This window comes from Anoplopoma fimbria, chromosome 17, assembly GCF_027596085.1.
Source record: "Anoplopoma fimbria isolate UVic2021 breed Golden Eagle Sablefish chromosome 17, Afim_UVic_2022, whole genome shotgun sequence".
Taxonomy (NCBI): Eukaryota; Metazoa; Chordata; class Actinopteri; order Perciformes; family Anoplopomatidae; genus Anoplopoma; species Anoplopoma fimbria.
In genome coordinates, this window is record NC_072465.1 from 2,599,716 (window position 1) to 2,668,366 (window position 68,651).

The 68,651-nt window shown below is 39.8% G+C and overlaps 2 protein-coding genes across 2 annotated transcripts; both read right to left on the minus strand.

Annotated features, from left to right (window-relative positions):
* Window positions 1-709: 709 nt before the first annotated feature.
* On the minus strand, window positions 710-10,786 carry tgm2b (transglutaminase 2b). Its single transcript, XM_054616626.1, has 13 exons — window positions 10,725-10,786; window positions 7,772-7,951; window positions 6,520-6,738; window positions 5,543-5,661; window positions 4,989-5,117; window positions 4,650-4,827; window positions 4,347-4,479; window positions 3,755-3,858; window positions 3,411-3,653; window positions 2,817-3,092; window positions 2,563-2,723; window positions 2,066-2,202; window positions 710-1,213 (listed from the first exon to the last, which is right to left on the minus strand). The coding sequence occupies exons 1-13, from the start codon at window positions 10,732-10,734 to the stop codon at window positions 1,066-1,068; spliced, it is 2,037 nt and encodes a 678-aa protein (XP_054472601.1). The 5' UTR covers window positions 10,735-10,786; the 3' UTR covers window positions 710-1,065.
* Window positions 10,787-13,404: 2,618 nt separating this feature from the next.
* Window positions 13,405-39,472, minus strand: LOC129106200 (uncharacterized). Its single transcript, XM_054617553.1, is given in 25 exon segments — window positions 13,405-14,093; window positions 14,231-14,287; window positions 14,520-14,797; window positions 15,207-15,461; window positions 15,596-15,712; window positions 16,030-16,207; window positions 16,759-16,929; window positions 17,944-18,168; window positions 18,582-18,671; window positions 19,059-19,174; window positions 19,177-19,307; window positions 19,549-20,504; window positions 20,652-20,849; window positions 21,064-21,186; window positions 21,404-21,542; window positions 22,525-22,673; window positions 22,777-22,875; window positions 23,898-24,014; window positions 24,125-24,211; window positions 24,634-24,727; window positions 25,577-25,700; window positions 25,892-26,095; window positions 27,125-28,661; window positions 29,605-29,802; window positions 39,189-39,472. Coding segments are annotated over 24 exon segments (5,628 nt in total). The 5' UTR covers window positions 39,192-39,472; the 3' UTR covers window positions 13,405-14,093; window positions 14,231-14,248.
* Between the last annotated feature and the right edge of the window lie 29,179 nt (window positions 39,473-68,651).

The following is a 68,651-nucleotide window of genomic DNA, read 5'->3' on the forward strand; positions in this document are numbered from 1 at the left end:
AAATGATCTTAACGGTTGCATTGCTGTGTGTTGCACCACAAATACGGTACCTTTTACAGAAGCTCTCCAGCCGTTTTTAATACTTGCAACTACTGCTTGTGGCCAGAAGAGGACAGCACTTCCTCTAACTTTAGGAAAATGAATCCCACACATGCATAGAGAAACACCTGTATTATAATAATAATAATAATAATAATAATTAAGCCTTTATTAGTCCCACAATGGGGAAATTATTTCTCTGCATTTAACCCATCCCGGAGGAGCAGTGGGCTGCAATGAAGCGCCCGGGGAGCAACTTGGGGTTAGGTGTCTTGCTCAAGGACACCTCGGCATGTTGCCGGTAGAGGGGTTTGAACCACCAACCTAGTGGTTACGGGACAAGCGCTCTACCTCATGTGCCACAGCCGCCAAATATACATTTTACAAAAAGTTGACTTGTTTTAGGCCATAAAAAACAGCAGTACAAACTGTACAGAGTAGCACTTCAGTTTGCAAGACTCATTACCTAAAGACATCCCAGGGCTTTTCAAATGATTTGTGCCCTGGAGGTACAAGGAGGGAAGTAAAAAGTTTGAATTGAATACAGTATGTCACCCACATGTAGGGTTGAATGTGGTAAAAAACTTAGACTAGCTCTTTTGATCATGGTTGTTCGGATTGTGTGAGAAATCTGACTGGTTGAAACATTAACACAAAAAATCATGAGACATGTGTAACAACTCTTTTAATCGTGGCACTTTAAAAGTATAAAAATAGTACATAGTAACTAAAATGCTCACCATCACTTCAGATCACCGCAAATATTCTGTTAAAAGCTATGCATGCATTTGTTCAGCCTTAATGAGTACAAAGCGTTCACATTAACCTATGTATGCCTCTGAATAAAAATAGATACACATGAAGCCATCAGGATATACAGTGAGATTTAAAAGTATTTGAATAGAAAAGCTTTTTATGTATTAACCAAAAGCATTCGCTGCTCTTTAGATGGTTAAACGGTTAACAATTCTGACTTAAGAGTAACAGAACTGCTGTCTATTTGACTGTAAAGGTTGAAAAGCTTTATTATCCAATAATGACATTGCGGTAGCCCTTGACGTGACACAACTTGTTGCTGTCGAAGTCGACCACCAGCTTTCTCAGACCAGAGTGGGTGGGCGTGAAGTAAATTTTCACCTTGGCATCTTCCCCCGGTCCCACTGAGGAGCCAAGCCTGTAAGGTAAATATTTAGATATTTGTGAAACAGGTATTTATTACAGTCTTCTTATTGCATAGATATTTAGATGATCGATTACCAATGACTTAGGACTTGTGAGAGTTTTGCCTATTTATGGAGACGATGCGAATGGAGCTGCAGTGTTTGAACTCAGCAGAGGATTAAAGGATATAAAAAAGAAGTATTCTATTATAAGAGTTTCACTCTTTTCCTTTTTTTTACACACCAGGGCTTTGGCCGAAAAATATCACTGACGATGAAAACACATCATGCAGACACATCATGCATAATTCATGCTTCAAGCATTAAAGCAATTGATTGGCTTCTCCTTACTTTGGTCACTGAATGAGATCACACTATACAAATGAAATCAAAAAGTGATTGAGCAATAACAAGCCTTCTCACTGGTATTTTAATGTATTCTATCCTCATTTCCTGTCTGCTCCAGTAAACCAATGTACTGTATTTTTTTCTTTACTATAGGGCTCCTGTCTTGACTACAGGGGTACATCCAGCCAAACATCTGGATGCTGCACCAAGACCGGGGCAACAAATCATAAAACACAATAACACATATCTCAGAGTTTGGAAACCAAACATTTCCATGACACAAATGTGATCATTTTTAAAAGGCCAAAAAAGATTTGTCATTGTAAAAAAGTAAGAATGATGAGCTAACTTGTTGCTTTACGTCCTTTCACTTATATTTTGAATGTTTCTTGCTTCTTTGTCTTGGAGAGAAAATGTTCAACTGATTTGCTAAGTTGTGTTACATTGTCTTTGATTTATGGCCGGTCAGTTGGTGGTCTGTGTGAGTAAATACTGATCATCTGTAGTAATCATACAACCTCTCAGAGATGACTTGTCCTGCAGTGAGATTGGCCCCCTCGATGCTGAAGCAGCAGTTGTCCAGTGGCTCTGGCAGAGGGTTTTTGAGGGTGATCTCTGCAGCCAGCTTCCGATTCTGCTTTGGCTCACCCAGGATCTGCAGAGCACAATCACATCCAGGTGTTAGTTAATGAAAGTATCACAGGAAGTATGATACAGTTTTGCTTGGGTCAAGCTTTGTTGATACATACTGTGGGAACAGGTGGTTGGTGTTACTGTAATACTGTAATCCTGTACCAACATAACCGTGGGATGGCTGATACTAAGCTTTTACGATCAACCTCAGAATTGGCCCTTGGCATGGTTTTAGTGATTAACTGGCCTTTTTTCACATTTCAGTGCTTGTTATGACTTTGAAATTATATTTAATTGGACTTTACACAAGTACATTTTTGGGCATTGTTAGTAAAAAGTTGTCCTATGTCTATATCTCTAGTTTGCACTTCATAGTACTCACTCTGACTTTGATTTCAGGATTCTCCAGGACAATGTTTCTCACTGTCAGCGTTGTATCTCTGGTGGAGTAGTCCATCAACAGAGCTGCCAGACGGATTAAGTTGTCCTCAGTGACTAGGCCACCGTACTTAGAGTAGTTCAGCCTTAGTGGAACTCGCCTCTCTAGAAGAACACACAGTATTATTAAACACTCACAGTGAAAGGGCGAGAGCATAATGCATCCACATGTAAACCCCACACTGGGACTTGGCTCACCTGCTCCTGGTGAGAGTTCAACATTGAGCAGATCTTTAAAACCACAATTCTCTCCCAGTAAGCCACTGTAGGACACGGCGCAGGATCCAAACACCAGGCGGCACTTCTTCTCGCTTTGAGTGTTGTTTGTGACCACAGCAAATACATCAAAGTCACAGCCCTTCTTCATGTCTGATGTGACCTTGATAGTGAGGTGTAGGCCTTGATTTTGCTGCTGCTTAAGCAGCGCGTTTTGGTGGTTAGCCTTCTTGAAAGCCTCACGCTCTTCATCAGTGTCTAGAAATATAAAAATAAAAATCACACACTGAATAAAAATCCCCAAAATTGTATTTCTCTATATTTAACATGACAAATTGCCTCTATAAGTAAAGGAGCTTAAACCCAACCCCCTTAAAAAAACTGCTTCAAGAGTAACACAAATACTGACAGGGAATGTAAGAATTCACACAGCAAGTGACCTGAATGTAACCTGCTGGTAGAGGAGGTTTGTATATAGTTTTAGTAATAATATACACTATTTATAGATAGGACCTGCTCTTGTGATGATAAGTAAGGGTTATCTACATGTGCAGTATATACAGCAGTGCTCTCTACCTTCGGGGTATTTGTACAGATGAGTGATGTCCTCTCTGGCATCGCTGCCGACACTCTTAGTGCTGATCTTCTGGCCCACCTTCGTAGTGTTAGTAGTGACTTTTGATGTGCTGCCGTCTTTTTTCTTCATGATGGTGATGATATCAGCGTTGACCTCAGCAAAGACAAACGGGGCGTCGTACTTGAACGTGAGCTCGCCCTCTTTGATGGACCTGACAGAGACAGGGCCACAGCAGTACACTCCTAAGGGAAATGGGAAAAGGGTGAAAACAAAGATCTAGCTGGGTGAGGATATGCCTCGATCAAAAAAGGCCTCATGGGTTCATTAATGAACTGTTCGTTACCATTGCTTTTCTCCTGAGGTGTAGGGTCACTGGCCTGCCAGCCGTTAAAATCTGATTTTAAGTCAGGCCTGGTCATCCAGTTCTCCACCCAGCAATGATAGTTCCTATAGTAACAAAACACACCATCAGTTGGATACATACACTTGATAAACTTTCTGTTTTTTCAATAAAGACTTCTCATCACTGGACTTGTTCTGAAGTCATGAAATGGCGAAAAATGTCCATTGTAAAATGGAAATTCATAGTCAATATTTAAATCAGTGAATCTTCCAAACTACAGTATTGGAAAGTACATCTGATTGAATACTGTTCTATTTATTCCATAATAACTATTTGATTGAATATGTGGTCACATTGCCATATTTTAGGTAGGGCAATATAATAAAGTCTCAACTTTCTTACTCTCACTTTCAAATTAGAAAAGTAGTCCTGACAATCTCCTAATTTTACACCCACATCTCTCTACGTAATGTATCTCAATACACCTTTTTTCTTCAGAGTATGTATTGTTAAAACATTTAGAGTACATTGATACTACATGGCCCTGTCTCCTACTGCGGTATTAGACACTGTACATACAAAGTGTTCCTACCAGACCATTTCTTTGGATTTAATGAGCTGTCCATTTTCGTTGATGTAGCATTCAATCACCAGGTCGCTGTTGTTGTCGTGGGCTGACAGGTAGTTGGTGACGACTCTGCAGGGGATGCCAAGGGCTCTGGAAACTAACAGGGTATAAAAACAACTTACATGAGTTTTACGATATGAAGAGGATGAGCAATATGTATATCATAACTGTGTGTTTAAATATATGGTGTTATGTTGTGTCTGTTTGAGTCAAATCAAATGTGTTTTCCAGTGATAGGCCACCAAGCTCCACCGCTCCCTATCTTACTTGAACAGGCCACTGCAGCAAACACCCAGCACTGTCCGTAGCGAACAGGCTGACAGGCTTGTGTGTCCCAATTGCGCAGAATCTCCACACTGCCCCTCCAGAACATGGGGCTGACACCTCCTTCATAGCCATCTGTCCATTTTCCCAGCAACACCCCTTTGTCATCATTACAATTCACCTAACAGGCAGAGAAAAGGAGTGTAAAACATGTCTTGTTCATATGAATTCCAAACTGTTTTATGTTTGCAATTACATCATCGGTATTGCACACACATAAAATATCTATGCAAATAAAAACAGTAAAAAGGATGGAGATATCGAAAAATGAATATAACTTGCCATGGCACTAAGCACTCTGGAAACATAAATGGGATTTCTCCTCCCTGAGCAGTCCTTGCCAGGATTTTTCAGACATTTAGGATTCATATCCAGAATCCTCAGACAGATGTCCAGGATTCCACTTTCAAACTGTACAGAAAATACTGCTGATTAGTTGTTTGTCACTGATACAAGTATAGAGGTGGAACATAATCAAAAGAGAGATTCAAGCTTAGAAATGTCCTATTCTAAACGAGCGAATTAGATGTGTAACTCTGCCGTGCTGTAAAGCTCAAAAGCTGCACAAGTATTGCACTGCTGGTGCCAAAATAATCAAAGTGTATATCAGATGTCAAAGAACAGGCTGGAAACGATAACACTTTATCAGACCCAGACAGTCAGATATGAATATCTCAGTTAATTTCAATGTCAAATGTTCAGAAATTATTGCCTGTATGCACTTATGTACCCCATCATTTTTTTCTGTTATCAGAATAAGAGTGTTTTAGACTCCTTCACCACACTGTGGGTGTGAGATGAAGTGAGCCTGACAGCGTCAGTGTTGGTGTTGGTACCTGGCCAAAATTCCAGGGAGTTGAAATGGGATATGTGTAGCTGCCTCGATAGATGATTCCACCCTGAGACAAGACATACTCTTCCAAACTCTTCTCATTGTCCATGTATACTGCATCTCCTGTTGCCAAGAGACATTGTGATATAATGAATGTCCTAATGCTTCTCCTCCTAAGTGGAAAATGACTGGTAGAACATCAGCCTTTAATTTCTTGGGGAAAAAAGACACTAATATATTGTCTTCTTACCCTGCAGTTGTTGGAGTTTTTTTCATATAATTTTACACTTCTAGTTAACTTAAAGGAATAGTTTGTCATTTTGGAAAAAAACACTTATTCGCTCTCTTGCCAAGAGTTATATGAGAAGATCAGTATCGCTCTCTTATCTGTCCATTTAATATTAAACTACATCCAGAGGTTAGCCTAGCTTAGCATTAAGACTGGAAGCATGGAGAGACATCTAACCTTGCTTTGTCCAAAAATCAGCCAAATGACACCTGTACTGTAAGTCCACTATTTGCTGGTTGCAAAAAGGACTCCCGGTAAACAGCATTTGAGGTAATTATACACATTGGTATCTGTTTTGATTAAATAAACGAGATATAACATGTTCATTCATCAGATTTAGACATGCTAGTAGGCAGATTTTGTTATTCTCGGGCAGAGCCAGGCTAGCTTTTCCCTCTGTATCCATTCTTTATGCTAAGCTAAACTAACTGTCTGTGACAGTTGTACAGTATAGATTGGCAAAAAAATGAATTATCATATTTCCAGATATTCTCAACTATTACTTAAAAATCTGATTCTTATTACATTAAACTACTACTATTTCCCTATATAATCCCTGCAGCACTGCCCCTGAATTGCTGCTGTCAAAAGCCCACTCCAGAATGAAACATGATCATCAAAGCACTCTGTAGCCTAAGACGACTGCACAAGATCCACTACATGACAGCTTGACGTATGGTCTGTTTACCCACCTGTGCACCAAGGGTTAAAGAGCAGGATAAACTCGATCCGCATTGATCGCCCCACTGTCAGCGTGTAGCGGCCTATTGGTGCGTCTGGTGCGGAGCAGAGGGACAGGGCCACCATGTCCCCGGGGGGACTGGTGACAGCGGCACTCCAGCAGGAAGTGTCAATGTTGGCAGACAGACCAAAGGAGGCCCTGGTGCCGTACTGCTCAGAGGGTTGTGGACCTACATGTGAAAGAGAATATGGTAGAAGCTCTGAGACTGCATGTGGAAAAAGCCTAAGGGGTCTTGGTTAAACGTTTGTGTCTTGGGAATGGAAACTCACAGGATACTTTTTCACTGTTTTCCTAACCCTGCTTCAATTCAGTTCAAACATCTCTGGAATCTCGTCTCATGCATGGGCAGCCTAACTGTTTAATGACATTTAATTATGACCAGAGTTGTTTGGGAATCAAGTCTCGCATTGTGACCTCTATACAGAATTGAATTCTGGTAAATTACGTAAACTTAAAATCATCTGTGTTCCCAAACAAGTCCAAATAGTCAATTCCTTCACATGTTCAACCTGGTACAGCCAACTAAACCAAGGGAAGGCCGCTTCCTTCTCATGTGGTGCGACTTTAAACCAATAAAACATAGTTGACTTCAAAAGGCTGCTGATAATGTTATCTATGATTATACACATGCTTTCCTGTTGGCAAGCAGAACTTCCTATTAAGGATTTGATGGCATGTAACAGATGTCTTATCATACTCTCCATGAGAACATTATCCAAATATGAACTGAGGAGAAGAGACAGATGGTTTTCAGTGTTTATAGTTGAGTTGACAGCAAATTCATGAGCAAATAGTATCTGGGGCTCCCAACAATAACAGCTAAATTCACGAACACCCGCAGAACAATAAGGGAGGAGGTGAGATTAACAAAGGAAAAATCAGAAGAACATCATACAGCTACTGAAAATGTGTTCCTGGTGAAAGCCAGTTGCAGTGTAACCTTTAAACTAAACAAGGGAAAGTAACTTCCTTTTCCTTTCCATCAACATTACCGCTCCCTTCCCCTCTCATCTCTGAAATCACAATAGGTAGCAAAGAAAATAATGTCTGCAGAAACACACAGTGGGTTCAAATGTGACTTCCCTGAATGAGAGGAATGTTTTGGTCATTTACTGCACTTTTCCAAACGTCCTGAAGCAGTGCAAATTACATAAATACTAACAGAAACCCACATACTAGTTCTAAGATATATATGTCTCTACCTGTCTCTGCAATGCAGTCAAGAGAGCTGACTCCTGGCTGGTAGATTCCGGAGCGAAGGTACAGGCTGATTGTGAACGGTTGGCCTCTCCTCAAAATCAGACGATCTACACCGTTGAGATCAGTGCGATGGTCCAGGTTGTTGAACCCGCACTCCAGGTCCCATCGATCAATGTCCAGTGCTTTAAAGAGGAGAGGGCATTGAAAAAGCATATAAAAAGTTAACACACAGCTGTATTAGAGTATTTTTAAGTTACAAACACATTTCAAAACTTTAAGTCAATACACAACAGACTTTTGTTCAAGAAAATGTATCAAATGCTACATAGCATTTAAAGGGTGTATTTTTATATTCATTTGGAAAGTGCATATACATCTATTTTAGCACTCTTTAAGCACTATTCTTAGATTTCATTTTAATTTAATACGAGGACAGTGTATATGTTTATGGAGTACTTTAAATGCCACAACATAGGCATGATGAAGTGCAAGTTTTAAAACATATAGCTGTGTATAGAATGAGGGATATTTAACAGAATTTACAAGGACCAACAATTACAAATACCTTTTTTTATGGCAGACTTCTGGTGAATTAACCAGAAAATGGTGGATAACTAGAGGCTGGATTTCTTCATGTTGTGGCCCTGTATGTGTTTCTTTATATTTTATACTGCTTTCCAAGCTACAAACTGATGTTTTTAATATTTATTTTTTTTCCTGGGTGATTTAATGATTTAACAAGAGGTAAACACAGACAGAGAGTCCCTCCTTGTGAAATGTGCAAACACACAGCCACTCCTTGTCTCCAGGGCACTTTGTGACTAAAAGAATCCCACCCTCTGATTTCCTGTTTGTAGGAAAAGCAAGGGTTCAGCATATAAAGCCTCCATGGTCCTCCTGCTCCATGACATGTCGAGAGGTTAACCTCTGTCCATATATTATGCCTTAGTGTTAAGAAAAGCCCAGGAAACAGGTTGTAGTGTCAAGGCTAGACTAGACTTGGGTAAACAAAGACTTAGTTGCAAAGACTTCCTGCTGTTTTACATGAAGACCGTCATTCCTCAGCATTCGTCATGGCTCTGATGTTTTACTTTTTCTCCACCTTGGTTCAGGTCATAATTGAAGACATGTTAGTGTAACCAATTCGGGCAATTGCTTTAAAGACGGCAACGCTACGTATTCTATGACAGCTGGAGATTGTAGTCAGAGGATCATGAGAGCTTTGCTGCTTAGCCTGTGCATGCGCTCCAGTCGTTTAGCTCACATTTGATCCGCGCAAATTTCAAATAAATATCACAATTGTATTTGAGCACAGATGAACAGATTGAGGAACCATCTGAAGAAAGAAACACTGTATCTCTCTTGGGTCGAATAAAATTGTCCTCACTTTTGAAGAGAGAAGTGAGAAGAGTTTTACTGCACTTGCACCTCATGGCGAGGGAGTCCAATAAAACAGATCCTCAGCTTACAGAATGTGAAATCCATTACAAAGATTAGTAACACATGAATGTCCGAGACACAAAACATTCCGAAACAACAGACTAATGGTGCAATTGCAAACTGATGCCATGCTTTCTGTAGTGGTTTAAGAGTCTCTTTTTGGCTTCTTAATCGATATAAAAGAGAAATTACTTTGGATTTGTTCCCAAACCACAGTGCAACAGCATGTGTTGTTCAAGGTGAAGGATTTTTTGGAAGCAGATGGTGTTCATGTGTGATGTAAAGCCAAACTGAATGCATTTTATTGCAGCTTGCAGTTTCTTCTGTAACTTGTAGCACTGTAATATGAAAAGCATGGGCAAAGATTCCTCAGCCTTGACCCAGCCCTCCTCGCTAATCTTTAAATGTTGGACACGCCCACGCCTCAATCCCACTTCACCAACTACGTATGACCCACACACTGAGGGTCTGTCTCAGTAAACAGCACTGAGGCCAGCATAAGTCTAAAAAAGGAAATTTAAACAAGCTCTAGCTGGTGTCAACTAGTCACCTTTACAGTAAACACTATTTGAATCCTGGAAAAACAAATATGCTCCCATTAGAAAATGAATGGATTTTTCAGTCTTGCAGGTAAGACCCTTGCTGACTTTAGAGCTCCATCAAAGACACTTTAAATTTCAAATAAATGCTTGTCAACTTCCAACAGCTGGAAAACAGGTGACACAGATGTATATGCCTAGACACACAGGTCAAAGACATATTTACAACCCTTGAATGGTATTCTAGGCCACCCTGGAGTTTTGACTACTTTCTTGTTTCGAGAGTTTTTGAATGTCTTTAAAAGGTTTTAAACGTAAAATATTTGTAGGGTGAAGTGTAAAGATAGGTGCCCTGTAAAGACAGCAGCAGTTGACTGGCAGGGGCTACAGCTGCTTTCAGCTGCTATTTTAAGGGTCCCAGCAGGGCAACAACAATCATCTGCTCAAATGTCAGGGTGAAACATTTTTCACATTCATTGGCTTTTAGATCTCTGATGAGATCTTAACAGAGTTACTCCTGCAGCTGTGAAACCAGCTAACACAGGGTGATGATATGTGCAGGCTGTGATAGCTTTACATGTGTCACCTTTGTTATTCTCAGACATCATGTCTACAGCATGCTCACAGACATGACTTAGTGAAAGTTTGCCCTTCCTTGTCATAAACTCCTCAGTATTAAAAAAACGGAACACTGAGCATCAAAATACACCCAGTAAGACTAAAAGTTGCATTAAAACAAACTATTCCCATATTAGGAAATGGTGGGAAGAAAACATCAGAGCAAAGTCCTTGAGGGACTGACTTGTGGAAAAATATGGATTATGTCCAAAAAAAAAAAAATCAACATTCAGGCCATGTGTTTTATACCAGCTTGTAATAAACCACAACCCAACTTATTTTTAAATGGCAAATACTTTAACCAAATTTGACCAACAATTTGTGTGCTACAGATAAAAGTAATCAGGATACAACTTACCTTGAGCCATGACTGCTGCTGTGGTCTGTGCTGTAGTGAGAGTAACGTCTCGCCTTATCCCATCTTATTTGTAGGTCTGACGGTGGGCGGGACTCGACCCTATGCCGCACAGATCGCACCCCTTCGTGCGTTGTAACGTCTGTACATCCTCGGATGATTCAATGCAGAGTCATATTTCAGAACGATGATTTCTGGGGCTTTGCATGGTTTCCAAAGAAATGTACAACTTCCTGACATCCTGATGAGCAGTCGAGCCAGAACAAGAGTGTAGAGGCGCAGAGTGCACTATCATATATCATATATCATATATCATATATCATATATCATATATCATATATCCTATATCATATATCATATATCATATATCATATATCCTATATCCTATATCATATATCCTATATCATATATCATATATCCTATATATCCTATATCATATATCATATATCATATATCATATATCTATATCCTATATCATATATCATATATCATATATCATATATCATATATCATATATCATATATCATATATCATATATCATATATATCATATATCTATATCATATATATATCATATCATCATATATATCCTATATATCCTATATCATATCCATATATCATATATCATATATCATATATCATATATCCTATATCCTATATCATATATCATATATCATATATCCTATATCATATATCATATATCATATATCCTATATCATATATCATATATCATATATCCTATATCATATATCATATATCCTATATCATATATCATATATCATATATCATATATCATATATCATATATCATATATCCTATATCATATATCATATATCATATATCATATATCATATATCATATATCCTATATCATATATCATATATCATATATCATATCCTATATCATATATCATATATCCTATATCATTATCACTACCAGTCTTTACAGGGCACCTATCTTTACACTTCACCCTACAAATATTTTACGTTTAAAACCTTTTAAAGACATTCAAAGACTCTCGAAACAAGAAAGTAGTCAAAGTTCCAGGGTGGCCTAGAATAACATTCCAAGGTTGTAAATATGTCTTTGACCTGTGTGTCTAGGCAACATCTGTAGCAAGCCGAAATTTGCTAGGGGCTAAGCTAAGGGGATGTCAAACCATTATCAGGTCATCTCATTGGGTGCAGTTCATTTGAACCAGTAGTCTACTGAGTTTAAATGGGTTTTCCAATAGTTAAAAGTCGAGTCTGGCGATATTCTGCATTTGTGTTGTTGTTGTCAACAAACCCAATGAAAATATAAATCTAATTGATCCCTCTAATGAGCATCTGTGTATCAAAATTCCAAAGTTTATTCATCAGCGCCACAGACATCCAATAACATCCAATTTGTTAGTCCAAAAAACTAATTAAAATGAGTGGTTAATTAAGACATGTCCCATCACATGAACATGGAAGCTGTAGTTTACTAAAACCCACACAATCATGCTGTCATGAATATTCACTAGCACTTATTAGTCCATTGTTGTAACTAGCTCCTGTTGCTGTAAACTACAGCTGCCAGCTGTTATATAAAATTACTTCACTATACTCTTTTTGAAAAAATTAATTGTCAGCAATTTTTTTAAAGATTTACATCATCAGTAGGAATAATACACATGGTTAGTTATTATAATACACATGGTATTTTCATTGTATTTTTTGGCAATTAAATGAAATTTCACCAGCATTAACTTTTAAGAAAGGTTTAAATCTTAAGGTCATGTCAAATGTTAAGTACCCATTATGCATCAAAAGTAAAGAAAATAATGAATTATCATTTTAACAATGTCAATTAAAATAGAGGATGAAGCCTGCCATGTGGTTTGAATCTTTCTGGGCAGACTAGTATTAACCACAAACATGAGTCCTTGCTCTAGGGTTGGGCATTACATCAGGAAAGGGAACTGAGTGATTAACAGAAGTGAAACCAAAGCCTGACCTCTGTCCAAACCCACAGAGTGTGACTGACTGAATGCCCTCAGAAGTAGGCATGGCTACTTCAGAGAGACTGTGGCATCTATTGCCTAGACTTACTTCCAGACTTTGTAACTTCTGCTTTCAAAGAACATTCCAAAGAAATGGTTAAAGGGAAGTGTGACTTTTTCCATATTGCAGAAATCATGGACTTTGACGTTAAGGAAGGTGCCTGTAAGAGCAATTAAGTACATGATTTCCTTTTAAATACTATTGTGAATAATTTGGTATTTTCTGTGATACAGTAAAATGTTGCTTTGTGGCTACAGTGTTTAATTTTATTCATTGCACTTTTTAAAAAGTTACTATAGTAATTCCCTTAATTTTATGTAGACAACTTGTGTTATATATGTGAAATACTGTTAAAAAACTTGGACGATATGATGTTCCGAGGGCTCATTTGCTTTAATTTAATCTAGGAATTCCATTTGTATTACGTATTCCAGCATTTATAACATCCATATTACATATTGCACAGGTATATCAATGCCTCATCTGACAATTCTGCTAGTAATGGAACTATATAAAAAATGTAATTTAAAGAAAGATAGTGGCCTCCAAAATTTGTCTTTAGAAATATCACTGTTAGCATGTTGGGTTTAGTTAATTGCAACAAAAAAAAAGTTGTTGGACAAAAAAACACACAGATAAAAGCCACCAAATTCATCATCACTGCAAATATTCTGTATTTTGAATAAAAAGTCATACAGGTGTTACATATCTTGATTCAAATAAAACATTACTTTATACAAAATGGTTAATCAAAACAAAGGACAGAGTGAATGTGTTTTAATTTCAAGGAAATAAGTAAGACACATACATATGTTGTGATTAAGTTTGATAAATCTGCACAAAAAGGCAATACCTTTGGGACATAAAAGATAGCATTATGGCCTTTACCTTTGTGACACAATTCTTCAAAGACCTCCACAAGATTTTGTCAAACTGCTCTGGGATCAGGATGGTGCCTGCTCATAAAAGTCTAAACATTTCATTTCACCAGGATGATTTAGCCACATTATTTGACTACTGTCAGGTTTAGCATTATGCCATGAATAGCAGGTAAGCGCTGACTCAAAGACCGCACCTCTATGACCCTTTGCATGAGCTATGAAACTAGACTGATTTACAGTGGACTTTGCAAAGCCATGCCAGTTCAACATGTATCCCTGTTTCAGTGCAGTACATTTACAGACATTCTTCTGAGCTATTGTTTTAGTGGTGAGATTAAAAAAGAACATGTATTTACAGAGTGGTAGTGGATTACAGTAACAACTGCTATAAAAGGATGTCTGTTTAAATAGTTTCATCTTCAACGCCGACACCAGCAGACAGCTTATCTTGGGTTTCCTCCAAAACTGTAGAGAAAAAGAGAAGTCTGACTTTTCCTTTCCACAGCAGAACAGTTTATAATTAGTATACACATAACACTTTTTTAAGTTAACAGATTAACTGTTTAGGAAAGACGGGTACTGTATAATTGCACTACACTCACCTTGTAGCGTATCACAGGTCAAACCTCAGTGGATTTCCCAACACTAGTGTTCTGAACCTGTGACATTCATGGAACATTATTAATTTAATATGAATAATTAACAGATTAATCAATGACATAATAAAGCTTGCTGAGCATGCAGAAATAAATAGACTTTTCAGCATAAGGATGGCAGAGATAGTTTTTTGTGTGAGTGATTTACTTTGTGGTTGAGTTAGGTATTTTGCATTTAATGTTTTTAACCACATGACCAATTACCCAATCACTGGTTATGAGCTTTTTACTGTACCTTGCCGCAGAGCAGATCCTTGGCCTGGTGTTGTGGTTTGGTCTTTGGCTTGGGTGCAACTGGAGGGGGATTTTTTTCTAGGGATCCTGCCCGAACATTTGGTTTGTGAAAGACTGCAGAGGCTTCGGTACCAGGAGCAACCGCTGCCTCCTTAACAGTGATCATGGAGGCAGAGACCGAGGAGGTGTCCTCCACCTCTCCTATAACAGCAGAGTGGTAGCTGTGACTGGAACTGCTGAAGCCACTCACACTCTCTCCTGATGACTCTGAGCTGTCCACTGGAACAAACAGAGGACTTGCCTTTACACATGATCAACGGATGGCTGAATGGATAAGTGATCCACTCAAAAATTGATTCAATGGAAAGCCAAGGTTCAAACACTGTGATTGCAATCATCATCCCTTCTGACATGTCCTTGGATGTCTTTATAAATAATTGACCCAAACCTCTGACCTCTGACCTTGTTGTAGTGGAATAAAACTGAAAAAAAAGGCTCGAAACACGATACCCAGCAGCCTCAGTGAAGCTGTTCAGGGGCCATTAATAACACACTGTCAGGGCAATGGGAGGTTCCTGGTTGTACCATTGCATCTTATCTTCCAGTCCATTTGCAATATATCGTAAGCAACATTTAGGTCATATATGAGTTAAGAACATGTTTGCTTATTTTTACACACTCAACTCACACAATAAGTTGTGACTCCCACTTTCATGGTCCAGGTCGTCCTCTTCCAGAGCCCCAGGAGGTGATACATATCCTCCAAAGCCACCTCCAACCCCCCTCCGCTTTGGCCCACACATGTATCCCACAGGGGACAGGGAACCTCTTCCAGAGGAAGAGGAGGAAGACGTACTGCATCCTGAACCAACAGATGTTGTCCGACGCCCAGGAAGCCGGTCCTGTGAATCTCTTGATCCCATTGAGGACTGCACCCTGTTTTCTGCACAGATCAGGAAAGATTTTATTAGAGGGAGTATGATAAGCCATAGAGTGAAAGAAAGATATCACAATGTCTACAGACTAAAATTAATGTAATGAATAACTAAATGTGTTATACTGGCAGTATTTGCTTACCTCTCCCCATCAGAACAAAGTTGACAGCTCTGTCATTGATAGCTGCATCACTGGGCTGGATGTCCATGAAGGGCTTGTTTCCAATACCCATGAACACTCTCTCCTGCATACGGACCTCTAAAAAACATGTGAAATCATAGATTAAAAATATTTTATACATAAGAAATGATATTTTCTTACAAAAGATTGTTGTCTCTATACTGCAATGTTTACTGTATTTATTTTTCATTACAAGCAGTCATCTAAAAGTGAGGACTATCACTGTTCATCCCATTATAACCAATATTGAGCCAATATATTAACATCTTAACACATTGGCAGTACAAATGTTATTATATCATGAACAAACCAGGCTCTGCTGTATCAATATGCTACCATCACATTAACCTGACACATGCCTGTGTGTTTATGCATTTCTGTGCATTTGTTGGTACCTCTGTTGTGTACTGCCTGCTCCCACAGGATCCGCTCCAGGTCCTTGGTCCAGGCTTCCTTCATGTCCTGGCTGACTGCTTGAAGTGTGTACGTGTCCTGGGTTTTCCTCTTCCTATACCAGATCTCAAAACACAGCCCACTGTCACCGCTGTTTTGGGTCATGCCTACATCTGACGTCTAAATGTAAACAAAGACAAACTGATCATGTGATACGGCAAACAGATTGGTAAGACTTCAATACTGTTGTAATTGGACTTGTGAAGTGTACAGCAGTTTTTTAAAAGGTTAACTAAACTGTGGGAAAGGACACAATAAAATAAAAGTGTTGGGCAAAGAATATATTCATATATATATATATATATATATATATATATATATATATATATATATATATATATATATATATATATACGTATATGTATAGACTCTAATATGTGGCTAGGGCCAAAAGTGATTTGGAAAATCTTCCCATGTTGTGACCTCAAATGGAAATTTTCTTTGTAAATGATGAGTCACGTATTGAGTCATTGATGTAAGTAATTATCCATTTCAGCATCCATACGTGTAAGTAGTAATCTTGTATGTGATTTGTGTGAAAGACGAAGTGGCAGCAACACACAGGCCTTCTTTTGCTGTTATTTCATTATTATTGCTTATTTTACTGGTATTTCTGGAACAAATTTAACATTAAAATGTCATTGAATCTGTGTGTGAAGCAATATGTGTACCTTGAACGACTGTTTGTAGATATATGTTTCATTTCCTACGTCCGTCTTCCTGGTTTTGCTAAAGAGAATGAGTTCTTGAAAGAGGAATATGTGGCGTGAACATTTTTTCTTCCTGAATGTTACCAAGAACTCATCCTGGCGTATCAGCTGCCCCTGCTCCTTCAGATTTACCTGCAGAAGGAAGTTCAGGGGGTTATGTACTGTAGTCAGCAATAATGCACCAGAAAGAAGAAAGTACTAACTGTAACTGTTACATTTCTTTAGCAATGTAATAGTCAAGTAGCTTTAGCTTCTTAATTCAGCTGATTAAGATTTAGTCAGACAATCCTACAGACTTGTAAACACTGAGCATAATGGCAGATTTAGAAAAATGTAATCACACAATTACAGTGAACCATCAATACAAAACGAACTTTCATATTATTTCTGACAATGTAACAGAGATCATAAAGTTCATAAGCTAACCAACAAAAATGTATGAACCCAACTCCATTCCCTCTGTCTCTGCTCTCCAACTAATGGAGCTCCATACCATCATCCCACACACAACACCTCCCTTTACATTCCATGAAAAGGACGATAAAAATATTATCCTTTCCCTGTACTCTTCTCATCCATCTCATTCTTTCCATCCCAGATTACTCATGGTTGACAAACTGTATCGGACAAATCCAAATCACAATGATGAAAGTTTTCACCTCACCCACCTCACCCTCACTACTTGCATCATTCTTAATTGCTGTAGTCCTGCCTGTACGTGTTTCTCTACTGTGATTGCCAGGTTTCAGTAGATTTCCAATGGTGTTGCTCAACGCTGGATGAGACAGTGATAAGTCATTCTTATCCCAGTATAAACTGTATCTTGGGGCAGCTGTGGCACATGAGGTAGAGCGCTTGTCCCGTAACCACAAGGTTGGTGGTTCAAACCCCTCTACCGGCAACATGCCGAGGTGTCCTTGAGCAAGACACCTAATCCCAAGTTGCTCCCTGGGTGCTTCATTGCAGCCCACTGCTCCTCCGGGATGGGTTAAATGCAGAGAAATAATTTCCCCATTGTGGGACTAATAAAGGCTTAATTATTATTATTATTGTTATCTTAACAGTAGACCTGTATATGTATGTAGTGTATATACGACATGGAAATCCTCTTTTCCAATATTCTTGCTTGATATTTTATATTCTTACGTCACAGTGTTGGATGGCATCCATGGCCAGCAGGTTGTTGCCGTGGTGGAGCTGGAAGTGGATGACCTCCAGGGCAGCCTTGACCTCAGCCATCTCTCTGGTTTGTCCAGGGCCACACTCCCTCATCATGTCCTGCAGCAGCAGACTGTACTTGCTGATCCGCTGCACGGGTTTCAGGAGGTACGACCACAGGTCCATCTTATCCCCCAGCTTCAGCTGCTTTTGCTGGTGTGTGAGGAGAGGAACCAGAGCACTCAGTAAATGTGCAGCAGTGCACGGCTAAAGCTATCAGGATAGCGTCAAAGCTGAGAACAGGCTAACATTAAGTGGATGGGAAGACATCCATCAAGACTGATATAATGTATAGAGATTAACTGCACATTTTTATTCAGTCTTTTCTTTTTATTAGCCATGCTAGGAGCGAGGCTCAAGGGTTTCACTGTGAGCATGTTAGCATGCTAATGTTATCATTTAGTTGAAAGCACTGCTCTGCCGACATACAGCCGAGCTGTTCGCAGAAACTAAGATCTGGCTAAAATACACCATTTATTCTCCTTCTTGTTAAAGACAATCTATTGTTGTTTTGAGACGAGACATTAGAGAAGGAAGAGAAACGGGACACTGGCAGTGGTTCTCACCTTGAAGAAAGCCTGTCCATGATTGATGAGAAGACTATCAGACTGTGGTTTGTTCTTGCTGTAAAGGGCATACAAAGCAAAGCTCTCTCTCTAAAATAAAAGGAATAAATAAAGACCATTAGTCATTATCATTATCACTAACAATGAAAAATGCATGAGCCACAATGAAATGCAGACTAAGCAGTGTATCATAACAGCTGTGTGAGTAAAGTAATCCTTATTTCCAATGAATGTGCTGAATGATTTCAACACAAAAGATAAAAACACATTAGTCTACAGCTCGGACACATCTGGAAGGGAAATTCGTTTAATCATCACAATTTTTGTTCAAAACAAGAACCTTGAACTGCTCCTTGACATTATGCAAACTCACATCTGCCAAAAGCTTTTTGTGTCATGGAAAGAACAATTACTGCACCCCATGCACTGTCAAAGTTCATACTTTGGTACTTTTGTGTCATAAATTGTGGCACTTACATGTCGTAGGAAACAGCGTCCCACTCTGAAGGGTTCATTCACGCAGCTCTCCAACTCTTTCAGGAAATGATGATGATGGAAGTCGTGGAGTTTTTCTAAGTTGCCGAAGACGCTCCCCTCTGGCCCCTGAGGTCCTGAGGAACGTCGGGCCTCTCAAGCTCGGAGAAGTAGTGCTCTCGAACGTAACCCAGAGCCTTCACGTACTCCCTCTCTGTGGACAGCAGCTCCTCCATGATCATCCGCAGTTTCCTTTCCCACAAAAAGGAAATGAAAATGTGAAATCATTGATTTATTTGAGGCACATAACGTAACCCAGGTGAGCTCGGGGTCATACTCAGTTTTACATTATTTATTTGAGGGTATGGCAGTGATGTTTAACTGGAGAACAATTGTGCCATTCATTAACATATCCTATGTAATTTGCTGTAATGTCCTGGACATCATCTCACTGAGCTTTAGATTAAAGCTAAAGGAGAGAGGTATTACTTACAAAACATTGCTGCCATTGTTCTCTGTTGGTGTGAGTAATGTCTCTGGAGGGCTCTGGGTGGAGACTGTGCATCCTCCACCCTCCACTTCATTGCTGTCTCTTTTTGACTCGCAGCTCAGGTGTCCTGACCGTGAACTCTTGTTATGGGAAATGGGCAGATTTTGGACGGGCTCCAGATTTTGTTCCAGTGGTTGTGTTTTGCTCTGACAGTGTTTGTGTCTTACATTCAAAGGTGAAAAGACAGAGATGCTTTTCAAATGAGAGCATACACTTGAACCCTCGCTCAGGGACCGACCCAAAGGTTGGTGCAATGGAAAATCACCGCCCCCATCAATTGAGTGTGTGCTCCTCAGATCTGCCTCACTGTGGTGATCCCTTGCCCTCTGCTTGGTTTGTGGGTCAATGTTTTCTTGATTTTTTATTTTTATTTTCTCAGGTTTAACTGCCGCTTCATTTAATTCCTGAACTTGAGATTCTCCCTTCAAGTCAGGTTTTAAATGATGGTTGAAGCATGCCACAGTGGTGCTTCCTCCATCACTTTCTGAGATATTGACTAGCTCTTTCTGAGAGGTCGGATGCTGGGCCAGGGAGCATGCATCATCCCCCACCTCACTCCTTTTCTCCTCCTTCTCCATTCCTCCGTCTTCCCTTTGAGGGTTTGCAGCTGTGATCTGCTGGATCTGGTTCTTATCTACTCTCTCTTTCTTAAGCATCTCCTTAAGCTGCTGTCCAACTTCTTGGCACTGGGCCCAGGCTGCATTCCACACTCTCATCACCCCAGAGACACTTGATCCCACGGCACAGGCCTTGGCTTTCAGGGCCTGGAAGTGCGGGGTGGAAAATTCACCACCTAATCTCTCTTCATACATCTGGAGTGTTCTCAGGGTCTTAGCTGAGTAACACCCCTGCTCTACCTGCTCCAAAAAATGACTGCATTCCTTGGCCAGAACAGACGCCTAGAGTGAAATAGAGAGAGACAGAAGGGAATTAACTAATATAAATCAGTTCGAAATATGTGGACAAAGGACAAGTGAAGAAAGAAAGAGAGTTGAATTAGAAATGTCAGATAGGTGAAATTCACGGCGCAATGGCAAAACACAAACCTGTTCACAGAAGCGGTGCACATGCACCAGTGTGTCCAGTTCTTTGTGCCTTTGTTCTACCCGCAACATAAAGTCATCCATATTGGATTTGAAAGTGCTGACCAGAGTCAAGAAAACATCTGTTGCAGGACTGGGATCACTTGTGCCGACAACTGCCTTTGCCTGCATCACTAGGCTCAAGGCATACTGTTGTTTCTCCTGTAACAAATGATAAGATAGCATGTGGAACTTGTTATTTCCTTCCCGCTCCTATGCAAGTCTCTAATCTACTATTCACTGTTAACGGTGCAGTTATCTTAAATATTATTCAACTGTAGCAACATCAAAGAAAACTAAAGAGACACACAGACCAAATAAGGTAGCTTGTCTCATTTTTTTAACCTTTTTTTGTTATAGTACTTCTTTGTTATACCTTAGACTGAGCGAGAAACACATCAAAGTGCTGCAAGGCCTTTTCAGTGCACACCAGGGTATCATCTATTGTGTAAGAGTCCTTCAGTCTCTCTTCGCCTTCAGCATTAAACCACATCCCAGCCTGAAAGACATCATTTAGAAATACACAATGTGAGTTGCTTCTTGGCAGACTGAGTGTCATACAGTGTCATACAGGGGTTTTATTTTTGAAATACAGCCACATTATGGAAAAATGTTCGAAAGGAGACCAACTTTCATCTCCCTGTGTTAAAAAAGCATGTGAATGAATTTCAGCTGCTTCAATACATAATGTAGACTTCAATGTTGTGTTGTTTTACCGTGCTAATGTCGGCCTCCATCTCTCTGAGCCGGAAGAGGAACTCTAGGTGCTGCAGTGACTCATTTGATCTCATCACCAGAGTGTGGAGCTTCTCCTCCACCTGGTTATACAGACTTGTCACTGACTCCAGAGCATCTCTGCAAAGACGGTGTTAACATGGTCAAACAGGTAAATCACAAACCACTTGAAGCACATTGTAAAGTAGCATTAGTAACTTCCTAATGGCAGTAAATGCACCATTGTTAAATCAGGATCACCTCAGAAGATTATAGGCGATATGTCACATTATGATTTTACTACCTGGAACTACAGAGGCCCACTTGCTTGTTGCCTGGATAAATTGTGGTGCCATACTGTTAATTACAAAAAAGGCCAATATAAATAGTGTGTGTATATTATAATAATCTGTAAATATAAAGGCCTAAAAAATATAATTCACTCAAGACTAAATTTTCAATGGAACTTGCTAGTTATGCAGAATGGCCCAAGGCAGTGTTATATTATCATGTATTATTGATTTATAAATACTATTAGCATTAAACAGCGAGTCACATTTAAATGTTGAAGCTGGTCGAGGTACACAAAATGAAAACTACATTTGATGCTTTTTGGTAATTCATTAAATAATAATAATCATAAATTATGTTTGAAAACTCTTAAAGCCCCTGCTCACACAGGTGTTTTCACTGATGATGCAAATTAGAGCTGTTCTCAGAACAGTGTGGGCGTGTACAAACTGCACTTGATGGACATCTCCCTTACCCATCCATTAATTTTGTTCTACTTGTTAGGTTGGGATACCTTAGGCTCATACTCTTATTAGTACATAGTCATTTGACAACTAATTAGAGGTATAATCAGCCAGAGTAATTGGAAACACCTGTGTGAATGTGCAGAGGCTTTCATTTTGGTAAAGTAAGTAGTCAACATTGTGGTGGTGAGGTAAGTTTAATATTTACAATGTTTAGTGTAAGATAAAACAATTAATCAGTGATGATGCAAGAAAATGCAGGTGAAATGGTATTTAAACACTGAGCAATGTTGCTGTCATGTATGCCTTACAGTGTGCAGATTGGGACAAGAGGGAGAACTTAAGTAGATTTAGATTGTATCTGATACCTGTAGTCCTCAGACTGTGGAAATCTGAACTCCTCTCTCCTCATTCTGGCCAAAGCAGCCCCTCCTTCTCTTTGCAGAGTAACAAGTCGGGTGTCTTCCAGCACCTCTTTCATTGAGGCCTTCTGTTCCTGAATGCATTGCTGCACTTCCTGTAGCAGCCGCGTGAAAAAGCAAAGTCAACACGTCTGCTCTGCTTCAGAATGTGCGGTGCATCAATTACTTAACGTCACACTATGAACATGTATATTCTACCTGGGCGGAGTCTATTTTCTTGCTGCCATCCACTTTCTTGATGGCCTTCTGCAGTAAGCTGTCCGACCCTCGTAGCTCAGCCATGAAGGGAACCAGTCTCTGAAATGAATTCAATTCAAGACTTAGTGTAAGTTTTCAGTTGAAGAGTCGCTACATTTCTGCCATCTGCTGCCTACAGAGGGCACCACAGGCAGTGCCATGCTGAGACTGGAACAGCTGCTGTACATCACAAACTTTAAATGCTTCCCTCTGACCTGCAGTTTAATGCCCTAATGTGCGAAACGTTTGAGAAAATACATGCAGACTCTGAGTCTGTAATAAAGTTTGGATTCGATATCCACACATTTTTTGAAGTCAAATGATGCCTGCATATTCCTCTTACATTCTGCTGTATATTTTCTATGACTGTTATTGTCATATAAAAACATAACACACATCTGGCTCTGCTAGTATACCTGAACCAGTAAGGCTTTTACTCATCAGTGTTGCATGACCAGTATAAAATATCTGTCAGTAATTTATACTTTAATAATAAATATATACTTTAATAAAAAATGTAATTAATCATCCATCCATCTTCCGTAACCGCTTATCCAGTTAAGGGTCGCGGGGGTGCTGGAGCCGATCCCAGCTGTCAATGGGTGAAGGCAGGGTTCACCCTGGACAGGTCGCCAGCCTATCACAGGGCAGACATATAGAGACAGACAACCATTCACACTCACATCCACACCTACGGGCAATTTAGAGTCTTCAATGAACCTAAGCTGCATGTCTTTGGACTGTGGGAGGAAGCCGGAGAACCCGGAGAGAACCCACGCTGACACGGGGAGAACATGCAAACTCCACACAGAAGGTTGTCCAGCCCGGGAATTGAACCCAGGCCCCTCTTGCTGTGAGGCGACAGTGCTACACCACCGGGCCTTGTGGACCTCACCCTCCCTCCACTCAAAGCTAAATGTAGCATTAAAGAACAACAGATAAGATGAATGTTTGTTGTGGGTGTGTAGATAATGAGTCATCCCCAGTGGTTGAACTGTTGTTGAGCAGATGCCTCCACTTAATCTACGGGAAACTCCACTGTTTATCAAAGTGAGTGTGGGATGTGAGTGAAAATTCAGTACCTGATGGAACTGCAGCCAGTCGGTATGACTGTAAGTAAAGGTCCCTCCCAGGTCAGAGGTCAGCTGGGAAGCTTCAACTGTCTTGTTTAGAGCTTTCATAGAAGTCACCATGTCCATCTTATAGACAAACACAAAGACAAAGTTAGGCAGGAGGGAAAAGTACCACTCATGTCTAGCCCAAATCAAAGGGTTCAAAGAAAAACATGGAAACTGATTTTGTTCCTTACCTGTAACCCTGGTTGTTTTTCGGGTCGAGGACAAGTGTCTTTATCCACCAGCATCACAATACTGTGGACAGCATGGAGAGCTTGCTCCTGTAGTAGATAGTCAGTAAGTAAAAAATGTCCTGCGTGTTAATAAATACGATGCAATAGTTGCTCTGATCATTTAGATGTGAGATGGCTGATCATTGTAGAAAAACAACAAGTGTACTCTGTCACTGACCTTATTTCTCAATTGACAAGAAACTTTGCAATAGGCCTACAGTGTGTGTTACTGTGTCTTTGCTAAAAATTATTGTCCCTCCGGGTGCATTTTTTTAATGTTGATAAATCAGAAACTTGCAAAAACTTGAAATGAACTTGTGTTACTCAGTATTTCTGTATTTCCAAATGAATGAATCAAGGTATTTGATATCTGCTAGCATTTGATGACTAGGTACTGTATGTGAGGGTTTTTCTGGGTGAGTGCATGCATTGTTGTTTCTGACTTGTGCATACAGGTTTGTTATTTTAACCTGGGCCATCAGCAGAGCTTTGTAGAAGTGAAGTGAAGGAGGCTTTTTCCTGGCATTGATGACCAAAGTCATTCCCAGCTCTCGAATTTCTTTCCTACGAAAACATTGGATCATGTTAGAGCAAATTCAAACATTCTGACCTCATCACAGTGGTCTTTATTTGATAAGAGGCTTTTAGGCTTTATTTACTTATTCCACTTCTCAAATCTCTATTTATCTTTTTATCTCTCCCTGACAGACGCACACACACCTTTCTTCACACATGCAATTCCACACTTTGACACCTTCACACAGCCCTCTTAATGGCCTCTTCTTGGGTTACTGCTGTGTGAGCCTACGTAAGACTTGGCTGCCAATTCTAGCAAGGCGCTGCATACCAGACAGTTGGCAGCCAGCCTGGCCAGAGACTGTTGTGATGTAGCGTTTCAGTGGGGACAGAGGAAGGCCAAGCTATCTAGTAGATTTGCTTTTTGAACTTCAAAGACTCCATTAAACCCAGTGTAAACAAATAGCACTGTTAAAGTGATCGCTAGTAGACCTTTCGGGGGGGTATTGATACTACTTTGGCAGAGGGTCAGCACAGGTCAATGTAACTGCCAGCTAATCCTAAAGTACTAATTATGACTCCAAAATATTGAGAGATCTTGCATAAAATATAGTGTTTTCTTTGTCGAAAAACAGCTGCTATACAAAGGGATGACCCATAAGGGAGAGTCTGGATGTAAGAGTGTGCATCATATTATTCAAAGCCTGCAATGGACACTAGAGATATTCAAATGGTATCTGCTGCCATCTAGTGGTCGAATATTCACATCACACATCTGAGATCCCAATAAACTAACAACTACAGCTTACCATATCACCACCCAATATTTAGGCTCTCAATTATAAATAATCTGTCTTTGTTGATACAGAGATGTCTAATAGTTATTGTTTGAAGTACCTTGGTATGGAGTGTAAGTAGAGCAGGAGTTCACAGACACTCTGTGCTGACACTAGGGTGGACGTCCACTCCTTTCTTCCACCATGGACCTCAACCACTGCCCTGCCTGTCCTGTCCCTGCTGCCTGAGGGTTTACAGGGCAGAAAAAAAAGGTAAGGGATGTATTATTTGTTTTTTCAAAAAGGTGCAAAGAGTGATTGTAACTACATTTTTTTAATGACAAATGCTGTAGTAGGAGAGAAGAACATGATTTTGATAGTGACTTTTTGAGATACAGGAATCACACAGAAGACAGTATTTGAGTGAATCAACTACCTGGCAAACAAATAATGCCCAGTTCAAGCATCCCACTGATGCCTCTGAAACCTGATCCCTCGGTTTGTGGAGGCTGAGGAGAGTCAGAACTTGGAGATAGAAGTTGAACTTGTGTGGTAGATGGCTTTTCTATCCTTGAGTTTTGGAGTTTTGAGTCTGGTCCATCTGCGTTGGAGGGAGTTTCACTCCTACTTGACTGGGAGTCTGCATGACAGTACACACAAATATAATTATATTCCCCCAAAAAAAGAATAGAAAAACAAGTAAAGTATAGTAAAGTACAAAGTATAATTGGAGCATTGCAAAACAAGTGTGTGTGTTTTGTTTCTCATTACTTGATTTTGTTTAATCCATCAGACTATTTCTCTTGAGGACATTCCTAAGACAGCGCTAATATTTCTAAGTGTATAAAGTATCAACTTTTCTCAACTTTCTATTCTGTCCAGCAACCTTTGCCCTTTTATACTAACAGTAATTATTCAGTGCTTCATTCATAAATCTAAATAGTCCTCCTTCAACATGGATCCAGCTGCACAGCTGTGTAGAGACAGCCTTTAGACATTGGACATGGTCTCTGTAACAAAACACTGTAGTGGCCTGGCTACTAAGCCTGGCTTTGATTTCAGACATCCTAATTGGCTTCTCCTTAGGGCCAACAAAGCCTTGCCTGTGTTCTCTCTCTTTGCTGCTTTAATAGTCCATGACAAGCATGTCTCCAGTCAAGATCTCAACATGCCCCTCTGAGGGCATGAGGGTGCATGCCAGCGGGTGCAGGGGACACAGAACCCTCCTTCTTGCATGTCATGCTGTCTCTCTGCATTAGAGGAATGCTCTGCCCTTTCTTTTTGGGTTCAGGCTCTCCCTTTCATCGGGGTGCAGAATGCTATTTCCGTTCACTCCCTCAGTAATGGGAATAGCGTGAACGTAGCCGAAGCACTCAGACAGCAGTGGGAGAAGATCATAGGCTAGCCTGATCTTTGACCTTTGAACCCTCTTTATGAAGAGCCTTTATGATCTCAATGGAGCACGTTCCCTCAAGCATGCGAGGTCACAGTCAAGTTTTAATCAGTCTGTTTGGTGTGAATGTTGTGGCCCTTTAAGCATTGAGCAACAGATCATAAGATATGGCTGTGTGTGCAGTAATAACAACGTACAATCTTAATGTGTGGAGGTTAAAACAAAGAAAGAGGAGGGAAAAGGAGAGAATGAAAGTAGTCAGCCTTTCTCGCTAACCTTTTTTAGGGGACTTCAGTCTTTCCAGCTTCAAAGTTACCTGATCCAACAGTTCACCTTTCTTACACTGCATTATGCTGGTGATTGTTTCAGGGCAGATATCACTGTGGCTCCTGTTGTTGACTTTATAGAGAAGTGGACTCCCTTTAGAAGTCTCTGACACAGTGGACAGAGACCTCAACTTGACTTTGTGTTTCCCTGATGGTTTAAGAACCTCCACCTTCTGAGATGGTTTAATGTCTCCATCTGAACCTGGGTGCACACCAGCATTCTGCCCTGATTGGTGGGAAATAAGTTTCATCTGAACTTTGTGACTCTGGCTCAAACCAGGGGTTGATTTCAAAATCGTGGGTGATTCCTTCATGAGGTTTTCTGATTCAGAACTCGTAGGAAGGTCTTTGAGGGGAGATACAAAACTTTCCGGAGTTGGTTCACAGCATTGTCTGTCCTTGCAGAGCTTGTTTCTAATCACAGGTTTATTAAAGTGGTTACAAAAGTTTCCAAGTTCGTCTCTTTGAGCTTCAAATGCACCCCTGGCTCTTAACTCTCCGTCCTCACAATGGCCGCCCTCCTGCAGGGCAGCCAGGACGTCTACACTGCCCCTCTCAAAAGCGACTGGGTTGCTCAGTGCTGCCACGTACGAGTCTCTGTACCTACACTTCAAGTCTTGATCAGTGGGCTCATGCTCCAGCCTTCTCTGGCTGCACGGTGTACAAGGCTCCTCCGCACACTGGACGGTGCGTCCATAGGGAACATTATTCCCAATTGGAACAGGTGGCGGTGGTCTGACGGGTTTGAACAAAACTGAATTAGGTGGATGTAGATGGCTGCTTCTCTGTTTATCCACAGACTCCTTGCCTGTGGCAATATCCACCAGGTCGACATAATCGCCCTCAATCTCTCGATAGTTATGACTGTCCCAGGTATTTGGAGAAACCCAACCCACAGGTTTGATTAAAGGTCTTGAGCATGATTTTGGGGTTCGTCTTTCTCGATCCATTTTGACAAGTTTGTAGGAGCAGTCCACAGGTCTCAAAGATGCTGGCATCCTGTCCTTTGCAGGAACTAAAATGGCTTCCATCGGCAGGGTGGAGGAGTTAAAACGGGAGGGAACTGAGATCTGTTTTGGCTCGGGAGGAGCTTCCCGATATGTTGGCATGATTTTGGGCTTATCTAAAAACTCTGGGATGGCGACTTTAGCCCAGGGTAACTTGATTACTCCTTGATCTGTGCAAAGCAAGCAGCGTGACAGAGGTGTCCCGTGGCGTCCTTCATTGATGTCCTGCAGCCATTCCTCAGTGAAGAGGCAGGGGTAGGAGGTCTCAGGAACCGGTGTCTCCTCCACTTCTCGACAACCCTCCTCCAGAAGACTTTTGAGAACAACGCGAGCTGCTTGGTCCCCGAAAGGTGCCACCTGTAGGTAGAAGTCTCCAGGACGCAGCAGCAAAGGGTTCACAGGTGCTAACTGGATGACGGTCTTGTCATGGAGACACAGAGGCCAGCCCTCACAGCGGAAAACCACATCAGAGTATCCAGCCTAGAAAAAAAGAAAAAAAAGTCAATGTAATTTTAATAAAATGGAGGTTTTAATTTACTCTACTTTCTCAATGTTTCATTGATGTATTTGTTTCTAATTTCTATAGTTTTCTTAACTGCTATTTCAAAATCTCAGTCATCTGTGAACTTTTATTAGAAGAAACTGTTGAATTAGATTTATTACTAGTATCATTTGAAACATTTCTTTGGTTTTTTTTGCAATATACCCTTAGATTTACAGACATTTATCTCTGGATTACTTTGATGCAGAAGTAAACTTAAAAGTGCGATGATTTTAAGTGAAGTTCTGTAGCGTTTTCTTACTGGGATTTGTAAGCGATAATGGGCGTTTATTATTGCAACATATTAGCAATGAGGAAAAAGAGCGTGGGTGCAGATGTTTCCACCAAGATATATTAAATCAGTGTGAAAATTACAGAAAGACATAAATTGCATTTCTATAAAAGTAGCTGCTATTCCTAATCAGTCCACTGGGGGTCGCACTGTATCAGTAAGCCCTCACAAGTGCATCAATATTTTTTGATTTTACATTACATTACATTACATTACAGTCATTTAGCAGACGCTTTTATCCAAAGCGACTTACAGTCAGTAGTATATTACATATCATTCACCCATTCACACACTGATGACAGGCTACCATCAAGGTGCCACCATCAGACTCTAACTAACATTCATGCAACATCCAGTCCACACCGATGGCAAGCCTTCAGGAGCAACTTGGGGTTAAGTGTCTTGCCCAAGGACACATCGACTGCCGAAGCCGGGTATCGAACCACCGACCCTCTGATTAGAGAACTACCTTGCTCTCCACTACGCCACAGCCGCCCCTATTTTACTGGTCTGGCCCACTTGAGATCAAAGTGGGCAGTATGTGGCCCCTTAACTAAAATGAGTGTGACACCCCTGTATTAAATACTCACACATGCTGCCTGTTGGACACTCTCCAGCAGGTGTTTGGAGGGGATGAGGAAGTCCAGCAGACACTGTAACGCATCTCCGTGGTAACGTTCCTCAATGGTGCGGAACAGCTGACAGAGGACGATGGGTGCTGTGGCCTCGAAGGGTGGGAAGAGGGCCGAGAGGGCACCCTGGATGGACGAGTCGAGAGATTCTGGGTTCTGGGGAACAAGAAAAGGTGCCGGTCAGTGACATGAGGTTTGTGTAATAACATCTTAATCACTAGCCTCAACAAAACATAAAAAAGTTATGATACCGTTTTACTTCATGACAAATTGTACCTTTCTGAAAAAAGAAATACATTTGTAAGCATTATTTTTATTTTTACTTTTGTATCTAAAAGCCTCTGTCAAAGCCACAGTAACTCCAAACCCTAAAACTAGGATTGCAAAGATTAAAAATATAATAATAATAATTGCATTAAAACAGCTGCTGTGCATATAATGAAGGCTTAACACAACATCAATGTCATGTTTGTCGTAGATAAATAAAGGAGTGGCTGGATCTGCACATTCTTCTCAAATGAGAATTGTATTGAACTGTCAACCAAAGCACATGAATCATACGACATTTAATTCAGACCCACTAAATCTTCCATAAAAGACTCTCTTGTCTCAAATAATTAAAGCTGCCCTCAAACGGAAAATCCCGGCATTGCAGTTATTAAATACCATTTAATGTTGTTTAAATGTTACAATAGCCTTGTGCTGTGTGGGTTTTGGTCAAATGCGTATAAAAATAAGAACCCTGGGTGTGTAATATTGACTACGAATTTCAAAAGTACATGTCTAATCTAACATTGTTATATTTGAAGAAGGTCCACATGGCCAAATGCTCTGCAAATGACCTTTTGCCCCTGGCTGTGCTCGTTTCAAATCCCTTAAGGAGTTTCTCAGCTTCAAAGTGAGGAAGAAAAAAATAAAAAGTGCTATGATGGTAAATTATCATCATCCTCACAGGATATAAAGGGGTAATACAAGTTGCTCAACTTATCTGGAGATGATTAAGTCTGTGCTGCATGAGTAAATGCAACTTGTTTCATGTCTAGCCAGGACCGTCTTCATTTAAACTTGTGTGTTTGTAGAAGACCAGTGGGCCAAAGAAATGTACAGTCCTGTCAAAACATGTACATAAAGAAGCAACAGCTGTATTAATGACACCAAGAGGCACACTTGGTGTTTGTGTTTACTGCTAGCAGCAGCTGTGCCATGGGTGACGTCCAGCAAAACACACAGAAACTTTTCAGATACAAAGAAGCCATCTTCAAAGCATTTTTTGGTAAACCGACCCGACCGCGTGCATTTGAGGTGGTGATGTTTTGAGACGTGAGGGTTGACAACATATATTGTAAAACAGCCAAGCAACTAATGCAATGCTGAGCACTGCAAATACTGTACTTCTGATTTCATCATGCAATATAGGAGCTACAATAATTACTTCCGGGCCTTGCCTGTTAGTTGGTTTAACCAAGCAAAGCAGCTCTGTGAAGTTGGGATGCTTTGAGCTTAATGATCACAAAATATAGGTCAGCATGCTTACATGAACACAGTGGCAGCGTTTTGCAGGTATAATATTAACTATATTCACCATCCTAGCAGTGTAATCAAGCTAACAAGTTGCTAATAAGTAAGGCTAATTGAATGTCATTCATTTTGCAGGTATTTAGGCATAAACCACAGATGATCGGGCTAGATGAATATAGGATTACCAAAGTTATTTTAATTTTAGTTAGTTTTTTAAAACCTTTTTCCGTGTTTCTTTTTATATGTCCTTGTGTAAATCCTTTGTAAACGCCTTTCTGTCTTAAGAAAAAGCAGTTTAAATTGTATTGTTGTTGAAAGGTGCCGTACACATAAACTTGCCTTGCTTTACAATTAAGCATAAAGTGGACATGACTAACTGTACAAAACTTCAGGCATCAGTCTCTCTACGTAAATGTTTTTCATAGGTATATGTGTTTAATACTTTCACAGGCTTGTCTGGTTTGATAGAGGTGTAAAGCACTTCTTTGGTATTATGATTTGCTTTCTCATTCATCACCTCGCATCCCGTACAGTCAAATAAATGTCTCTTTGTAATGGAAAGAGTTGAAAATAAGGACTTGACGCTTACTCTGGATCTGGACAGGTCTTAGCCGCTAACCACAGCAGGCGTGCTATTCATACAATCAGTTCTCAGTACCCTGCTGTGTTAATCTCCCAGCCCCACAAAGGAGTCAGTTTTTAGCCCCCCTCCTCATTTAGCTTGATGCCCTGACCGAGACCAGAGACCAGCCCAGGGTAAACACAAGTGCAGCAGCTTCAAAGACCTCACACTGGTTAGCACTGGGACTGTGCTGACTGCTTGGCTAGCGGATGCTTATGTGAGCACCTTGGACAGTGTAGAAACATTAGGGAACAAAGGTCATAGAGTGGTTTCATGTTTCACTGAATAATTCAGTGAATCATTCAACTTTGGTTGTGTGACTCAGTTTAGTGTTGCATTGCTTGTTCGCTAACCTTGGAATTGTGCATTTAGAAACAAGGTGTTTTTTGTTCAAATGAGGTGTTCAGTATTAAATGAGCGCCATTCAGTGTAAATCAATGTCAACATTTGACCACTTAAGTCCTTGTATCACTTGTAGACATTTCATGTCCTCAGTAGAGAAGAATGCTTCCTTTTTTCTGATTGTGCACATCTGTCACAATAGATTAGGGAGCGGAGAAGAGAATACCTTCGAGGCCGGCTCTTGAAGGGTAATGCATCACAGCTGTTTTAGACTGACTGCAGCCATTCAACTTTGGGTTCTACTGTTTTTCTCAAAGCTAAAGATAAACCAGAGGTTACATTTCATACAACACAGCTCTGTGGAATCACTGTACAGGGCTCGGATGTTTAAATTCCCTTTGTGTATGTTGTATTTGAATAAATGGAGTTTGGCTGAAAAAATATTAGAGTGTGTCCACTCTTCTGTAGCCTGGCTATAGTCAAACCTTCACTGAAAGCTAAACCAAAACCAAACAAAAATACAAGTGACTAATTATCATAACATTACTTCAAAATCATGTGAGATTTAAACCTCTTTTTGTTTACACTCTGAAATGACACATATGCCTGGATAAACTTCTTCTTAAAACAAAAAAAGGTTAAAGGTATGAGACCTTTCTCCCCGACTGGCACCCCTCTCTGTGGGTGGTTTGGCCAGTGATATATTCCCATGAGTGAGATCCTCTTGAGATTTTACAAAGCATTGCTCAGCTGGACCCAGTTCAATCCGGCTAGCCAGCCAAATGAACCGAGGGTAGGGGAGGGTAAACTGCCGGTGTTGTGAGTTCTTTTGTATCTCGTTACATGTGACAAACTGCCAGACAACATGTCAAACATGCCTGCAGGAATTCTTCTGAGACAAAGCAGAGTAGGAGATGTTGTTTTGGTATTTAAATACATTAATTTAATCATAATTCTAGTTAACTTATAATAATAGAAAACAAAACTGGAAAAAAAAGTTGTTCACGTACCTGCACAATTCGGTGAGCAAGAAATTTTGGATTTGAAAAAGAACATATTGATGAACTTTATTCACAACCTCTCTGGAAAATACCGAAAATACATGTGACACCCTGACTGACAAACATACAAATATCCAGCATCTGCTGTTACATTTAAAAAAAACACATTTAAAAACTACTCCTGATGATTTTGTGTCCTCTTATTTGTGTTGTACCAATCATTGTCGACCTTTCCTCTCTCAAGATGTTTGTGTGTGATCTCCCAATGCCACAGCTCTCCCAATTTATAGTAGTAATATTGCTAGTTTGGGCAGTGGAGGTGAAATAGTTTTGCAAACCATAAAGAAGTGAGATGTCAAGGCGTACTCTCTATAAATGCTAGGCAAACACCTGAGGTTCTGAGATGGATGCTGCAGTTTCCTGGTCTTTCCATGCAGTCTCCTTTTGGCTGAACACACCCATCGTAATGTATAATCTCTGCTGTTTTATCTGCACCCAAGCCATTCCTTTTGTGTTTTAACAGTTCCTCCCATTACAAAAACTCCTGGTTAACAGCAATTTGTTCCGTCCTGAGTTGAGCACCCAGACACAATCAGTTCCCTACATCCTTATGACAACACAATTCTTCCCTGTAAATCACAGCACAGTGTCTAGCTCTCGTTTCCTTACGTTGACAGAAACTGAGTTGCTACTTCTTTTTCTGGAGTATTTTTTACTCCTACAATCAGCCAGCGAGCAACGTTCAATCAAGCTTAAATCCCAAACCTTTATCTTGGCCTGCAGAGACAGTGGGGTTTGATCGATGTCCAGCTGACGACCACATTCCACCGCCGCCTCCTCTACACATTCGGCAAAAGGGGATTCCCTCTCTGATCATTATTGTCCAGTGCAGCCTTTGATTAAACTCTTAAGACCTTCAGTCTCCAACAAAGATCATTGTTTGACCTGAATTGGAATGCTAGTATGGACAACAGACTTCTCTCTTTGTCTTGTCCCTTCATGCCCCCTGGGAGTTTTTGCAGTGGTGAGTATTAAGCACATAATTACAGGTTTCCTCCATATTGCCTTGGGCTTTGGCCAAAGAAAGTCAGGACCCGAGTTTGAGCCACAGTGTAAATAAGCTGTCAAGGTGTATAATGCACAATGTGTATCTGTCTCATCTGCCACAAAGGCTCAAAAGATTAGAGTAGGTAAGAATACCGTAATGTGATTTTAAAGAAGATTAACTTCAGCTAAATGGACTCGGCTCCTGATGAAACAAGCTGGAAGGATTTGGTGATGTCTCTGTCTTGACTGGTCATCACATTTGCTTTAATCCTCATAAGAAATTGACTGTCTCTGCGCCTTGTGGCTAAAGCCAAAACATCAGCATAAGTGGCAGTTGAGAAACGGTAAATCCTGAAGACTACCTGAATTCTGCATGTTAGGACATGCAGATATGTCCAAGAGTGTCTCTGATGACTCCACCAAGTCAGCCATAAAGCCAGCCATGACCTCAGCCAGTCACACTGTGGGCACAAAGGGCTAATGGGATATCAGCTGGTTTTCATGCTCAAAGACCTACAAATGGGAAGATGTTGGGTCTTGGGGCAATCGTTCATATGTTAATCAAAAACATGTAACCAGTATCTCTTAGTGATTCCCTGTCCTTTTCCACTTTTTCCTCCTACAACATTCAGTATCTCCTATTTGGCGGTGAGACAGTGCTGTCTTTGTGTGTGATCCACTCTTGTTAAACTCAGCAGAGGGGCACTCCATTCAGCTAAGCCATCTTAAATCTTTGGGACCAGTAAAAAAGGCCTGTTCAAGGCAAAACCTCTACATCATTTCTTAGAGTCACAGGAGTAAACATGGTGTGTGTGTGTGTGTGTGTGTGTGTGTGTGTGTGTGTGTGTGTGTGTGTGTGTGTGTGTGTGTGTGTGTGTGTGTGTGTGTGTGTGTGTGTGTGTGTGTGTGTGTGTGTGTGTGTGTGTGTGTGTGATGGCTATCAGACCTTTAATCTAGCATAGTTCCTATTATTTATTCATTTTGTAGTTTTAAAGAACTCAAGCTATGTTTGTTAAGTGAAGAGGCTGAATGGTAGTGTGTCTGGTTTCGGGTTCTTTTCTCATATCACATGACATCCAAGAATTAAAAACTGGGTGAGCTGAGATTTGGTGTCGCAAGTGACTCATTAATCCACCCTGAATCTGTAAATGATGAACATTGACCGTCAGACATCTCCCACGTAATTTAGAAGACTCAATCCGGCTGATAATATTTGTCTTTTACTATCTTGCAGAACAATCAACCAAGTGTGTCTGAATCAGTGTTGGACATAAATCACTGCTGTCGTCTCTTTTGAAATCATAAACTGACTCACAGCCACACATAAAGATCAGTGCTCTGAAGCAATGCCTGCATCTGCTGTTTTGGACGCACTTAACAAAGAGACTGATTATATCCTTTCCGTCATGCCAGGTCAGCATATTTTTAAAAACTACCACAGGATCAGACAAAGTTAAAAAATAAGTTGCCCGATGAGGTGATTGGCAAAGAAGTGCAGGTGTGTGTGTAATAGGGACACACTTTAAAATACAAAACGTCAAAAAGTCTTCACAAAAGATTAAAAGTTCCCCATGTATATTTAATAACAAAAACTGACATGTAACAACTAAACAGTTCACATGTTGGCCTTTTTTTTTTCTATGGAATGTCTACGACTGATTCATAATGAACCGCTCCCATTTAGCATGACAAAACAAAGTCTTCTGGATCAGAGCTCTTTTCCCAAAGCTTGTATTCTGGCAAACTCTCAGTTAATACAATCCAGAGACTGCAACACACTGTAATAGCTCACATAGTTATTCTCAAAATGTTAAAATGGCCAAGAAATGAAAAAGGGTTAATAATACGAGTGAAGGAAGGCCTTGTAAAATCTATTAAGCCCTAACACAAGGTATTTGTTATTTTGTCAGCATGTGAGTCTGTTTATAAGGAGTGTACGAAACACTGACATCTGCTGCTCCTTGTCCTTGAGCTTTGCAAACAAGTGCACAACTCCAAACAGAGACAGCAGTCTACATGGAATAGGAACTCAAGGTCTTATCCTTCAGTAAATGTTGCCTCGTCACACAGCGAGTCACCTCAGATTTGACTCACAGGTTGAAGTTGTTCAGCTGGTTTTGAATTCAAACAAGCAAAAACTGATCGTAGGACTTGAGACCAATGTGTCAATGCTATAACACAACTGTTATCAACAGTTATCAACAACAACAACAACAGCGACTTTCAAATAGAGTGGGAAGGAAATGACCGCTGTTTCTAGAGACAATGCATTCTGAAAATTGACTCATAGCCAGCAGATAGCTTCACAGACATTTTTCCCCAAACACTCGCCAACAGCTCTGTTTTGAAAATATACTGCACAGCCTCTCTTGAGATTGACCCACTTTTGTGATACCGAGATAATAAACACACTGAAAAATATGGTTCACAGCTCGGTGACAACTCTCAGAAACTTGACTCGTTGATTGAAGCAAGATTTAAATAATTCGGCTCAAACAGCTCCACAAATCACATCAGTTTATTGTTTCGTTTTTCCCTGTCTGGCTCTATTGAAATTTGGCAAAATTACAATGAGTGAAGCAATGGGCAGGAATTATTATCTGTCTGCCAAAGGAAGCACAGACGATAGTATTGTAAAGACGTGAATACTTGTGGGGAGGCAGCTACTGATGGCTGTTGTGACAGACAGAGAGCATCTGTGATCCTTTAAAGCTAGGACAGTATGTATGAAAATCTAGATACCCTAACACAGTGTGTCCACAGTGTTTCCAACAGTTAATAGAATAAGGTATATGCATGCAAGCTCTAAGCCGATGGGTTGAAAAATGCACTGTGAAGGATGACTATATCTGATTAATGATGTGAACAGGTATGTGTTAATCTGTGAGAGTCTGAGACTGTTCATGTCAATTATCAAGGGACTTAAAGCTGCTATAAGAAGTATCTTTATGTAAGCAACGGGTCAATTGAATACATGTGTGTCAAAGATGGTTTCTTGTTATCACAAACTCAGAGACTTTTCACCCGACTGCAGTTCTCCTCGGCTTTATTGAGGGTTTTAGCATCTTTCAGCTCACTGTTTTGGTTTTACACTCGCAACATTACATTCATAATTCTTAATGCAGCTAGCAGGGGGTTTATTAGCAAAAAGCTGAACCAAATACCAAACAGAAGACAGGCAAAGGTAGCAACTAGCTGGTGAACACAGGGGAGAATTTAGCAGCTAAAGTGCCTGATATTTTCCAAGGGGTTAGAGGAGAGCAAGTGAATATTGGACTTACATTCATCAGATGGACACAAACACCAGAAGAATGGTAATATTGTTCTGCGTCTGCTGGATTTGTAAGTAGTCAGCTGTTTGCCCCAAAAAACAATTAATGCACGTTTAAAAAGATCATCTCCTTGTTATGAATTCAGAAAAACATAAACTAAATCTCTAAATCTGCCATTGTTGAATTGTTCTAAAATAACCTTTGCTAATGAGAGATTTACCATTTTGGATGAATCACAGAAAAACCCGCTGAGCTCAAACCAAACATGTTTTGGTAGGACGAGAGTACATCGAAGACCCAGGAGCAACTACTGGCTTTGATGATTTGCATTCATTTTGTATATACTTTGAATTTTGCAACTGACACTTACCCTGCAAATACTATCACCATTTTCACTGTACAATGAATGAAACACATGCTGCAGTAAGGCCTTAAGAAGTAAGTGCTTGACCTTGCTGGTGAATGAATGACTCCTGGCTGTTCTTGTCACATAGTAACTCCTGTAAAGGTAAATATAATTCACACCAGCAGGCCAGGGCTCTGGGTAATGTATTATTGCTGAGTGTTTACCTAAGATTGAAGCTCCTAGTCACGCACGATGCAGTAATCTAATAATTTAGACTCTACCGGCTCATGACTGGAAGTTGGAGGGTGGTCACGGAAGACAGCATCAATCATGCAATAAGTAAAACAAACAGAAGGGGCTGTAAAAGCTGAATGTAAACGTGCTGCAGTGCATGTGAAGGAGGGGGACAAAGTACAGTGGTGGCCACAATGAGCAGCCAAGTCCTGCTCTCTTTAAAGCTATCATTAAGGTATACTTCGACAGATGTTAGGGGTCTGACTGCTTTCCATATAAAGATGCAAAGTACACTGAATGAATATAAAGCTGAGTGGAGAAGCAAACTATGCAACTTTATGATCTTTATCGAACCCTAACTCTTTATCTGCATTTATTTGACAATTTGCACAGCAGCAACAATCAGTAAATACAAGTTCAAAGACGCCACATCCTCCAACAATCCCATCATCAAATATGTTGTGGCTCATTCTTTGTCATTGATTAATGTCTGTTGTGAGCGGGATTAGAGTGGTCCTCTCCAGTCGTAAAAAGCCCTGCGGTTTGAACTTTTTAAATTGCCCAACACTGAACTGGAGGATTGCATTATGTGCCCATGCAAAGCAGCCAAATAATTCATACTCCAAAACACTCACCACTCGGTGAAGTATGTGTGCCATCCGAATCAATGAAGTCCTAATCAAAGGGCTTAAAGCTGCAAAACAAGAGACAATGTGCCTCTCTCTGTCACTCTCTCTTTGTCAGTGTGCACCCACTTAGAAAGCTTGAGATGCCGTGGGCTGCTGATGTGAAACAGTCCCACCAACTGTGCTCAGGATAACAAAAAGGTTTGATGAGTGCAGTTACATTAGCTTTGAGCTGCCTATGTATGTCACAAATATACGGTTTTATAATAAGAGAACAAAGAAAGTGCATCAATACTGTGCACAGTATCATGCAAACTGAAAGAAAAACTGCTAAAGGCATTTGCAATGCATTAGTTCTAACATATCAGGCTTCCAAAGTTTCAGACACACGATTGGTACGAAAGAGAAACAAAGTCACTTGTCCAAACCAGAGGCTCTGGGTCAGTGGAGCACTTTAACTCATAAACCAGAAAGTAACAACAGACAAGAAGTACAACCAGGACCAAAACTTGTGTTGTTGGGATGTTACTTTACCATCTTTGCAGACGTTTCTCCTCTATAATGCAAAAAGGTTTTTTAATTCTTGGTCCTTATAATCCTCTCCAGACAATCTCCCTGGGCTCCGTGCTGAGAGACTTGCCATGTTTAGAGCATCAACAGGAGAAGTCGACTGAAGTACATCCACATGACAGCGAGTTGTCTTGATCTAAAAGTAACCAAAGCCCTTTCCATTCTTCATAGACTCTCCGCAAGTCTGAGTGTGCAGCACAGAGAGCAGCAACTTATCAGGCTGCCTGTTGATCCTCTAGCTCTGCTTCTCTTTCGCTTCTCTGGCTACTTTGAGAGTTCAGGGGTGAGAGAGAGAGAGAAGAAGGAGGGGGAGCAAGAGAGTGTCTGAGAGGGGGAGGAGAAAAGCTTTCTCTTTCAGAGGAAATCCCCCTCGAGGCTTTTCAGAGTTTTTTCGCTCTCCCTCTCTCAACACACCGGGCTTTATCACATACTCTAGTACACCCACAGACACAATATGCCACAAATGGATACACAAAAGCATGCCAGTTGGCACATGGACACTGACTGAATGTGTGTGTGATACTGTATGTAATGTAAGGAATTTAAACATTCCCACTTCCTACTTTGTCATGAATGTAAACACACGGCTGCATACACACACCCCTTAGCCCCGGCAGCAGAGATCAGAGCTGCTGAAATCCAGCCCCTTGTTTTTGGCCCCTTTCTTTCTATTTTAATCACTGTGAGCTTTTAAAAAGGCTAAGTCAGTCTTTCTCCTCTATCCGGTCCCTCCTAGACTTCCACCGTCTGCTCCAGGCCTTCTCATTTCCTCTCTCCAGCAATTGTCTTCCGGCAGACTGCCCAGTCTTTGACTCTTATCAAAGGGAGAGACAGTGGAGGGTTCTTCCCTGCAGAGGTCCGAGCTAAACAGCAGGCATGTGAAGAGTGCTGCTATACTTCCACATTAGTTCAGAGGAATGTTGGGGTTACACCCTCTAGACTGCATTTTACATCTGGAATTGGAAGATGTATAGTGTATGAAACCCAAGACCCCTTGCTGCAAGAAGCGAGGTTCATCACAGAGACATTCCTTGAGTAAAAAAAAGATTGACAGGCGATCGTTTATTTCTGTCTGAGAATGAGTGTGAGTGAGATGGTTTAGACAAGCAGCTCACTGTTGGCCTCAACCTCTGTCTGTTTGTTTGTTCAAATTCCAGAAATTACATGAGAGTCCATACATGTTTTCATCACGAGGAGAGAGGGCAGAATGTATTTATTTTAATCAAATGTTCCTCTTTATTCAGCAGGTGAAGTTGCAGATGGAAATATGAAACTAATTCTCTCGGTGTCGGTGGTTTCTCGCTCTGCAGAAACTGCAGTCCCTAAAGCATTCCTTACATGTTTTTCTTTCACAGAAAGAAAACCATGCTAATTTCTCTCTCACCCTATTCAACAGAAATATGTAGCTGACGTTTTTCATATGTGGTACACTTTTCCATTCCCAGTTTCTCCTGATTTTATTGTACCTGTATAATAAAAGAGTCAAGCAACAGAGGGTACTCGAAGGATGATACCCAAATTTGCTTGCTCACACTAATTCAACATTGATCACTCCACTTAAAAGGGAAATTTGTGATAATAGGCCAATACAAGATTTTTGATCCAATGCCAATATAATATTTCAACTTTTTTTATTCTGGCATTTTTACAGTGGAAACAAACTGTAAACACAACACTGATATATTATTACAAGTTGCTTTTTGAAATCCTGCTGTTTTACGGTTGTTTTTCTGGCCACCTGCTGAATGTAAGTGCAACATTTACTCTCCTTTCAGCTCTGTATTTGATCTCCACCAACTCTCAAGAAAAATATCAGGCTCTTCAGTTACTAAATGCTTGAAGGTTTAGCTTCTAGTTCCAAACTTTGTCTGTTTGCTGTTTGGTGCTGGGCAACAGCGTACAGTTGGTTTTTGAAGACACTTAAAAGCGAGAGTCTATGACAATACAATACTGATAATAGCAGCTTTGAGAGTTTTAAAAATCGGTTAACAATCTATCAGCCAATATGTGTTTGATAAGGATCCCTTAAATTTGAACTATGAAATACTCTAAGCAGAACACTTTACTGGAGGACTTGATGTCATTGTGATGCGACATCAAGCATATCTTTGGCAATTTCTTTTTACTTATTCACCCACAAATTCAACAATACAAGATATCTTGGATCAGGTCAATAGTATCGCGTCTGCCTATGTATCGGCAGGGGCTCTACCAGTGACTCAAGTTTATTTGTGAGAAAGTAGGGCACTCTGCTTTTGTTTGTGTTTGACTCATTGTCAAGTTCCAGACTTGTCCAGACTGTCTCCCCAGCAGAAACATGACGATGAAGCTAAGGGCGGGGAGGATGAAAGCGGGCTGACACTCAGTTTTGATCCCTGCTTCATGAAAACCAGATGAGCTGTCCATCTAAACCAACAGAAAGACTGCTGAGGGGTAGCCGTGTGCTCTGTGAGTAAGTGGATGGGGAGGTTTGATAGGATGCTTTTAAAAACGCAGACATAAACACACATAGAGAGAACTAGACAAAACTAGACGCAGAAATGTACACAGAGAAAGATAGCTCCGGCGATACCGCTGAAGTCCGGAAGTTTGGAGAAAAACACCCACACGAGTTCATTAAGCAACCGTGTAAACATGCACATGTACTGCAATTTCTTAAGTACAGACATAAACACATGAATTCACACAGACACACACACACACACTTGCACACAAACACAGCAGGATGAGACCCTGAGCCCTCCGTCCTCCCTTCCTCCCTCCATGTCTAATTCCTTTCTAGTGGGTGGGAGACCCCTAAGGCAAGAGAGCTGGACCCCTTCAGTGATTTACTTCAAACCAGCACTCGCCCACATAACCTCCCATGTAGGCTCAGACACAGCAGCCCACTGCCTGGACTGTTTATAAAGCATGACTCACAGTAAGTGTACGCACTAATAGTGTTATTAAGGAATGGGAAAACACAAACTCTCCTCTTGGCAGTCTACCCCCTGCATCAGTTCTTGGATCAATTACGTGACTCCATTTGCTCTCCAGGTCTATATTCATTAGCTTTATGACGTGCATGTTGTTTTGATTTAACACAAAGGGGAGAAGAGCAATCTCAGCATTGATAATATAATAATTCATACCCTGCTCTTGGATCCGACACAAGCTCTTCCAGTGTGTCTAAGTGACATTATTATGAAGTGCACTGTCTCAGTGACACATGTTTTAATAGCTTTCAGCTGTAATTACTCCTGTCTTGATGGGACAAGATGAAAGGAGGAAAGAGAAGACAAAGGGGCCGTCTCTCTCTTGATTCACGTTCCCAGGAAGAGCGACCTTATCAGCTTCTGGAGATCTGCTGCTGTGACTGTGACATCATTTCCTGCCCAACCTTGGTCTATCAAGATTAGGGGCCTGGGCTTGTGATTTAGACATTTGTTTTTTTCTTTCAACAGACAGAAGGGATAAAAGTCTGACTTCTTCTGAGTGGATATCTGTCTACACCACAGTTGTTTTTTTGTTAGGTATTTCTGGGTCTTTAACAGATGATTTAAGGCATGTTTTGAATAGCATGTCTCTTCTGTGTGGTGCTAAAGAGAAAATGAGGGTCTTGTAGAGGAACGATGTGCATTCAAAGGACATTCCAGCAGGGTTAGTGGGGCTCCGTACATGTGTGTGCGTGTGCTCGTCTTTCATTGTTCGTTCAGGTGGCGATGAGTGATGCATCGTGACATTAAATGTTCCCAAATGTTAATTTCCCTTGTAATTGTGAATCCATTGAGTTCTGCATATCAGGGTCTATATTTAGGGCTAATAAAAGACAGGACAGAGCTGCTCGCAAGACTTTAAATTGCTTTCCAGCTGTCCCACTTTAACTGCTTTGTTCCTTCTCAGATTTTATAATGAGACAGGTCTCTCTGGGATACAAATACATTATTTTGTCCGTGTAGCTACTCTCATTTTTCAAAGATATATTCCTAACTAAAAATAAAAGATACAATAGACTTTTACAAAAGACTTAAATGTTGATAAATAACATTTAATACGGAAAATATTATTTTATATGTAAAGCATCCTGGCAACATGCTTCAATATGTATGGATGGTAAAGAAAGATCCGTTATAATCCTCTCTTGATGATACTGTCCTGATGTATATCACAAAATCCTGTTTGTAGCAAATCCTCAATATGAACTTCAATCCCTTTTTGGAAAACAATGCGCTTTGCGAGACAATCCCGCTCAGCTGCAATCTAGGATATTGCCTGAATCTATCTTCGTGTGGGAGCTTAGCACATCAAATGCTGGGAATAATGGATGCTCTGCAAGAGAGGAATGATGCATTAAAGACTTCCCAAACTGGAAACATCTTTGCCATAGCTGGAAAGAACAAAGCATATTTTATATTATTTCCATTTTCTTTCTGTAGGTCTGTCTGTAGGTGGACATTCAAGTGGGTAATTGTATGTGAAGTGTTTGTGGTTTAGTGATGTCACCTCAATTTACAGTATAGTATATGAGGACTGTAAAATCCCTTTTTTAAAGTGTAATTGTTTCTACAGACACGGTTTTGTGAAATCAAAGACGTTTTTATCTTCTTTCAAGCTTTTGCTTAACAAAATGGAAAATAATGTAGGGACCACATGTTTATGTTGGTCCCTTTCTGTCCTGATGTGTTTTCCGCTGAGAGGCTCTAACCTCAGCTGGCCACCGCTGGGTGCTGGTCCAGTGTAGGAAGCAGGTGCTAAATTCACAGCAGCAGACAAGTCAGAGAAAAAAAGAAACGGCTGCAAGCTAAGGCACAAGAATGTGGGAAGCTTGAGACTTTGGCTCAAAAGTTTGTTTCCCTCTCTCCTGACAAGTTACTCAGAATAAAACAAGACAGTCTGGAGCCACGTTAGCGACCCCATGAGGATGTAATGCACAGTGCACACAAGAAGCAAAGTGCTTCAGTAGAACTTAAAGCTAGGGTGGGTATTAATTAATTAATTTCTTTACTGTAATATTTGGCAAAACTGTCCTAATAGCCAGTCAGCTATATGTAGGTGAAGTGCTCTGAGAATATCTGCTCATAACTTTGCTCTCCCCTGCCTCTGTGGGCCGCACCCAAAAATTGCCACCGCTCATGTACACTTTGACCAATCAGAGCGAGGCTCCGATTCTCCGTTCTTATTGGCTGTGGGACTGTCCGGTCACCTTGGCAACGACGTTGGTGCGTCCCTGCGTGTTTCGTCTTCCTATCAATGTAACTGAATTCACATGAACGCGCATAACTGACGTTCGGTGGGAGGAGCTACAGCAGGTAGCATGGCAGGGAGAGGCCAGAGAGCACGCGACGGAATCTCAACGGCTGTTTTCGCCCACCCTAGCTTTAACTGTAAAAAATGGTCAACTTTGAGCAAAAAGAAAAGCCATGAAATGCCATTTTAGGACATGTCAGACTCATCTTGTCATGCCCAGCTCTTAATTATCATACCTTTGTCAAATTAATTTGTCTACTGCTGAATTCACAGAATGGAGATAACTGGAAAACCTCCTGTGGTTGTGAATATTTGCAAGATTGTTACCAAGTTAGCTTTGTCATCAAACAATTTAAAGTGACTCACTGAATTAGATACTTTTTCTGTGATGTTATGGATGTGAAGTGGTTTGTTAATAAGTGAAGCCAACCAGATTCAAAATACCTGATCTCTCTGACATCAACCAGGAGGTTGAGGTCTGAATGATATGACATGAATGCTCTATACGCTGTACTTTTTAAACATCCAAGTGCTAAAATGTCATGCTAATGTGCCTTTCATTATTATATTTCGCCTACATGTTAGCAGCATGTTGATATAGCAGGGTTAGCATGGCACAGTAAATACAATTGCCGCATTTTAAAACGTGCGAAAATTGGTATTTTGTTTTTCATACAGTTGGTATATAACTTGCTAACATGCTAACTGTTACCTTGTATGTGTTAAATGCTAAAGTGTAGTATGTTGGCATTAATTTAAAAGTACAACTGGGGCTGAGGTATTTTTAGAGACATTGTCAAGTGTTCATAGGTGAGGGGACGTTTTGACAAATTGGTGGCACTAGATGAAGTCAGGGTATCAGTCATTATAATTCATATTCTAGCAAACATGAATGAATGCACCTAATTCCTGGCAATCCATTCAATATAACAACAGACTCTGTGACTTTGCTATCTTACAATTGTGCTGTCATAGCTAAATTATATTAAAAAAAACTTACTGTTAGAGTAAAGCGTTTTAGGGAAGTCACAGCTGGACTGAAGTAGTCATTAGGTCACACCAAGACAGTATTTAGCAGCAAACTCTCAACTCTACTTGCTTGTGTAAGCAAAGCTGTCGACACAATGGTGTTTTGGGATAGTGGTATATGAAAACAACTCCTGCTGCTGGGCCATGGGAAACAGGGAGACTCAAACACACGGCTGAGTCAGAGATGGACTGCTGCACACACACACACACACACACACACACACACACACACACACACACACACACACACACACACACACACACACACACACACACACACACACAATGTTGTTTCAGGTGAAACGGAGGACAACAGGTGTGAGTGTGAATGTGTGTGAGAAAAGAAAAGCCATGATAGGAGATATCTTCATGCTTCTCCTATCATCCTCCTCACACATGACCAGTCAAGAGCAAACATAAAGTACTGCTTGTAATGTTTGGTTCTCACTACACCCTCTTTTCCCCAGTATCTGTCTCATCATCTGTCTCCTCAGTGTCTCCTGGGATCATTTCTCTCTGACCGCCTCTAACTACTTTACCTTCCCTGACGCGGATCTCTCAGCACTCCTTCGTGTCAACCATTTCCTTTCCGTCTCCGATTTCCCCTTAACATGTCTTGTCTTCTTGCATTAATTCCTCATGCCACTCACCCCTCTTTCTTCACTCACTCTGCTTAATTCTTATCCCAGCTGGTCTCACTTGTTTTAAGTCTTTTCTCCCTGCTCTTTTCACCCTATCCTCCTCCTCCCCCTTGCATTTTTTACAGTAAGCAGTCCAGAAGTAGCTGTTTGGAGACGGCTGCTTCTGAGTGGAGCTTACCAGTCTGAATTATCACTTGGAAACTGGAACTTTAACTTAAAAAAGTTGCTTATCCCTAAAGGAGACACTGGGCATTAAAACTCGTGTGTATTTGTGCATCATTACTTCACCATGTTCCCCTGGTTTTTCAGTCTCTTTCTTGTCATTTCTGCTCTATTTTATACTCCAAAACCACCCCAAATCATTTTTTTCCCTGGGTTAGACAATCACATTCTTTTGGTTTTTCCCTCGCCTTGTCTTCTTTGATACTATTCTTATTTTGTTGAGGCGTGTCTGCTTACGTAAAACAGCATTGACAGTAGTTGTTTTCGGTTTCTCTAAGTCCCAGCTGTGCCTGCTTCCCCCTCTTTCTTTGGGTTGTGATTCTGGTTGCAGCAGATGTTTTGGCTAACCATAAAACCACGCCATGCAGCGATGGGTTGACAGATAGAGGACCAACCCAATACACAGCAGGAGCAAGATTTACTGTTTCTGGGACAGACATCACGGAATTAAAGCCAATGGTCATGGACTTAGCATTTTTCTTTAAGCTGAAGGTAGGGTAGTAGTCTGACTTTTTAGGAGAGTAGGATGATGTTTTAATATTATTTCATCTTGCAAAATGTATTTTTTCATCTTTGCAGTATAGCTGTTTGTGACATAAATAGTGAGATTAAAAAAATGAATAGTTAAAAGACAACTTTCACATACACCACTGTTCATAAAGGTGCACTTTGCTATATGCAGAGGACGACAGTTTTGTCTCTATATCAGGGTTTAATTAATGATTAGTTTGGCACACGTTAACCTTTCCATTAAGATATTATGGTTTAAATTTGTGATATGATGATTAAATAGATTATACCAATCAAACACTGTTGTATTATGTTGACATATGTTGGGGAGGTCGTTGCTGTATTTTCAAGGGTTCAAAGAAAACATGACTAATCCTCATTTTTTTATTAAGTTAAACATAAGGTTAAGTTCCCAGTGATTATTTAAAGTGAGACTGAGAAAAAAAACTACACCTAAATGCTTGGGCTTATACAGTACATTCACATAAACACATCAGTGAGGCCTTGTATGGACTTCCTTTTGTTAACATGCAGTGTAAATGTTAGACCACTAGGTGTCAGGTTTCATCTACAGTCACACTTATGTTGTGACTGTAATTTGAGAAGTCTCTGCTTCTCAACAAGACCACAGAGAGAGCAAAGGCTTCTCTCAACGCTCTGTTTGGCATCTACATATTATCTCTTGACATCAAAAGGAATCTGAAATGAGAAAGACTTGAACACAGAGTTCAAGTGCAGGAGCAACCTGTCCTAAAAAGGACAAGATGGTCCACTTAAAATGAGGCTGAATCAAGCAAGCACTCATTATATGTGTTTCCTCCCTAATGCCAGGTGGAGGTTTTGAACTGGCAGGATAAATTGATCCATATGGCATGTGGACTTACGAGCATCATGACCCTCTCCTCACCTGCCTCCTTGTAAGGTATTATTATCCCAAGACCAGAAAACATCTGGCTGGCAGAGCTGTGTGATGCAGGGTTCACACACACACACAAACTTTTCACATCTGTCTTTAAAGAAAGATTCCCGTGGTTTGATAAGATGTTGCTTGTCTTTAAATCTGGATTTGCTTCCAACTTCTCTGGCGGTCATGTGGTGGACAAAAGTGGAACTCAGTGTGTCATATTGTTAATCATCTCAGTGTAAAAGCACATTTGGTTTGTTGCAAAGAGAAGTACAAGTTGTCCAGCATAGGGTGTTTGTGAAGCATTGTCCACAAAAAGCAACAGTGTAAGTTTGTGTGTGTGTGTGTGTGTGTGTGTGTGTGTGTGTGTGTGTGTGTGTGTGTGTGTGTGTGTGTGTGTGTGTGTGTGTGTGTGTGTGTGTGTGTGTGTATCTGTATACTCAAGTGTGCAGCTGTTTAATCAATGGGCCTGACAGGGACATAAGTAGCAAAGAGCCTAGTCACTGAACACGTTTACCTACGTGCACACAAACACACACAGGATTCATGGGTCACAAAAGATGCATGCCACGTATGTTAAATAGCTTGAAGATTCTGCAGTCATCAAACACATAATGCTGCATAGATATAACCTCTTAACACAATGATTGAAAGTTTGATTCTCAAAATGTCAAGAAGAGCAACAACCAAGAAGGTTACACTTATTTTAACCATGTTAAGCATGTTATGTCATTACTGTTATGTCACACAAAGTTATTCAATCATTTTCATAAATCTTTTTGGACTTTCTACTTGTCTAAAAACATAAAAAAGCAAGTTGCAAACAACTATGGGTGTGTGTGTGTGTGTGTGTGTGTTCTCCTTTTTCTTTAGGGGTTTATTGACACACAGACGTCCGTCTGTGCCTGTGTTTGCCCGGGATTATAATGCTTTCCGTTCTAGGAAACATTAAAAGCTTTTTTGTGGAAACTGTCACGGTGCATCAGTTGAAAAGGAAAGAAAAAAATAATACTTATAATAGAAAAGCCAGGATTAATATAGCCACTGCTTCAAAAGTAAACCAAAATACACACTGCAGTGGGTTTTATTCCGCCCAGGGACAGGAAAAGAGATTTTGTGTTTCATGATTTTTGTTATATTGCTGTTCAAATTTTATATCGATATATTGCAAATCTGGATTATTTTGTCAAATGGAGTTTGGTTTCAACACATTTCTCTTCTTCTCTGTTGCTGATTCAAAGTTCTAGAGCCGGGCAATTTCACTTCTTTGCACAGAGATAAAAATAGAGGAAAGTATGTATATTTGTTAAGTTCAAAAACATAATAATTAAGGAGCATAAAGGAGTGAAAGCTTAATTACAGAATTGACCTGGTTCTCAGTTTATGAATACCCAATAGATGGCTCATGTTGCGCAAGTTGTAAAAGCCTAATGGCAGCTCAGCTCATTACAAAAGTACTAAAATTAAGACCCAGGCATCTTTATGTACAACTGAGGCAGCTGAACCCGAGACAGGCCACAGGACACTACTTAGAGGTCATGACCTTCAGTCTCCATGACTTAACATATACCACCAAGTCCAGAGAGAACACAACAGACACACACACTCAAACACATTAATGTCTGTGGCCAACAGGTGGGACTCCTTGATGGAAGAGAGATTCCTGAACAGGAAAGTCAGTGAAACTACCGTCTTTGTGTAGGTTGACAGGCCTACAGGTAGGAAACGTGACCTCAGGGACCAAATTAATGGCTTTTACCGCCTTGAAAAACACGCCAACCTACTTTGTCCAGTTGCCTTTTGTCTAAACGTCGTATCTCTCTGCTACGCCTCTGAAACGATATCACCTTTCTACCCGAACATTTCAGATTTTTTTTTAAGCTTTAGATAACATGTTTAATAAATTAACTGTTTTTCTTCTTAGAGGATGTGTAACTTGTTCTGGACTTTCAAACATCTGGACAAACTCAAAAAAAAAGAAATGAAAAAAACATAAGTAAAAAGAAAAAACCTGCTTGCTGTTATTCCTCCACGTGATACTGAAAAGATCTGAAACCTGCACACAGACAACTGAGCTGAGACGAGCTTCAAAGCAAAGCCTTGGGAAGAGCATTTCTATCAAAGAACATGCTTTAACTAGAGCCAGAAATGTTGCCGTAATTGGCCTCCCCACTGGAAAAACATGCTGCATTGTTTTAGTGGCAGTTTGGTAGAAGCTTTTCAATTAGAAGTTGTGTACCAATTAGTTTCTTTAGCGAACCCTCACTGCCACTGAAGACAAACTAAAACTCCAATAAGATCCAGTACGACAAGATTACTAAATCATGATAATATTTGATATTTAGACCAGTTGAGGGGCTTTATTTCTACATCAGGTAAACGGCAATATTCAGCAAATATAGCAGAGTAAAAATAACAGAAAAATACTGTTTATAGTACAGAGAAGAAGTATTAAGTAGCATTTATTGGAAATTTTAATTGCCAATATAAAGGGTTCCTGCTCATGGAGAATGTATCCTGATTGCAAATTGATTCATGAAGATTTATTGTGACTTTAACAACATCTCACTATGGTGATTTGTATCAAATATTAACACTCCCCTCCAAACAAAAAGCACAGAAAGTGTGAGCTTCATCTGCACAGACAAGCCCGGAGGCAGAGTGTTTCATAATCTCCAACATTGTTCCCCTACACACCTGGAGGCAAAAATATACTTCTCCCATTTGATCTTAACTATTGAGGAAACTACTCTAGCAACACCCTCAAAGCATGATAAGAATATGTGAGTCACACAATATCAAAGAAAAGAAATATATGTAGAATAGAGTTAGCTTACCTTTTTATGACAATCCAACTACCAAAGGAGAATCATCCATGTGCAGTGTAAAATCAGCTCATCTTTAGGGCCAAACATTGGAGGGCAAGCTGTGACAACATGCCATATACAATGCAACAGGTGTAGCCTTGGAGGAAGGGCGGAGGGAAAGAAAGGAGGAGGGCTGTGTTTTTTTTTCTGGGACGGGCCTGTTTTGGTGAGAACCTGTAGTCATGCTTCAGCAAGTTTGCGAGATCCCCTAATAGGCTTTCAATTTGAGTGTTGCTCTTTTAGGCTGTTAATTGAACAAACTAGCGGGCAGTTTAAAGGCCATGCTCCCAAAAACTAGCTTTAATCCACAATTTAAAACATTATCATGCAGATTAGAAAAAGTCTCATCTCCTCTGGAATGATGAAGTAAAAAAATATATCAACCTAAACTTTAAACACTGAACAAAGTAACTCTGCCCTTGATTGAGACTCCACAGAGAACACACTGGCCTTCATAAGAGACCAGCTGAGGATAGAGGTTGCTGGAGGTAACCTCTTTTGAATAAATATAGCTGTGTACTATCTCATGCACAGCCCGACCCTGTTCTTGGTGTGCCCAGTGTGCCTGCCTTCCACCCGTCACACAAAATGGAGCTCTGAATTTGGGTCAAGCAGCCCCAGGAGTTGTTCAGGCTCGCAGCATCATTGCTTAGATTATAGTATGGGAGCTCTGCGAAATACATCATAATCACAGGCTTCCTTTTTATCCCTACGCTCACGTGCTTTACTAAAGACCACTTTACTAAAACATCACAGCGCAGTGATGGGTTTATTATAAGTGTATTTATTAAAACACAGATTTGATAGACTTTTCTGTGTGTCTCATTTTGTCCAGTGTTGAAAATAATTCTAATTGATATTAAGGTTAGTACATTCATAGCAGTATTTTATTTCCCTGAAGACTCAGGAACAATTGGTTCAACTCAAAAAAAAAAAAAAAAAAAAGGCTTGTTAGCCTAGGATACAATATTCTTCTTTACCTTAACTTAATCAATTGTTATATCCTTTTCAAAGCTTGAAATGGCCAAAAACTGAGTTCTGATGAATTCTTTGATACATGATAACACATAACTGATCGAATGTAGCATGTTTGCTTTCTTTCCCTTTTCCTCTATTTATTTATTTGCTTGCATATATGCACATATAGATAGAGAGAGAGATAGATAGATAAATGGATAGATAGATTTTAAAGAGAAATGTGGATGAACTGACTGCTGCATGTGTAAAGCAATACAGAATACTGCATACACTATATTGCTTGCAGTTCTCTGTTCACAGTATACTGCATGCCTTCCAAGAGTGTGTCAGCATGACTACTCCTCCTCCTATAGAAAGGATGTTATCACCAGCTCCCTGCTGTGTTGTTCATGCAGAGATGTAGGCCAGTTTAAGTCTGACCTAATCCTTCACTCTTTAAGTCTTTAATTATTGACAGTGGTTCAGAGACAGTCCGCAGACCTGATGTGCTTTTGGTGGATGAGTACAAAAACACAGAACTGCCACAATGAGGAAAAAATCTTGTAATACTGTCGCAGGAAATCTAATGACAACTAGATGGCAAATGCCATCAGAATGAGAGAAAGAGAAATTGCTTACTTGTGATAGTGAGGAAACTAAGGGAGATAATTGTTAAAACAAAATAGTGTTATTGTGAATCTGTGGAGATTAGGATTATGGCAGAGAATTCACTCTTAAAAATAACTATGAAGAGCCCTAATGTAAATTCAAGTGTCATAAAAATAATGTTCTCTAATTTCTGATTTGATTCTTTTACGGCCCCAAATCACAGCTATGGGGCTTTACAGCAATCGTCACCCTCTTTTGGGACAGACTAGCATGCAATATTCTTAATCAAATACACAGAAGTAGCAGTTGCAGAATAACAGTCACTGAGTAACAAGTAAGTTACCAAAAACTGCAAAGTGACAAAGCAAGATTGTTTTTCATGATAACAATATATTCAAATTTGTATTGTTTGTCATAGTAAAATACTAATGTTATAATAGGAGTATGAATCCTCATTAAAACAACAAAAAGCTCACCATGCACAAATACATATATTAGTTAGCTATTACGTGTTTCACAATAACTGCTTTGTTTCCGGCTTGATGATTAGGTTTGCAGTGTAAGGGGCAAGCAGTGTGTTGTTTTCACTGATAAATCTACTCTTGCTACCTTTTGCTCATAGATAAGGAAGAGCTTGCTCCAGGCATTCAGATAGTTCCAGCATAACTGCCAATGAAAGCACTTGATATGCGGCGCTGAAAGTAAGCATGCTGATTCAAACAACTGCGTGCAAGCAGAAACCCTAATGAGTTTGCCTTTGATCAGCCTTTGGAGCTGCAGGTCCAAGACCAAAGTCAAATATTCAGCATTTGTTTGTGTTGCCTTTCAGATCAAATTGATGAGATATGCGCTCAGTACCACACATGTCTACACTCCTTCGCAGGAATACTACTCATCCTAAGGCTAACTCTGGCTTCAAAGATGTGTATTTTTGGCAAACATGACTCATTTCCTCCTGTCAACACGGTGGTAACATTCGAACAGGCATGTTGTTTGAGGCAGAAATACTTTTATGTGCCGTATGAATGAAAAATCCTAGGCCTTACCTTACAGAGGAAAACCAATTCATAATTATTGTACAATACAGTAGGAACATACGGATCATGTAATGTATCCTATTACGTTACAATTCACTGCAATATAGCAACAAATTGTCGTCATGGTTTAAAACAAATTGTCCCAGGATATTCAGACGTGTCTGCAAACCCTCAGCTTAACCTTTTAGCAGCGTCTCATGAGAGCTATTTGTGTTCGCATGGAGTTCAACTTCACCTCCGTCTTAGATGTTATTAAAAGCCTCGCCACAGGCCCAATCAATGGAGTCAGTCCTGCTGTGCATTGTGCCCCTGTTTAGGATTATAGCTAGTGCGTATACGGAGAGCTGAGTAATCAATCAGTACAGTCGGCTCTCCAGATGCTGAACATGTACAAAATTGTCGATGAAAACAAACGTATTAGGAATGGCATGCTTGCCATAACCCTGTCAACAACTTACCAATAATTAATTTAGCAATCGATCAAGCCCGCAAAAACAGATCGAAACAGAACCAGATTGATTTGTATAAAGAGAACATTAAATTAATTGTCGAGTATAGTGAAGCAGTTCCACAAACAATTTAAATTTCAGCATTCATCTTCCAGTGCCGTGAAAAACAACCACATCAGGAGCAGTAACTTGCCATCAGACTAAAACAACTTCTGCTACGGATATCTTCAATAATCAGAGTTTTTGAAGGTCTAAATAAAAATATCACACAGTTTCTCCCTAGAGCACCACAACTATGCTCAGATAAATGCTCCAAAATGGCATATTCATGCAAAACAATGCATCCAGTCAGGGAGCATCTTCTTCTAAATCCTTGAAATCTCAATTTGGAACAGGAAAAACTACACACCAGAGCCCTATACTGAAATGAATCTAAACCTATTAAATAAAAAATTAAACTTCTTAAACAAGGTTTGCTCATGTGTTTAGTAATAAATTATTGACCACTCTCCAAGCTTGCTGCCCTATGCAGCAGCTGGTGCACTGGGGATGAATGGTCGAGAGACTCTCCAAGTTATGAGAGATCTAAGTTGATAGTTTTAGGATAAAATCATTAAATATTATATCTAATCTTCCAAACCAGCTATTTTATATTCCAAAAGGAACTGTTATTGCTGATGTTTTTTTGCTATTAATTGAACAAACTTTGTGACATAAGTACTGATTATTGAAACAGTTGATCCTAAGCTTCTAAAATGCGAACAAATACAAACTCACACATTCACACTCTCACACAACAAGTCTTCCCACACACTCTTATGCAATCCTGGAGGGCCCTGTCTGTATTTGTATCACTTCATAACTGTTATCCAAACAATAACAGGAAGTTTTAAATGAAAGCCAGGTTGAATTTTTTCACTTTTGATCTGCTGCGTTGCTTTAAGAAAGTGCTGAAAAGTTTTTTGGGGGGAATGTCAGAGTCATGGAATTGCAAAGGACGGCCATTAAAACTGCACAGGCTAAAAGAAAAAGCAGGTGATGAGTAGAAGACCGAGAGGGTGCTACCATATGCATGTGGAATCTTGGACACTGCCAAGAAGCTCAATATATGAGCAATAGCAGCCTCTAGTGGATCATAAGGTCTGGGTGGGTGGAAACACCTGTGATGGGGAGGTTGTTGAAGATTGTGTGAGTGAGTAAGTGAGAGAGGGAAAAGAGAAGGAGAGAGCATGGGGGTGTTCAGACATCAATTTTATTGTGAAGTCTGCAGATACTGTAAAAGCGTGGGTGTGTGCCTGCAGAGCTCAGAAAGTTGTTCAACACAGAAATGTGACTGCTAGCAAAAGGTGTGTGTGTGGGCTCGAGGTGGGGGTATTCAGCTCGTCTCGTTGTGTGTATGAATAAAATTTGAATGTACTTGATTCGCATTTACACTCATCAAAAAGAAGATCGTTGCATGATGGTAGCAAAGCACAGTTCGGTTTCCCAGAGAAGCAGCACAGACGACGCCCACGATTAGATTAGAAGATTAGAACACAACTGCCAAGTTTCATATGTGGCAGCCTGGATATAACTTTTTTATGAATCCTTCTCAGCAGATGCAGTGTTAACTGCTGTCCAGGAGATTTACACATGCACATGTCAGAAGTTTTATGAGGAAGCCGACGAGTGAATGTGTTAATGTACTGTGTGTCACATCCTTGTGTGTGTTTGATCATTATTCCTCGGCAGCAGAGACAGCGGAGCATTGAATGATCTCATCTACTGACTGCCAGCTGCGATGCTGTGTGGAGGGATGAATGATGCCCTGAGATTTTACTTCTATCAGATGTCTGCTCCCTTTTTCATCTTTTATTTAATCTTTCTCCAGACAGGTGGAAGCCAGAGAAGAAGAATAAAAGACAGGGCAGGTATAAGGCAAGGCAAAGCAATTGTATGAATATGGCAGGTTTTCTTACAAGTAAAAGTTTTTTGCATGCAGGTATGTGCTCAGAAGATAATTAAAATACTAGAAAATGCCCCAGGAGTTGTTCAGGCTCGCAGCATCATTGCTTAGATTATAGTATGGGAGCTCTGCGAAATACATCATAATCACAGGCTTCCTTTGCTTACAATAAACAATAACAGCATAATACCCTGCAGATAATGACATGCACAAATATTCACACAGACACATACACACACGCGTACAGTATAATTATACGTCTGAGCAATGTTTTGTTTGTGTTTCTCATTTTCTTGCACATAAAATGAGGATAATTTATTTATTTTCTATTTTTGGTTATCCTGTTCAGGTCAGTATAATTATTTCGAATGAAATAATGAAAGAAGTAAAAAATCCCCTTTTGGTTGCTCACAACTCATGTCCGAACCAAGGCCATAAACTGTGATGGATTGGCTTTAAAAGTAAACACAAAATTGTGACATTTTTGAACAGGCCCAAGTATCCATTGCTGCTTTAGCAAAGCCATTTATAACACAAGCACAGAAAAACAAGCGAGATTATTGGTGTCATTTGTTTGTATTAGGTCAAAAAATATTAGTATGATAGGTGAATGTAATTTTTCTCTGATCAAATCACAACATCACAGAATCATGATCACACATTGATGATGGGGTTTGTATTTTCACTTTTGTTTGGATATACCACCATTTGTCATTTTTAAATAAAGAACTGAGGATGACCTAATGACAAGAGTAAACAGATATATTTACATAAATAATGGAGTCCCTTAGTAGCAGGGGGCTCAATATTCATCAATATCTGGGCCACCTAATCAGACACTTCCAGAAATGATCACAATATAATTTTGTGAAATGATGTTCACAGACAGTGACACCCACCAAACTGGCATCGGAAGAAGAAAGTCACACACACACACACACACACACACACACATAAATCAAACGCAGATGAGCGTTTCAAGATACTCTCAGATGGTAGTAAATCTCCTGTCCTCTTGTCGATGCTAGGTGACAGGGTAAAACCCTCATTATGCACCTCATGGCGAGGAAGAGTCGTGAGTTATCACTCTGTACTTAGCAGACTGTCCATGAATGTCACTTAGGGTTAACATGGCAGTGAAGGACACCGAGAAGACGAAGAGTGGGTTGTCATTAAAGCTTTGGGTGTGAGCTGTGTGTTTTAATAGGAGGTCAGGTAAAGGACTTATACTGAATAATAACCTTAAAAGATAAATGATTGAAGCTAAATAGTATAAAGTCTCTTCTGATTTAAGCAATTATGAACTTAAAAGTTATTATTGAACTAACCGGACACACATAACTTGTTAATGTTAGAAAAGGATATTAATTTACATATATAAACATATTAACATTTATTCAGCTTCATATAGCACTTTTACGCAGACTATTCTCCTCAACCCTCACACAATAGATACGAGAATACAAACAATGCAGTCACGAAAACAATCCTCATGTAATAAATGTTGGTTTAATACATACATTGAACAGAAACACGACCAGTAATCTGTCACTTACATGCTGCTAATGGTGTCCTGAAAAGTGTTTGGCTCACTGATCTATAACTTTGGAATTTAAATACACTCCCTTACTTCCTGGTTTTTCTCTCTTAATATGATGGGAATAACTCTGTCGATGTTCATTGTGTTTTAAAACACCTGTATTTAGAGAAACAAGCTGAACAGTAGCTAATGCTACTAGCTAACAATTAGATAATAATGCTAGTTGTTTGAGTTTGACTGTTTTTGTCAGTTTGTGATGGATGCACTGGAGCAGGTGAGACATGTGGAAATTAAATGACTTACTTCAAATTGGTTTCTATATTGCCTAAAATCTAATTATCTATGATTTTGATGTGCTTGCATGGTAGCTAGAAACCCTTGCTAGCAGGTGAGCTGCTAACTTTAGCTCAGCTCATTAGCAGAGTTACTGATACTTCTGATGATTTCTATAAAAAAATACAGTTTGGTTCTTTTCACAAATCCAAACAAAGATGGTTAGCTCTTTGACTACTAATGGCATCTTCTTGTTAAATTTAAAAACACTAAAATTATGAAGTTTAACTATCAATTAAATAACCTATTTTTCTATATATAAAGTTATGTTACACTTTTTTTTTCACAATAACACTTTTCTTGTGTTGTACAAAACCGCACGTTCATGAAATGGGATACACTCTATGTCTGAGGTGAGGAAAAATAGACTTCAATGAATTTTGTACAAATGAGAAATAACAATAAATATTATTTAAAATATTTTTAAATATCATAACAGTAAAATGCGCATTTTTTTCAAATTGTAGCACAACCAGAGACGACACAAATTTAGAGCAGAAAAACTGATAACATTGCAAGTCAGTATGCAAATTTTAGCATTATAAAGTTTTAGACTGTTAGATGTAACAGCTGTTAGAGCATAAAGCAAGATAAGTTTTTTGTCTTTAATGGTTTGATTTTTTTTTTGTTAATGCTGTTATCTCACTTTAACTGGATTTGGCTCATTTGCATTAGACGCATAATTGGGGATCCCTTAGGGATACAGCAGTTTTTCAACATCTTTTAAAAACAGAGAAGAGGATGCCTGAGGAGAGATGGAAAGATAAAGACACAAGCAGCTATACAAGCATACATAAATGCTCATGCACACACATACAGAATATACACACACTTATCACAGTCTCTCAGATTCTGCTTAACATTAACATTAAAGGACACCATTGGCACAAACATTAAAAGCAAGAAAATCCAACGTGTTTTTTTTCCAGCTTATTCAAAACTTCTATCAACACAGGCTTAAATGAACAACACAATATCACTAATGATAACACCTTATGGACTGCAATTAGTATTGCAATTACCTGACGGTTGTGGTGACTATGAAGTTTGGTATCAGTAGAAAGCGAAAGTTCTTGTGTTTTTATTTTACCTCTTCAATTTAATCACATGCATATCACAGGAACTATTTATACTAGTTCCCCAATATGTTGCAGTAAATTTATGAATTTTTACTCAACAAAAACAACCATGCATAAAAGTAAATGTTTTTCAACAAGCTTGAAAGTGCTATATGACACAACTCCGTCACATTAAGGTTAGACATATGCTTAGATTAAAGGTTAAGTATGTCAAGTGATGGTATAGAAGAGACTAGCTTTACATTTACAGTATTTGGCAGAGGCTGTTGTCAATTGCAACTTACAATTTCTTTACTTTTACACAGTTCTCAGCGTCTCGCTCAAGGCTACTTCAATATGTGGTCAGGAGGAGGTGGGAATTGAGCCACCAAATATACGATTACTGGCCGCCTGAGCTACAGCCGGCAGGGATAGACTGTAAGTCAATATAATGCCTTGGAAGTACTGGAGTGCAAGATAGTGTGTGTTGGTGATTAAGCATCAGTGAACATGGCATATGTCCAAGCTTATTAACACACAGACAAGGTCATGTGACGTGATAACTAACATGACATTTCAAAATTCAATACTGATAATGATGTTGTGCTGTTGTGGTTAATTCATTTTGATCCTTCAATTTGTTATTTATGCTGTTTAGCTATATCATTAGCAATAAAATAAGGAGTGGTGACATTATTTACTGTAAAGGCCTGGTACAATAAATATATATTGTGTAGTATTTAATGGGAGTGGTACAGAGATAAAATGTAGATATGTGTGGTACACATACAGTGCAAAGAATCTGTGAAGACAAATAGACAATTTGTGTCATCTTCACCCATCAGTTCTGTAGCTTTACTGTACACTTAACATTCAACACGTTCCCTGCTTTATTAGGGTTTAATGTAGTATTTCCACAAAGGTATAGAAACACTTTGCATGAATGCACAAAATGTTTCCAAGGCCTTGTTAGGCCTGAATAATGTATTAATGCACAAGTGCAGAAGAGATTTGTAGTAGCTTGTGTATTTATAATACATAATAACGAGTTCAGAGAATAAACTGGCAGCTGATAACTGGCAAACCCGATTTTAAGTGGATTTTATCCCCTTTGGACCCATAGACAGGAGTATTGTGTATTCTCTATTACCTTGCATGTTTAATAACAATTTAGATATAAAGCTTTTCTTAATAGTTTGGTTTTGTGAAGGTTTGATAGTTTTCTAAATGTAGTTGCTGAATGCAACTGAAATGCATTTTGACAATATATGCTTATGCTCTACACATATGATCTTAGTTTGACATATATGCCATTGCCACAATTATTTTATGGCCTCCATGCTGGATAGGATTTTCATCATCTGGTCCAAGATCCTTTCAGTAATCTTCCCTTAAACCACAGCTAATCCTACATTGTTAAAGAAGAGAAAGTTCTTGTCACTGTTCTTTATAAGGGTCAAAAAAGCATTCTGGCTTAACAGTTAGCGTTGCACTTTAGCAGTCATGCTAATCCCCCAGTCCCTACCTTTTCCGCAAAGCTGCTTCTGCTCCCATTTGGCTGATTTCATTCTTTTCCCCCCATCTCTAAATGTCCATGCTAGCATTAAGAAACCATCTGTGGCTGCGTTTCATTGGCCACTGGCTCAAGGCTCTGGTTTTTAAATAGACGTAATGGAAGGGTTAGGCCCAAATGGAGCATGGCCAGGATTTGGTGCATGTGTTTAAAGCGTGAATGTTGTTAAGTATATTAGAGGATCCAGATTTTCAAATGGCTCCACACTAAAAAACAGGAAACAGTGTAGTGGATGGTACATCAAGAGCATGTGATGCAAAGGGAGTTAGTTCACTCTGGACACTCATCCTGACCAACTACACCTCCTTTTACTTTCACAACCTTTCAATGCATACGTCAACACTAGTTTATCTTTTACTGTCAGGAAAAAAACAGCTCAGTCCATATCATGCTTTGATTATATACCAGACAGTATTTTTTTACATTCTGTTTCTTTGGGATATGGAGGGAAGGTGGGCTGCAAACAATCCAACAGACCTGGAGTTACATCCAGATAACTTCACCTTGACCAAGTATTTCACCTTGTCTCATCACTGATTCAGAGACTTCTGCCGTGCAGTCTTTTAATAACTATGATAGAGAGTGGTAATTGTGGCAAGCAGAAGTTTAGCTTCGGATCCAGCTTTGCTAGATATGTGCCCCTGTTTTCATCAACGATCTCCATCAGCATCATAAACTTGTCGTGGACATATCAAGAAGGCCATGCTCACCAATTACAGTTCTCAAGGCCACCATAGCCCAAAGTCCACTTGTAGAGATTTGCTCTTCATCTACGCCGTGGCTGTGGTGGCTAAATGTGTAGGTGCATAGCTATCCGCCCAACATAGGGGGCTCAGGCTAAAAAGACTAGGGCTACTTCTAGTGGCAGGGCGCTACGGCCAATCAAATACATGCAAGTGTAATTTCCTGGTAGATGTTTTGTGAAGCAATTGTGGTATTACTGCTGTTTACCTTGCAATTGATGCAAAGAAAGATAAAAATACTTGCTACCACAATAGCTTTCCAGAGTTGTAAAATCCTGTCTCGGAGTATTATAAACTGTTTTGTAGTGTTTTGATATCTCATGAGCCTTTAAACACATTAATCTTTTCAGCGCAACTGGACTTAATAGATTGTATTTCATTGTCTCATCGGGACCATAAACAACACACCGTCACAAACGCAGCCCCCTCCTGTTGTTTCTTTTCCTGTAGAGGATTTTCCTCAGGACAAAAGGATACCCATTAATGCTTATAACAGCAAATGTTAAAGCTTTTATGAACCGAGAACTGAGTGGTGTGAGTGTAAGTATTTGTGTGTGTGTGTGTGTGTGTGTGTGTTAGTGTGTGTAGGAGTTGAAGATGTACAGTATGAGGAATGGTGAGGGAGAGGAAGAAGTCAAGGACAAAGAGGAGAGTGAAAGAAAAAAACTCAATAACAACATAAAATATCATACCTCAGCAGTTTCTCTCCATCAAAATATAAGCTTTACATGTGCTGGTTAACTTCTATCTAGCATTTTCTTTCCCACACTGTGAGCATGTGCATGTGCATACACGTGGCACTGTGAGTTTCTGAACCTTTGTTCAACTGTAATGTGTAGCACTTATTGCACTCGTATTAGTTGCTGCACTTACTGTATTCGTATCAGTTCGCTGCACTTATTGAATTTGTATTTGTTTACTGCACTTATCCTATTCGTAGTAGTTTGTAGCACTTATTATATTCGGATTAGTCTGTTGCAATTATTGTTTTCGTAGTAATCTGCCTCTGCACTATACTTTTGCTCTGGTTTATGCTTTAAGATGCTTGTTTAAGAAAGGAGATGCACTTATGACTTCTGGTGACTAGTAGTTCTCTTGAATACCTATGTTGAATACACTTCCTGTAAGTCGCTTTGGATAAAAGCGTCTGCTAAATGACTGTAATGTAATGTAATGTAATGTATAGACTTTACATTTATGCCAGTGCATGTGTGTGTGTGTGTGTGTGTGTGTGTGTGTGTGTGTGTTGTGTGTGTGTGTGTGTGTGTGTGTGTGTGTGTGTGTGTGTGTGTGTGTGTTTCAGTGTCTGTCTTGAGCTTGAGTCACAGATCATGTGACCAGGCAGATGTTTATGTGGTTCGTCTGCTGATGAAATTTGAAAAAGAGACACAAGCTTGAGATCTGTAAAGAAAAAAAGAACCCTTTGGTTTGGATGAGCGAGAGGCGGTGCATTTTTCTGACATTTTCTTCTGGTGACATTTCCAGTCTGAATGAGAGAAAAGAGAATACAGGGAGAGAGAAATGTAAAAACAAAACAATGCAGCAGTTTGGCTCTTCGTCTCATGTAGTTGGTCTTCCTTTGCTCGGTTTTCACAGAGGAAATAATTGATGTGACCTCTGGGAGTCTATCACAGGACAATTATCTGTGGTTTTGTGTCAGAGCCGACTTGTTACAGCCTGACTGAAGCAAAGGTCAAAGAGGCAGCAGATTGGGCAGGTACAACCCAGTTGATTGTGTATGTATAGGATAGTTGGTGAGTCTGTGTAAAAAGTTGTTACAATACGAGAAATAGTTTTGCGCTCAGAATTGGATTATAGCATGGTCTCTGTAAGAGCAACACCTCTTTGGTTTCATTTTAAATGGAATAGGAAATGTGCTGATTGTGAGGGCATGGGAAGTGATTTACAGATGTACAGATACTGCCGGAAGATGAATTGTGCAATATGTTGCTATAAAAAATAGAACGGGGTTAGAAGAGACATCTTAGCAGAAGCAAAATGGGCTACAATAAAAATGGTGTGGAATTTTCATTTATATGTTGGCTGAAATGAAATTGGTTTGGTGCTTAGTTTAATAAAAATATATCTATCAACTGATCTGCTGTCTGTTTCCATTTGTCACAATCGAAAAAGGGAACGCGGCTGCTCTATAGAGGCAAAGAGAGTAATTCATTTAATTCTAAATCGGTATGGGATGAAAAATACAAATCACAATTCATTATAATGATATACTGTATCATCACCATTATATTAAGAGTAAATCCTACACAGGTTATTTTAAAGAGGGGAATGATTCCCAGAGCACTTTGGCCTGATTGCACCAAGATAAAATACCTGCACTATAATGCAGCTCTGATTGCTAAAAGCCACGGCATTGGTTTTGTCTGAGGCAGTAACCTCCACTGGGCATCATCAGCCATCGACCTCTCAGTGTCCTATAAACTCCCCTGTGTCCCTCTCTCATTTGGCGGCATTCACCCAAGGGACCAGGGTCATGAAAGGAAGCCTGGCTAAGACCAGAATCAAGGTCTACACAGTCCTGCTCTGACTTTCTGAGCTCTGAAAACCTCAGCTATTTTATCAACTGTGGGCTTTGGAAAACAACAAGACTATAATTAATGTTTAATGTATTACTGTGTTTTATGTGTTTGCTGTAACATGTGATTGGCTGAAACAGTACAGTTTGAACAGCTCCGATTGTTGGCACAGAAGTTTAAATAGCTACAAAGGAGTGCAAGACAAACTCATCAGCCGAATGTTCGCAAAGAGATTTATTTTCAATTTTATTCATGCTGGTTTCACTTGTCCTTGTTTAGTCATTAATCACACTGTTTGTTTCTTTGTGTGCAGGAGAATGCATCCAGCAGTCTATTTTTTTCAGGATGCCAAGAACAAACTTGTGTTACTTGATTGGAAGGATGTTTTTTTAGCCACGTTAGCTGCTTGGTTTTGTGGATGGTTATATCTGCCTGACGGCCGTTGTGTGTGTTGGTGGTTCAGTTGGTCCAACACTTTGGTTGATGGATTGCAATTAAATTTGGTGCAGACATTCATGTCCCACTCAGGTTGAACTGTAATCTCTTTGCTGATCCCTTAACATTTTTTCTAGCACCATCATCAGGACAATGTTAATGCGTACAATAGCTTGGTTTATGACCAATAAGTGCAAAACTAATGACATGTTGGTAAATGTTAAATAAAGTGAGAAGGTAAACAAGGTAAACGTTACCTGCTAAACTTTAGCACATGAGCATTTATCTCAAAGCACTGTGCAGACTCACATGTCTGCTGAAGTGGCTACTGATTGTGTTAAATATCATGAATACATTCTGTACAACTTGGAGAAAAATTAAACAATATACTTACATTAATATAGTCAATATCAATTGGTCATTTATTTGGAATAAGCTGCATAAAGCAACTTTTAATATTTATTGTGATAATAGCTTTTATTTTGTGTCATGGCCCTGAATGCTCTTAATCAGGATTTACAGATAGAGACTTGTTGTGGTTACAGCTTTTTTCAATTGATTTATATTTCATCTATATATCCTTTTATGGGAGTCAGAAGCGACTGAGGCAGTTGGTTCTAGAGGAAAATGAAGAGTCTGCTATAGTAGTGCTTTGTGGCGGTTATATTCGGTGATTTGAACATGCAATAGGAATAACAAAATTACTTACTATTCTTTTTGGGATATTCTAACTTAGCACAAGACATTAAAAAATGTTGACAACATTAGCAAATCCCCTATTCCATCAGTAGCCTTGATCATTTTAGTTCCTATTGAGTGATACTACACTCACGCAAGGAGAAAACACAGTACACAATCATGGGTATTTTCTGCCTCCCACTATTGAATATGGATCCCTAAAATAGACTTGTTTACAATCTTTTACAAGTGCAGCACTCGAGGTGATATTCAGTTAATACATTTTTAGAACTCGTTTGTATCACGATTGAGAGGTGTTGACAGGGCAATATTTAGCATTGAAATCCCACTTGGTTAAAATATCACATACACTATACAGTGTGATTTTATACCTTAAACAAGCTGTGAAATCGTATAATGTGATCTTTATTGGCAGCGAGTGCTTATCATATCCATTGAGAAATACTCCAACAAGATTATTTTTCTTAAAGACTTTTGTTTATGAGTAGAGATGATGAGGGTATTGCATTCCAAAACTTTCATAGAAAGACCATTGACGTCTTCCTCCATAACAAAAACAAATCAAAGGTGGTTTCATTCCTATCAGCTAAGTTGGCCTGAGCGTGTTGATTACTTGACCATGTCCTCTCCACCTAGCAGGAAGCTCCAAATTTGAAATCCAATTACCCACTGAGCAAAAAAGGCGTGCAACTGACACCAGCTGACAGCGTATTCAGATGGTAACATTTAGCAGAGGCGGACAGGTGCATCAGTGTGTGTGTGTGTGTGTGTGTGTGTGTGTGTGTGTGTGTGTGTTTGACTTGTAAATTGGCAGTGCTCTCTTTCTGTTGACTTGTATTAAGCATTCAGCAGTGTCTGTATTAAAATGAGCGATCTGACAGGAGGACAGGTGTTTGGCAGGGATAGATGCTCGAAAGCGGTTGGTCATAACATTATCAGAGTGCAGGCGAAGGGCAAAATTCGAAATTGAGGCTTTTGCCTTTGTTTATGTTCCCAGCGTTCCCATTGAGAGCTGCTCGATATGCAAGCTTTTGTTTCATCAAAGTGATTGTATTCCAGAGGAAACAATGTATCATTAACTGGCTGCAGCACTGAATTTAAATCAGGTTTAGCTCAAAGGTCTAAAGGTATGTTGAAGTTGTCATGTTTGTCTACTGCCAACAGAAAGACTAAATGACACATTTGAAGAAAATGCTAAAACATGTGTTTTGTTGAAGTGATTTATTTAATAATATCTAGTCTGTTAGTTGATTATTTTTAATAATAAATAATAAAATAAAATAATGAATTGCTGATACACCATACAAAAGTAGCCAAAATGACTAATAAGAAATTGAATTAAGAGCTGAAACGCTTGGTCGATTAATTGAGAAGTCGGTCGACACAAAATTAACTTGCAACCATTTTTGATAACCGATTAATTGTTGAGGTAATATGGCATTTGCTGGCTTTAACTTAACGATGAATCAGTTAATTTAGAAAATTAGCAATAGATTAATAAATAATGAAAAGAACTGTGAATTGTAGCCAGTTCGGGCCTACTAAATTAGAGTTAAAAGCTTTATTAAGAGGGTCTTTAAGTGGTTAAGACATCTAAAGCCATGTAAAGCAGCATCGTTTTAGGAATACATTTTTGGCAAATTCTCCTCCTTGCATATCTACTGTGTCTTCTAGCATCTGACAAAAGATCTCCAACTTGTTGACAAAAGATTTGGTGTAAATTATGCAGTCCTTTTTTGTTTTTCTTCAGGAGTCAGAGCTCAGTACACAGTGGCACGAGGCTCTGAACTATAACATGGCCCTTCAACTTTTATTTCTTTGTTTAATGAGCTGCCAAGCCTCTTCTTACACAGCATGCAATTAATCAATGTTGTCAGGGATGTTGATGAGCAGGTGCAGACATCACACATAAACAGGAATATTTCCTTAATTAGTCCAGGCCACAGTCATACCAGTGTTCATGGAACAGAGTGAACGGTCCTTTCCTTTTTGCGAAAATGTCGCTATTAATTCTGAAATGCAGGTTTAACCGTCGATCTCCTGATCTTTTCCATATTTTGAGAAACTTTTATCTTCTTCTCTGAAGAGGAAGCAAGGGCATTAAACGGCTTTGATTATGTGAGTGTGTGTGTGTGTGAGTGTAGTTGTGTGTGTGTGAGAGAGAGAGACCATCTGTTTATCAGCTGGACCATCACATGACTTACTGCTCTGCCACAGTCATTCTCCGCCCCTTCATTTCAATCCATTAATGAATTGCAAACAAATGAATATTTACTTCTCGCACCGATGTGGAATATAAATACTTTCTGGGCTGCTGTGGCAATTAAGCTAAATGAGCTCAAATGTAAATTAATGTTTTTTAATATATGTGGTTATGCGATGTAATAGACGCCGCTATCTTGTAAAGCAAATGCTGTGTGAAAGCTCAAATAGATGCCTATTAAGGTTTTTGATTACATGTGATTACACTCTCTCTCTCTCTCTCTCTCTCTCTCTCTCTCATGTGTGCTGTGCACATAACACCCTCACAAAACTCACCTCCCCTTCTAATTAAGCAGGTAATCCTCCTCTCATATTCCCTCCTCACACAGCGCAGATGCTGCTGAAAGACATACTTCGAGAGGGGGAGAGCAGTAGAGAGCTGCTTTGATTCAAATGCACATGAGCTGTGCTTATCTGCAGGGTCGCAGCAGACATGATCAGAATACATGCCGAGGTTCCTGCCATGCATTGAGGGTTCAAGTCAGGATCTTGAGGGCTTTTTACCATGAGACTATGTTCTTTAACGCCTTTCAGCTACTCCTCTGCATCGTGTATGACAGCAGAGATGCCAGAAAAAGATGAATGTGAATGATGAGTCACAAAGATGGTTATTTCTTGCTCTTCACGCTAAGTGTGTAGAACAGTGAAAAGTAGCTGAGCGGAGTCACTTCGTTACCAGTTCAGTTTAAAAATGTTGCCTCGAAGTACTTGAAGGGAATTCTGATGGAAGAGGGATCAATGAGCAAGCACTCGCCCTGCTGTGGAGAAAAATGGTTACTGTAGTTTGCAGAAATTGATCGAGAGAGAAAGAGAGTGAATGCTGGAATATATCCACATTGGACTACTTGCACTACCAGCCTTCCAACACAGTAGTGATTATTTCACTTCTGAGCTAAGTTCGGGTTATTACTTCTGAGTCATCGCCGACCAAAACTGTCACAAAAAATGTTTTCGCAATAGCGGTACTAATAAGACTTATGAACGGGGTAATTCTCACTTCCAGTGAGTGTGCGCCCAGCTTTGTAGTAAATCAAGGTAAATGTCGACCTTTTAAGAAATACTTGTATTTTTCTCCCTGGCCTTCACCTCCCGGGGATGAGAGCGATCAAATGTGACAGTTGATAGAAGGCCTATAATAAAGCAATAAACCTGTGGTCCTCCTGCTGAATTAGCTGGGCTGAGCCTTGTTTGATGTCTCACCACTCTTCATATGCCTTCCTGACTTTTTCAATCGATAGGCAATGGCACATGTTTCCTGTGTGTTCTGTCTCAGGAGTTTTTGGATAAAACAGTAGTTTTTCAGTTTATCTTTAGTCTGTTCCAAGCTGAATTTAGATTGACATGATAAAAAAAGGTGGCAGCAAGAACAAGAGCATAGTGTTTGGCCTAGTTAGGACACACAGTGAGCTGTCCATGGTCCTGAATGCATTTCATATCTCCCCTGTTTTTTACTGGCTTTCAGTTCACCTCAGTCTGTGCTTTATTGGTATGACAAAAAGACTCCATACAGCGCTAAAGCAGAGGGTGAGAAAATGAATTACATTCCTTGCAAAGAAAGAGCAGTCTGATTAGAACAGATGGGGAGACGTGTTGTTTTGTATTCAGTAGGGTTGCCTGTTTCCTTTTAATGTGAGACAAAAATCAACAGATCCAAAAGAAAATAATTGGACCAAATGGATTTGTTTTCCTCCTCTGTCGGTTCACTCCGTATATGCCTTATTGGCTTTACAGGAAACAAGCTTAATGCTACAGAAGCAGTGCACCCATGGTGTTGAAAGTGAGCTAAAATGTGGTAGAAAAATTATTCTCTTATAAAGATCATCATGTAGATTTTATGTTTCGTCCACTCAA

Excerpts from the sequence above, each read along its gene's own strand:
- tgm2b (XM_054616626.1), bottom strand. Across the intron at positions 2,724-2,816 it reads TGAACTCTCACCAGGAGCAG|AGAGGCGAGTTCCACTAAGG; the intron begins GTGAGCCAAGTC and ends GTGTTCTTCTAG. Across the intron at positions 1,214-2,065 it reads GGACAAGTCATCTCTGAGAG|GCTTGGCTCCTCAGTGGGAC; the intron begins GTTGTATGATTA and ends TTTACCTTACAG.